Source organism: Lycium ferocissimum, chromosome 7 (assembly GCF_029784015.1).
Source record: "Lycium ferocissimum isolate CSIRO_LF1 chromosome 7, AGI_CSIRO_Lferr_CH_V1, whole genome shotgun sequence".
Taxonomy (NCBI): Eukaryota; Viridiplantae; Streptophyta; class Magnoliopsida; order Solanales; family Solanaceae; genus Lycium; species Lycium ferocissimum.
The window spans coordinates 30,732,443-30,804,531 of NC_081348.1; the positions used below are offsets into that span (position 1 = coordinate 30,732,443).

General features: G+C 34.0%; 5 protein-coding genes across 7 annotated transcripts; 4 read left to right on the forward strand and 1 right to left on the reverse strand.

The window, feature by feature from the left end:
• The first annotated feature begins 30,074 nt into the window (after window positions 1–30,074).
• LOC132064319 (topless-related protein 3) lies at window positions 30,075–41,240 on the forward strand. 3 transcript variants are annotated; one of them, XM_059457265.1, is made up of 25 exons: window positions 30,076–30,411; window positions 31,428–31,607; window positions 31,709–31,822; window positions 33,170–33,328; window positions 33,941–34,115; window positions 34,237–34,369; window positions 34,924–35,039; window positions 35,171–35,306; window positions 35,457–35,566; window positions 35,837–35,906; window positions 35,979–36,052; window positions 36,166–36,261; window positions 36,340–36,432; window positions 37,268–37,395; window positions 37,504–37,738; window positions 37,912–38,079; window positions 38,161–38,247; window positions 38,415–38,567; window positions 38,649–38,759; window positions 38,853–39,032; window positions 39,117–39,245; window positions 39,333–39,428; window positions 40,089–40,271; window positions 40,347–40,522; window positions 40,737–41,240. In XM_059457265.1, exons 1-25 carry the CDS (start codon window positions 30,332–30,334, stop codon window positions 40,951–40,953), a joined length of 3,399 nt encoding a protein of 1,132 aa, XP_059313248.1. In that variant the 5' UTR covers window positions 30,076–30,331; the 3' UTR covers window positions 40,954–41,240. The 3 variants fall into 3 exon arrangements, with proteins under 3 accessions (XP_059313247.1, XP_059313248.1, XP_059313249.1); XM_059457266.1 differs by having other exon boundaries at window positions 38,164–38,247; XM_059457264.1 differs by having other exon boundaries at window positions 30,075–30,411; window positions 35,837–36,052; window positions 38,164–38,247.
• A 5,134-nt stretch (window positions 41,241–46,374) lies between these two features.
• Window positions 46,375–49,566, forward strand: LOC132064320 (pre-mRNA-splicing factor 38). Its single transcript, XM_059457267.1, has 5 exons — window positions 46,375–46,849; window positions 46,940–47,030; window positions 47,684–47,810; window positions 47,930–48,000; window positions 48,959–49,566. Exons 1-5 carry the CDS (start codon window positions 46,438–46,440, stop codon window positions 49,398–49,400), a joined length of 1,143 nt encoding a protein of 380 aa, XP_059313250.1. The 5' UTR covers window positions 46,375–46,437; the 3' UTR covers window positions 49,401–49,566.
• Window positions 49,567–50,677: 1,111 nt separating this feature from the next.
• Window positions 50,678–52,351, reverse strand: LOC132064321 (uncharacterized). The gene has a single exon (XM_059457268.1). The coding sequence runs from the start codon at window positions 52,010–52,012 to the stop codon at window positions 50,936–50,938; it is 1,077 nt and encodes a 358-aa protein (XP_059313251.1). The 5' UTR covers window positions 52,013–52,351; the 3' UTR covers window positions 50,678–50,935.
• Window positions 52,352–53,924: 1,573 nt separating this feature from the next.
• Window positions 53,925–59,012, forward strand: LOC132064322 (single-stranded DNA-binding protein, mitochondrial). Its single transcript, XM_059457269.1, has 6 exons — window positions 53,925–54,182; window positions 54,557–54,741; window positions 55,328–55,536; window positions 55,612–55,712; window positions 58,368–58,427; window positions 58,604–59,012. Exons 1-6 carry the CDS (start codon window positions 54,122–54,124, stop codon window positions 58,618–58,620), a joined length of 633 nt encoding a protein of 210 aa, XP_059313252.1. The 5' UTR covers window positions 53,925–54,121; the 3' UTR covers window positions 58,621–59,012.
• A 7,715-nt stretch (window positions 59,013–66,727) lies between these two features.
• Window positions 66,728–68,024, forward strand: LOC132063052 (uncharacterized). The gene is made up of 3 exons (XM_059455487.1): window positions 66,728–66,886; window positions 67,380–67,769; window positions 67,848–68,024. The coding sequence occupies exons 1-3, from the start codon at window positions 66,728–66,730 to the stop codon at window positions 68,022–68,024; spliced, it is 726 nt and encodes a 241-aa protein (XP_059311470.1).
• Window positions 68,025–72,089: the final 4,065 nt, after the last annotated feature.

A 72,089-nucleotide genomic window follows, 5' to 3' on the forward strand; every position in this document is an offset into this window, starting at 1 on the left:
ATAGACGTATGTTGGACCGCATGCCCGGCGGGCCATCATTTTACGTCGGGGCCGCATGTCCGATGGGGCGGGATAGTCTTCGGGCCGGCGCGCCCGAAGGGGATTATTATTATTATTGTATTATTATTGTGTATTATTATTATTATTATTATTATTATTATCATTATCATCATGCCGGAAAACCAAAGGGGCCACCATTATTATTGTTGACAAAGCGGCGGTCCGAAGGGACTATTTTATTTAAATATCTAATTCAAGTCGGGTGACCTAAACTTGCTTTTTGTCGTATTTTTCCCGATTTACGCTTTAGTAATGCTTTACATACTCGGACATATTCCGTACCGACCCCTCCTTCTTCTGGGGGCCGCGTTTCATGCCACGCAGTACACCCGTATGAAGAGAAGACTTGCTGAGGTTGTCCCCGCGGGATTGGCGAGCTCCACCTCGCGGAGTGTTGCCGAGTCAAAGTGTTCGTGTCATGGTTTTTAGCATATGTTAGAGACGGATCGTGGATAGCGCGTCGGGAAGTGCGGATGATTTGTAAATGTTAAAAGAGTATGCGTTTTTAGATAATATTTATTGATTGAAAAGTTTCATGTTTTAAGAAATTTTCGAAATGGCAGGTTTTATTACGCGAACGTTTAAGGGTTCGCTCGACTCTGAGGAGGGTCGGGTGCCCATCACACCCCAGTAAGGTCGGGGTGTGACACATATAAATAGCTGCATAACATATAAATACAAATCAGTGATCACCAAGTCGAAAAGATGTTTAATTAAATTATTAATGTAAATTTAAATAGTTTTACCGCATCGTCGCCCATGTGATCAAGCCGGTCCGGAATGGAAGAAGCGTATCCACATCCCTCAAAACCCGCCGTCCAACTCCTCGCATAAGGCATGTCAATCTCGAGGTGATGCTTAGGTACGGCCGAAAAGGCGACATCCTCTCCCATGCCCATGCCGTAAGCGATATTAGAAAATACGATTTTTAAGTCGTCATTTCAAGAGCTTTGTCTACATTAAAGGAAGGCACACTTAAAATATTACCTGGAGAGGAGCAAAAAATCCACACACATCTCTGACAACACCAATAGACGCTTGGCACAAGCATCTGTAAAGATACGCCAAAACAAAGACCGCCCCGATTGTAGTCTCCCGGGCGGTCCGATGCTCCAAGAAAACCAAATAACGTAAGTCGACAAAGGCACCCGATGAGTTCGGGAACAAGATGCCCCCGAATATAATAGCGTACAAACCGACGATCAACATCGTCCCTGCGTGGTGCCGTCCTCAATCGGGATCCGGACCCTCCAAATGGGGTGCGACACTAACGAACCCGACTCCGTATCCGGCCCTCGGCATGCCGCCCGAGCCTAGTCAACTCTATCGCCCACGTCGACCGGGAGGAGGCTCGTACAGAGTGTATAGTGGCTCTCCATCTTCCCACAATCCAAAGAGGACCTCCACATCCTGAAGTGTAATTGTGGCCTCACCAGTGCGAAGATGGAAGGTATGTGTCTCTGGCCTCCACCACTCAACCATGGCCGTGATGAGCGCCCAATCATGTTGTACCCGACCATCGGACACGCAACGGTAGATGCCGCCCGAAACAATAGCTCCAAGCGAGGGTGTGGGGGGTGCTCGCGTAAAAGAGTATCCTTATACGGTACCGCCCATAATAAGTCCGACCTATGATTGTCTTGCAAAGACAATACCGATCTATCATTCGTGAACGGCGGGCCCGGGTGATCATCGGGCCCCGAGTGAGCATCGGGCCCGGGGGGGAACATCGGGCCCGTGGGGGAACATTGATCCAAAGAAAAGTCCTATCCGTACAAACTAAATTAGTCATTATTCTTGAAATGAAATATAAATTATATTAACTAATTAATAATTTGTAGGGAATATGTGAATTATGTAGTATTATATCTTGTGAATAATTAACATGGGATATGCAGTAAATTTAATATGTGATAGTAAGGACACATATGTGATGGCAAAGACTTTTAAGTTAATTACTTTTGAATTATGTGATGGCAAAGACTTGTTAAGTTAATTAGTTTGGGAATCGAAATTCAGCAGTAATATTTGTTTAAAACTCTATTTTGAATATGTGATATATTTTTAGTTGACCAAATAGCCAACACAACTATGATAAAATTAAACTAAAAGAGTATATTCGTCGACCACATATTTTCCTACAAACTTTACATTTTTTTTTGTTAGCTTATCTATTTATGAAAAGAAGAACTTTAACTATTCTTTTTAAGATAATCTTTTTTTATTTAACATATATATTCACGCTTTTAAAATTATATAGATTAACAATTCATAATCATTTACAACTTGTCTGGATGATTGTTACCTATTGTATTATATTATGTTGTTAGTTTAAATACAATGTTTGCTTTGATTGTTACTTTAATTTTATTTTTATGTAACGACGAAAGGTCCTATTTTATGTAACCACTGATTTGGTCCTATACAATACAACACAATACGATAAATGTCAAAACAATACATAACAATCATCCAAACAAAGTGTTAACAACATAATTATTCATTACCAATCAACTTCTTTTAATTCATAAACAATATTTAACAACTAATAAATTCATAATCAATATTTAACAAATAATCAATTAACAAAATAATAATTCATAAACAATTAACAAATTAACAACTCATAAACATATAACAAATTAACAATTCATAAACATTTAACAAATTAACAATTGAATTAAACAAAACAAAAAAAAAAAATCGAAAGGCAAAAGCCACTGCCCAGTCCGAACAAGAACCAAAAAAAAAAAAATTGATTTTTTTTTTTTTTTGGAAAATAGCAAGGATTAAATGTTAAGCATGCTTAGAATATAATGTATATAACAAAATAATAACAAAAGTTCATAGTAGAAAACCTTAATCGAAGATTTTTTGTAGAGTTATTTTAACCGAGTTGTACACCGCTTTTTCCCAAAATTCAAACTTAGAATCTTGCTCCTCGACTTGAATATACCGAGAATCTAAACTTTCCGGACGAAATTTTATAGAAAATGACGTTTTTGGATGTGGGGACCACCTCGGTTTTGCCTTCAATGGCGTTTTCAATTTTTTTTTTTTTTTAACCACTGGAGGGACATGGTGGTGGGCCCGGGTTATGTGAGTCCTATAGCGCGGGGGTGAGAGATTTTTGCGCTAAAGCACTTAACGGGGCCGTTACGGTTAAGTGCTTTTGTAACATTTTTTTGTTGTTGAGGTATTTTGGTTTAAAATGATTTTTTTGGGGGCATTTTGGTTTTGGGCTCATAATACATAGCACACAGAGTTATTAGGAGATAGAAGCTGGATTAAGCAAGAAGTCACTCCAATGTACTATATATATATATATATTTATTTCTGGAAATAGTTATAGGATTTTCCAAGACTTAAAGAAAGTTCGAAATGATTGTCCTTTTCTTTTTCTTTTTCTTTTGGAAGCTTGAGTTCATATTATTGAAGTGTGTACCCATCTAATCTAAAAATTAAATTTAAGTTGCTACAGAACACATTTATCTACTCAAGAGTCAAGACATGTAGTACCCAACATTTCTTTCTTACACGAGAGTAATTCGAACACTGGATGAAAGTTGAATAATACAACTTTTACGGGTCGGACAAGTTGAAACATAATCAGCTCCAATACTTCACATGTTCAACTCTTTCATTCAAAAGGCTGGACGCTAGATAACAATAGTTAAAATTTGTTAATTAAAAACTTACCACTACTACAATAAAAGTTTTAAAGTCGTTTATTGGAGTCAGCAAATCTTTGATGATTCAGGATTCACATTAGAAAAAGAAGTGATAAAAAAGGGAACAAAGGGAACAACCTTCAGCCTGATCATCCAATTTGATCTGTTAAACGGACAAACATGATTTTGTAGTCAAAATGATTGTTTCGTCATGATATTCAATTTCCTTCAAATACATTAATTGGCCTAATATATGTCGCTAGACCAGGCTTTTTTTACCCTTTGTTTTCTGGTAGACCATATTTGGTTCGTGAAATAGGAAAATAGCTACCACTTGCAAGTGGCAAGTCTTTCCAATTAGGGTACAGTGTTTTTAACTTCTACTCATATTTGGGAAACAGAACATCAGTCAACAAGATCCTCTCAAATTCTGCAGTAGCTAACGTGATCATAATATACTAATATCGCATTAGTTAACATCTGACTTTATGTTAATGAAATTGTGCTTACATATATATACTTATTTTACTAGCTGGAGGCCAGTATAACAGCAAGTGATGTTAGGTGAATTATGTGGTACGAAAGTTTCTCGCATGCACTTAATTAATGTAAAAATTAAAAGAAACAGAGCGAATGACATGAGCTTCTTTGTGTCCACTTGGTGAAAATTAAGGTTGATTTCCTCAATCAACACTATCACTTGTTTTATTGTCCTTGACAAGTTATGCTCCTGCAGCATTTTGATCCCTGGATTCTCTTCTATATATGCATAAGTCAGCATAAGAGTTGATTTCTCAGGAGGTCACTCAACTATCCTTATTGTAACACAAAAGTCACTTAACTATATTTTGTAACTGAAAAATCACTCAACTATCGTTATTATAACACAAAAGTCACTCAACTCATTTTAGTCAACTTTTGTAACACAAAAATCACTCAACTCATTTTAATCAACTTTTGCTGACATGACATTTTTTTATAAGTTAAATCCTTATTTAATACAAACTCACTCATTTTTACCATTTGGTGATCCGCCCCACTAAACGAACCCGCTATCCAAATTTTTATAACAACACACTAAGGACTGAAATTTTACTAGTAATTTTTTACTGGTAACGTGGCTGGATTTTCCTTTCTACTCAGACCTTAAAATTTTGCCTCAAGTTCATCCGGTTACTATGACACTACTGCTAACCTATTTGCAAGTAGTAACAGTTCTTCAAGGAAATTTCTATATGCTATTCACAAAATATTACACAAATCAACGGAGTCTAGTTGTACTTTTATTTTTCTTTTCATCTATGATGAACTCAAAAGACAATTCCCTTGAACAAGCAGCTTGAATTTTACAAAGAATACCATAAGAAGTTGGTAGTCATGATTGCAGGGAAAGTAAATGCCACATGGATAATCAACGTTTCAATTCACTTAGTTAATGCAGGAGCTAGGAAGTAGGGATTTTGTTCAAAATTATTATATTAATCCTTTGCTCTACAAAATTTACACTACCGATCACTTCTCAGACATCTTCATCAAGTCCTACACTAAATTTATTGGATAGCAGGTCAAGTTAGTAGGACGGGTCACTAAATGGTAAAAATGGGTGAGTTTATATTAAATAAGGATTTAACTTTTAAAAAAATGTCACGTCAGCAAAAGTTGGCTAAAATGAGTTGAATGACTTTTTGTGTTACAAAGATGAAAGTTGAGTGACTTTCCAGTTACAAAACAAAGTTAGGTGACTTTTGTGTTACAAAGATGAAAATTGAGTACTTTTCAGTTACAAAATAAAGTTAAGTGACTTTTATCTTACAATGAGGACAGTTGAATCACCTTTTGAGAAATCAACTCGTAGAAGTGCAAAAACAATTAATGTTCTTCTACTCTGTCTCGATCGTATAGATATAGATGATTTCGACGATGTCGCATAAATAAATATGGTTACTTTGTAGGAAGATTAAAGAACAAAGAGATAAAAGGAAGAAAAAAGAAAATGATTTCGATTGTTTAATGAACAAAAAAAAAAAAAGGTCACCAAGTTGTTACCGAAAGAAAAGTAACCAGAGATTTTTCAGGGGAATTGGAACAAGTATATATCATGAGTGAAATAATGATAAAATATAGTATAAATTTTAAAATAGGTACATGAAAAACGAAAAAGATTATTAATTTCACTTATGATACCTCTTTTGAACTCTGTTTGAGTCAAAATTCGTATTTAACTCAAATAGTTGAATTTGTGCTGAGGTTAACTACAGTTGGTAATAATTTGATTTAGGTAAAAGGATTAAGATAGGTAATTTCTTAGTTATTGATAAAGAATAGATAAAAAAATAGATAAATAAAAGGAAAGAGTAAACTTATTCCAATATTGATGAACAACAATAGCGTAGCTCTTAATCTTCAAGAATGAATGAAAGCTTGATGACCAAAGAATAAAAGTGACAATAAGCAAGAAATAATGATAATAGTGTATTTTCTCAGTAAGACTTGGATGCTTTCTCTATCAATGAAAATCCTATTTATAGGTATATGATTCTATCTGGTGCTCTTTCCGTTGTATGCTTGTAACGGCAATCATTAATTGATGAATTGATGATTGTCATTTAATTTCCTTGATTCTGGCTGTTAATAACCGTTTCAGCTGTTCTTTTGCATTAATTCCATTTAATGCTCAATAAAGAGGGTCTTATCTGTTGTTCCCGTTGATGTTCACCGTTGACTCAATCTGATGCCTTTCCGTAAAGGCTATGCTCGGCATTACCATCTAATATCTATTCGTCGTTGAATAAATTGACACATGTCAACTGCACGTTAGTTCACGTGACAGGTACATTTTTACCCAGACAAAGTCTATGGAGTTTCATCTTCTATACTAGTTAAACTCCATGATTATATCCCAGGAGTTTGAACAAATATTCTTGCTATAAAAATGAAGCAGCGAATTGTTTTAAAAATTAGATTGAAACCTAACATACAATTTCACCATTAATTTAGAAGTTCCCAACTCCAAAATAGGGTTCTTGTATATACAGGGGCGGAGCTATCCTTGTCCGACGGGTGTCAAGCGACACAACTTCGCCAGAAAATTACATTGTAGAGGAAGGTAAAATTTTGATTTTATAGGTATGTATACCCTTGACACAAGCTGAAGGTCTGGTGCAGTGGTTAAAGGGTTGCAAACTTCCGATAAGGTCTCGTTTTCGATCTTGAATAGACACATATTTATATTTTTGACACCCCTTAATATGAATCCTGACTCCGCCACTGACTTGTAGAAACTTTGAACTCCAACTCAGTATACTGGAGTTAATTTTCTCGTGCTATAGGTAAAAATGTTTTTGTCCAAATACAGTCATATCTTTGTATAATAGCACCTCTATAACAACCTTTCACTATAACATCTAAATTTTCATTGGAACTAATATTTCATGTTATGTTATATTATATGTTTTCTAGAACAATATTTCATTGTAACAGCCAAAACAATTTCGAATAAAAGACGCTATTATAGGGAGATTTGACTGTTAAAAGTGGCTAAAAAAGTTGAGTAGTTTTGAGATTTGGCTAAAGCTTAAATTGGCAGTTCAAACATGAAAGAGTAGCTATTTGTCAATTTCTCCCTGGTACTTCTCCCGCAAACAACTCTCTTTAGAAAAAGAGGTAACTAAATAACGTCATTTTATCTTAAAACCAAAATACAATTTTCCACCAAAGTATAACAAATTAAATTGTTGACTTGCTAAATTAACTAATTTGCTGAAATTATATGTTTTGCACGAGGTGTTTTTTTTTTTTTTTTTTTTTTTTTTGGCAACCACAAATATAAAGAGATTTTATTTATCAAGATGGTGACTACAAATCTGTTCATCCCTTATTCTGTGAGCACAAACCTGTTCATCCCTTAATTCTTCTCTCCTATTTTATTCTCCGTAATTCGAGGGCCATTAATAGCGTATTTCTTGAACATAGGATGATTTGAATGAGGATATGTGTGGACTTTTGGTAACCATAAACTAGATAGTTGTGTCTATCCATTATACTTTGGCAATGGCTAATAGATTTTCCCACTATATTCGTGAATTCTTTTTTGGCAATAAAATGTCAATATTACCATACAAAAATCAAATCATTATCTAAGAGCATCTAGATTTCCACGCCACCTATATTTAAGAAATAATTGGAGTAACGCTTTTAACTATTTAGAAATTAGTAAATACAACTAATTTGATTTCCTAGTGGCCCAAGAAATAATTCGGCATTTCAATATGATGGCGACATGTAATTAGTTCTGATCTGAAGCTGTGGATATTGCCGTCTAATTTGCTATAGCATTTATAATATCTTCTTAAACCTAATTACTAATAATTTAATTAGGAAACCTTACTATTTTTGATATAAAATTGAGCTATAACTTCTGTTCGAGACATGCATGACTTTGTTATGAGCTTAAATTTTAATAAGAACTTAAAATTGACTATATATATATATATATATATATATATATAGTAACAGTATAGTTCATTGTTCACTCGATTTCGGACTCAAATATTAATTAACTCCAACTTCACCAAGAAATTATTCAAGATATCCTTGTTATATTTTTTATTCATAACTATACGGTGCTATTTTCAACTTTACCCTGTTCTCTATATCTTTGTTAGAGTTTACGAATTGGCACACGTGTTACCAAGACCACCTTTTATTATTCTTAGTTACAAGAAGTTTTTAAGCACTTATTGAGTCGCTTTTTGTTTTGTCTAAATGATAAGAAATGGACATCACGTTTATTTCTCAGCAATTAAATATTATTAAACAAGAAAAACAAAAGGTAAGGTAGAACATTTAACCTAACTAAAAATTAAAAATAGCGTGAGGGAACAAGTATCCCTCTTTACCAAAGTATTTAAGTTTATAGGCCAACCTTTTTGGTGACAGAAAAAAATTGAAGCAATTAAATAGTTAATTTTCTCTAATGCCCACAACAATACTAAAGGCGCTCAATAATGGTAAGAACACGTAAAGTTTTATCTACGTTTTTATTTAAAAATAAAACTTTCGATTCAAGTAATGAATTTGAAATACTAATAATATTACTTGTTAATATTATTGACACTATTAATGTTTTTAATATTATGCTAACATTTGTTGTTGGACAACAACTACCTTGTGGCCTCTTTATTATGATTTTGAAAGAGCTCCTATGAAAAAGGACCAAAATTAATTTTATGGCATGCTAAAGAAAGAATTATATAGTTTGTACCTGCATAAATAAAATCCTGCCAAATAACAATAACCTTGTGGAGGTTGACTGGGATATTTTTTATCAAAATTTGTTACTATAAAATATTTTGGGGAAAAACTCATGGAGCTGACTTTCCAGGTCCATTCTCTTGAAAGTAGGCCTCTTCATCGTTGTTTGGCAAGGTGATTGCTCTCCCAAATTATTGATGTTGTTTAATCTGGTATACTGATACTTTGTGAAAAGAAAAGGATAAAGATGGATATATAAAATGTTAAGGAAGGTCAACTATAAACAAATTACCAATCTAATTTATTTGTATTAGTCTTATGTGTTATATAAATATCTCAACATTAGATGTTATTTAATCTGGTATATTAATGATATGCACAGAAAGATTACGATACATTTATAAATATACACACATTAAGGAAAGTCAAATAAAAACAAAAAACCAATTTAATTTATATGTAGTTGTCTCATGTGTTATATAAATATCTCAATAATATATGATGAAATTTATTCATCTGACGTATTGATGATATTAAAGGAAAGGATAATGATACATATATACAAAAATACATAGCACATTAATTAAGGAAAGTTAAATAAAAACAAAAAACCAATTTAGTTTATTTGTACTAATCCCATGTGTCATAAAAATATCTCAATGATAATCGTATGCGACATTGAAACTTTGGAACTGACACTACTCATAATTTCATATACACAACATACACTTATTAATTTATATTTGCATAATAGAATGTTGTTTTTATCTAATCATCCAATTTCTCGAGTTTAGTGACCCAACTAATTTAGATTAGTGTTGAGTAGATCGACTAAAAATAAAATGCTCCCTACCTAAAAAATCTCTCTTTTTAATATTCGAATCTGAATGAGACATTGTTTGGATGGAGAAACCCTAACTATCCCATCACACCCTTCAATGATAAACAAACTTCATTTACAAACAACTTCATCATCCAATGAAAACATATGTCATTAATAATTTTATTCGTCTATTGGAAGATGGACGGCAATAGTATGTACGGAAATACAGTAAATAACTCAACAAAAAGAAACAGTAATAGTCGAAGAAGAAATGTTTAATTGGTTTGTTTTAGTCAAGTTAAACTTGGAATAATAAGAATAAATAATAAATACAACTGAACTGTTGAAGAAAAAAAATGCAAACACACTTTCTTTTAGTTAAGCTAATGTTTGGAAAGACACGTCAACAACTAAAAATTATTGGATGATAAACTCTGAGATGCTCAACACAAGTGGAATTTGGAGGTATTTTCGTTGAACTTATTGTCCCACATCGGTAAGAGTAGAAACGGTAGTATGAACTTTCTCTTATTTAAATTGAAGCCCAATAATGGAGAAGGAGTAACTCGTCCTGTCGGGGGTGCTGAGGCGATTCGCTAATGATCGTATAGAGACCGGCGGATCGTGCCGACACCCACGAAACGAACACACTTTATCTAAGGCGAGTAGGCCCACCCTACCTTTGGTGGGCTTGCCCGCCAATTTTTGGAAGCCCTCAATCTTCTTTGGGGGCTAACAATCCAATGTATAGATCCAAAATTTGAATAAAATCTCCAGTGGACTTTAATTATTGACGTCTAACTTTGTGTTGCTTTGGGCTGTGTTGGGCCAAGAATTTTACCTTGTTGGGCCTTCTGTATTTGTCGCTTGAGCCTTCGTTTTTGGATCAAAGTGCATCTTCGCATTGTAGTTCGGATCGACAGTTTAAGGAAGTTGGGCCCTCTTTCATTTAGAACAAAAGGCTGGGAAGCATCACCATATGGTACTATATCTATAGGCTATGAAATAATTATCCAACATAGTCAAGCTCGAAAACTCTACTATGTGTCCACATTTTCATAAGTGAACTGTGCATGGCACTGAAAAAAGAAAACCAACTGGGCACGGCAATAACTAATAGGACAACTGAGTGTATCCAAAGGGATCAGTGAGAAGTTTGTCGGTGACAATTGTTGTAGCTTTTAGCTTTCGGTCTGTCTGTGTATTACGGTTTCGGTTTGTCTTATTTGTTTGTCAATTTCCTATAGTATGAACTGGACGTGTCAATATATGTATCGGTTCCCTTGCTCTCCTTCATCTTCTGTCATGACGTTTGATTTATAGTAATAGTAAAAATATTCGGACAGAGAGGTATACAAATTGATAGGCCTATATATCTCCTATCTTTCTAACAGACTACGCACAAGAAGCCATTAATGTGGTCATACACACCTAATTAAACTTTTAAAGATGTGGTTGTTGCTAGCAATATGAATGACATTGACATGTGTAATACTGGACGAATTTGGCAAATAGCCACTTTTAATATTTGCAATTTAATATTAGTCACTAATCTAACAGGTCTTAAACATTTAGTCACTCTTTTGACACGAGAAAAGTTCTGGACAAAAATACACCCAACTAAAACACGGAATAACTCCAGCAAATGCTATTGCAATTTGAAGGATTATTACGTGGAGCCCAAGGAGAGCTTCATGGGCTTCAAAACCGAGGAAGGATTCATGTGGCCAAACCTTTATAAGTTCAAAATTAAGGAACCATTTATGGGGTTCAAAATTTTGTTGTAGTTTCAAGATAAGGATGGATTCATGGTTCAAAACTTTATATATTCAAAACCAAGGAACGATAAGGTTCAAACCTTTATAAGTTCTTCCATATTTTTAAGTAGCGTTGTTTTTATCCGATTTTTATTTTCAAATTAAGGTGTAGCTATAAAACTCTAGGCAGTCTTTAGATCTCACCTAAGTTTTACTACTACTGTAACTACACGTCTCGCCTAATTTTATTTTATTTTCCTCTATAGGCTGATTCCTCTCGTAAATCTCAAGTCCATTGGGCTACTTTTAAATCCAGTTCGACTGGTCGGATTCACCAGGTAAAAGTCGGTGCTCAACAAAGATAAAGAGTAGGGGTGATCATACATTTGATCGCTTGACCAAGAATATTTACATTCGTTAGCAATATATTATGTATATATTATAGTATATTTTATGTAAATTATTTTGTGGATGGATGACTATTTATATCAATTTCCCTAAAAAAGTATATGAAAATATAGAAAAAGTAGAATAAGATTCACTAACAATATATTATGTGTATATTATACATTTTCTGGCAATTATTTTTGGATGGACGACTATTTATATCAATTTTCTTAAAACAAAGTATATGAAAATATAGAGAAAGCAGGATGCATACCAAATCATATAAAAAGAACTTTTATCTGCTTATGTGTTGTAGTCCAAATAAATCCAGCACTGGCGAGCTAAATTTGGTTACATTCAAATCAAATTAATTAACTCGTTAATGAATATATTTTTTCATCAATCCGTCCAATTTGGACGAGTAGAAAGAATTACACTTTCACATGATGAACATGATATATATAAGCTGCCTTAATATTTTCTGTAACCATTCTGCCCAAGCTTGGACCCTATTTTGCCCTCTCGTTCCGAGACATTGCCAAACATGCGACATGTTCAACAATAACTCGTTTATACGAAAATGCTTGCTTTTGTAGAATAATGAGGCCCTTCTTATTTTTTGGGGCCAATGATGATTGATGTTTTATTTATTAATTAGGAGTAAACAAAAATAGGAAAGCCACCAAACTTGTCACTTTCTTATCACCTCTAACTTGATTGTGACCTTCATTTCAAGATAAAGGCCACACTAGAGCCATAAGTTTATAATAAAAATTATTTACGTGGTATAAATCTTAAATTTCTACTCCATAATATGTGAGTATTTGATATATCGTTCAGTCAGATCTTATAGTAAGCAGTGGCGAAAAGATAGAGAATTTAGATATTGCACACAAAATCTGAATCACAACATCCTAAGTCCATGTTCGATGCATGATTATAACCTCCCATTATTGTAAGTTCTTTTGTGATTTGACCGAATATATCAATATCAAAAAGAAACTGGTTATAAAGATGTCAACGACACGTGTAAAACTCATGAAGATCTAGGACTTTGTTATGACAAGTAGTATATATGCAAATACTTAAATGGACAAAAAAGATAGCGATAATAAACTACAAGGTCAAAAGACTCAAAACCGATTTAGCTAAGGTGGTATGATATCTATCCTTTGACATTATTAAACAAGGAGTAGAATTTAGGACTGAATCCACAAGTATATCATTTCAATTTCAACTCATAAACCCTGCACGTTAGTAATAAGACAAATTTTCTAAGACCACAAAAGTTGGCTTAAATCCTCGTCTTTGCAGATTTGTTTTAATTAAAGGACCTGAAATATAATTTTGTTGACATATAAATTGGAAAAACAAGAGGGAAACAAGACTCAATAACTTCAGTAGGCACAACATAGAGGAAACAAGCTAAGATTCTTCTTAACATAGTTGTATGAAAACGAAAAGATTTTTTAAAACAAAAAAATCACCATATCTCGAGTCCACAAAGGACTATCTAAATTGATTTGTTTCTGCAAATAAAGCCCCAATTGCATCATAGGAATTAAAAAAAAAAAAGGTTTTTTCGTATACTTATAGTAACTATTGATTGATCTAAGTTCATGTTAGGATCGAAATAAATAACGGGCGTCATGCGGAAGCTAATAATTTCAAACCTCAAACACGATAAATCAGATGACAAAGAAAAACTATAGGAAAAAAAAAAAAGAGTTTAACAATATGATATGAGTTTGGTCAATTGACCTACATATTGAAAAACTAATATAAATAAGCATAAAATCTATTGAGAGAAAAATCTCCCCCTAAACAAGACTCTTTAATGACTACATTGTTGATGTTATTATGTTTTTTTAGTTGTGGAAGGCAGTCTTCAATTTATAGATGTCCAAAAATTTCCCTTCAAGAAAAGGGTTACTCAAATATGGAAGATTTATATTTTCCTTTTGGAAAAAGTAAAATCAGTTATGGTAAACTCGTTGCCCTTCCTTCAAGAAAAGGTAAAATCCAAATATGGTAAGAAAATCGAGGCAAAACTCTAACAAATCTCCCCTTTTGGCTTGGATTTTCTTGACAAAAGTTGATTCGTCTTCTTCACATAATCTTCATCGCTACTGCTTGCTATGGTTAAAAGTAGGCATGGGTTAAAAATTTGAGCCTTGTGCGTTAAAAGTGAGCCCAGGTTAAAAGTGGAGCCCTGCGTTAAAAGTGAACATGGGTTAAAATTGGCCCAAGCATTTAAAGTAAGCAACGGTTGAAAATTTGAGCTCATACGTTAAAAGTAAGCATGAGTCGAAATTTGAAGCTCATGCGTTAAAAGTGAGCATGGGTTAAAATCGGCCCAAGCGTTTAAAGTAAGCAACGGTTGAAAATTTGTTTTTGTTTTAAAAATATGCAGCAGCAGGATTGTTGAATATGATTGAAAATTTCTCCACACATAGTACTCCAGATATCTTTTTTTTTTTTTTTTTTTTTTGACAAAAATCTTCATTATCGCCTGCATCTTGATATGAATCTATTTTAAACCCGTCTTCAACCTTGTTGTAACGTTGGCTCTGATACCACTTATTGGGATCGAAATAACAGGGCGTTATGCGGAAGCTAATAATTGCAAACCTTAAACACGATAAATTTGATGACAAAAAAAACTATAAAAAAAAGACTTTAACAATATGATATGAGTTTGGTCAATTACCTACATATTGAAAAACTAATATAAATAAGCATAAAATCTATTAAGAGAAAAATCTCCTTCTAAACAAGACTCTTTAATGACTACATTGTGGATGCTATTGTGTTTTTTAGTTATGGGATGGAAGTCTTCAATTTATAGATGTCCAAATCTTTTCTTATAAGAAAAGGGTTACTCAAATATGGAAAATTTTTATTTTTATTTTGGAAAAAGTAAAATCAATTATGATAAACTCTTTTCCCTTCCTTCAAGAAAAGGTAAAATCCAAATATGGTAAAAAAATTAGGGCAAAAACCTAACAGTTCATGCAATTTAAATTTATTAATAACTAATAAAAATGAATAATTTTTATTATTTATTTATCATTAATACTTTGGCCGATCGGTTGGATTTTTTTTTTTTTGTAAACCATTGTCTTCATCTCAAGAAAAGCGTAGCCTTAGGATAAATGTTAAGCTTGTTTAGACCACTAAAATGTTGCCTTAAGTCGAAAATTGATAGTTTAGATCATACTTTTCTGATGTGGTTAAAAGCCTAAAAATGTTATATTATAGTATCGCGACAATCTTTCCAGTCGATCCCTAAAAATTAGTGAGACATCTGCTAAAGAGTCATCAACTTTTTCGGGAGGTTCGGAGTCAAATAATCCAATTTAAGTTTTGGTTAGCTATGTTATTAATTTACACCCTTCGTCCCAATTTATGTGACACTATTTTCTTTTTGATCTGTCTCAAAAATGTTCCACATAAATTAAAACGGAGGGAGTATTATATATAAACCTAGCTATGCCTTATTTTATCCAACAACAAAAGCGGGGGATGAAAATTGCTTTGAAATCTTATCCAGCGGTACTGGTCGTCCTGTTATATATAATTGAGGATGTAACCCATGACGTGATAGCTGCCATCTTTTTTCATTATGGCCTACGTGTTTAATTTCTACTTCTTGTTTTCGTCAATCTATTACTTTACTTAATTCTACAGTAAAATAAAAGAATATAGAACCATATTAACGCTAAGACGTATAGTAGCATTTTAGCACTTTAGAATAGTTTTGGTGTATGTAAGGATTAAGGAGATTGCAAAACTATGTGGGTTAAAATAGGCTTTACTATTTGAACAGAAGAAAATAATTTTGTTAAAAAATTTTGATATGTTATTTTCAGATCATATATAATATGTATATAAATTAAAGACATATTTGTAAAGAACTACAAAATCAATTGATCCAAGAATGTTATTATGCATGTTTATTTCTTTCATTCTTTGAGAGTTTTCGCAGCCACCTTTGATTCTTCATTTTGTATTTACAAATGAAAATTTCGCTCCACACTAATTATATTGCAACTATTCCATACTTTAAAAGGAACTAATAAATGACGATGATGCATACATGATACATATGTGCATGTCCACGAGGATGACGCTGATTCCCATTAAGTCCCATATTGGTCTAATAAATTGACAGATCAATTGACAAAAATAACTTGCATTCCGTAGTGAATAACTTAATTAAAGTTTATGAGAATATTTAAAAATTCTTTGAATATGGAGTGGGCTCTTCAAGCCGTCCCAATTTATTCTCACTGCCAAACTTGAACATGGACATTTATGTTTATACTCCCTCCGTCTCAAATTATCAATTGTGGTTACTAAGTATAGATGTATTAAGTTATCTGTCGTTTTAAAAGATAAATGCAATATTAATTGTTTTTTTCCTCATTTTAATCTTAGTAGAATTTTGCGATAATGAAAATGACGCATAAATAGACTAAGCATTTTATGGAGAGAAATTATAACTTTGACAAATAAATAAGGATAATGTAGTTAGAAGCTTCTCCTAATTAATATATCTTAAAGAGGCGTGTAAAACAAAAGGCGACAAATAATATTAGACGGAGGGAGTAAGTAAGATACATGATAAAAGAAAAAGAAAAAGAAAAAAACACAAAAACCCTAAAATTATTGGTCACAATGGTTTTATCACGGCACTATAAAGCACCGCGATGTGATAGGCCCTTTGGCCTTCAAATTTCCCATCTTTAACCTTTTTTCAGCGTTGCCGTGCTAGCTTATTGAGATCCACTAATTTTTTTTATTGGCAAAACGTGTTTTCAGTAAAATAGTTTAAAAACTTTGAATATTTTTTTTTAATGCTTATTGAGGTGCACTAATGTTTTTCTTATCACAATGTGTTTTCAGCTGTAAAATAATCATAAATTTTTGTATCGAATGTCAATGCTTTATGAGTCGCACTAATTTTTTTTTCTTCGCACAATGTGTTCTTAATGAAACAGTCGTAATTTTTATATTGCAAATATCAATTCTTATTGAGGCGCAGTGATTTTTCTCTTTGCTCAACATGTTTTCGGTAAAATAGTCAATTTTGTATCAAATATTGTTGGAGAAAAAATGCATTTTAATGTCAAAATAATAATATTAATTTGTATGCGAAGTGGTGAAAGTGGCATTATTTTTTGGGGTAACTTATGTAATCACTGACAATTGACATATTTCACCACTAATTATCCCACTAAGACTTGAATATTATACATGTTCTACCTCACTTAATACCCTACTACTCTCTAATTTACTCTATGAAAAAAAATTACACCTATATATATAGAGGTGTTTCTTTCTAGAGTTGTGTAATGAGAAATATTGTATGGTGCATGAGAAATATGAGAAGTGTGGGAAAAAATATTATACTGTAGTGTTCATGGAAAAAGTGAGGTTGGTGTAAAGTTGAGAAAAGGAAAAAAAAATTAAATCTCCAACTTATTCATTACAAAAAGAAGTAGTATTTTGATGTTGAAGGAATGTGTTCTTAATGGAGGAGCTTTGGACTCGTCAGTTAGTCCGGAGTTGTTTGAGTCACACAACGTTGTCGTATTGTTGAATCATGAAAAGGACAAGTTAGACTACGACTGTTGAACCGCTAAAGATTATACCGCAATGGGGCTTAATTTTTTCTTAAAGAGACCGAGATATCTACTTTTTTTTCGCGGATTGCCCTTCATTTGGGGTGATCTTTAATTTTTGCCCTTCAAATTGGTGGTCTTTAAGTTTTGCCCTTCGCCTAATATCCCGAGGTTGTGGGTTCGAATCCCAGCTCAGTAAAAAAAAAATCGCAAGGCAGAATTTCGCAAATCTACCCATGCAAGGTAGAATTTCTGCTTGAAAGACAAAATTTAAAGGCCACCATTTTGAGGGATAAAACTTAAAGACCACCCCCAGTGAAGACAATCCTGCAAATTCGCCTTAGCCCATTATTTATTTAGTTACTTGTTGTTCATTTCATTCTTTAACCGTAACTGTGATATTTTCACCAACAAATATCACTAAAGGATCGAATTAACAAAATCATTGAAACTTAGACCAAATTCTCATAAAATAAGAGTTTCGCATATCTTTTTTTGTTTCTTTTTATATTTTCCAATTTATCTTGTTCTTAAAGTACTTATTTACTCACGTCACTCTCAACACACTTTAATTAATGCAGCTACATCATCACATAATAGAACCGTATTCATTTGCATTATAGGCTCGAGAATTTAAATAGATCAGTATATTTTCTTCCTCTATATGACTATATCTCAAATAAAAACCTTTTTTTTTTTGGAATCTAATAAGGTAATGCCTACTTTCTAAAATTCTTATCTGTTTTATCGGAATCGCCATATGTCTTTATACAAATCTAGTCTACACAAGCAGGGCGGACCCATGTAGTAATATTTGTGCTCGAGCACCTATTAATCGTGACGGATACTTTATATAGACATATAGAAAATATTGAAAGTTTGATATAAAATAATAAATAGCACCAAAAAAATAATAGAAGATTTTGGTACTCTGGTTAAAAGGTAATAGGTTTTAGGCTAAGCCATGAAGGAGCCGAGTTCGAATTCCACTCAAAGTAATATATTTTTGTTGATTTTAAGGTGGACACTCAGGCCCATTAGATCCTAAGTCCGCCACTGTTAAGTTCTAGAGACCAAGAATTGGATGTATATAGTATGTAACAATGAAAGTACTCTAGAGAATTACTATTTAATATTCTAGTTCAAGAAAAATAAGAAGTAATATTACTTTTTTTCTCTCGAGTCGACGTCACTATTAGAATCAGAGGTTTTTCCCATCGCGAATCAGTGAGAAATTTGTTCTTCAATTATTTTTCTCACCTCATTCCCACCAAACTAGCTCACTGTGAAAACACATGGTGTGAAATAGATTCCTATTGAAATACTGAAAACAATCTAGGATTTTCCGTGTGAAAACATTACTATTTTTTTTCTTTTTGCACTGATTTCTATGGAAATATCCACTGTACATTTTCAGTGAGAAATTTGTGATTTTTTACTAGTGCTTGCTCTAGTAAATGGGGTGTTTAAGTGAAGCATTTAAACTTTAAATGAAGGATAAAGAGTTTAAACAAAATAATCTATAATTAGTAGTATTATTAAATATCTTCCGGAGAAAAACGTGAATAATCTTAAAAGATTGAAAATGTAGTTAGACAAGTCATTATTTGAGTTTTTATTAATATCTCGTGTCCTTTTTCTTCATTTTGGAATTTGTTTTCTTCATCGGTTTGGATACTTGGAACAAAAGTACAAAACCTTGCGTCTTAATAAAACTCCCACGCGCTGTAACCGAAAACAAGAACGATAGCGATGGCACTTTATTTTCTTCTATCCTTATGACGTGCCCACCATAAGTTCCTTTTACTTTCCCCCCAGAAAGTACCAGCGCGTTATGTCACGCGATCAGACTAGCGAGTGTAACGAATATATCTCTTCCTCCGTATTAATTTATGTGACCTTTATTTCATTACGCCATCCGTGTCAAATTGATAACTATCGTGTTTACTGGTCTCAAATTATTTGTACTGTAGTTTTAAAATTTAAAGGCACAATTAATTATTTTTTTCAATTTTATCCTGAGTAATTTTTTTTATTAATAGAGATAATATATAAATAGAGCAAATTTTTAATGGAGGGAGATTATAACTTAACATAAATAAGTATAAAGTTAATCAAATACCCTTCTTAATTAATAGTATTTCTTAAGAGGTGTGTAAACAAACAAAAAAAAAAATTGAGACGGAGGGAGTATTAATTTATTCTCAAGAAATAGTGTTCCCTCACTCCAAATTTACGTGACACCATTTGATTTGACATGGAGATTAAAAATGAGAACTTCTGAAATTTGTGGTCCAAAAATAAGCTTTAAATATTTATGTGATTGTAATCATCTCATTAAGTTAAATTGTTTCTAAATATAGAAATGTGACATTCTTTTTTAGACAGACTAAAAAGGAAAAAGTGTCGTGTAAATTGGGATAGGGCGAGTAGTATATTTACATATCTTAAAATAACTTAATATTTTTCATTTTACTTTCGCTAAAAAGTAATTTTAAAATTATGACATATTTCAGTTCACAAATTTACTTTCTCTTTTAGTTAGTTTCAAAACAAATACATATTTATATAATTTAACTTAAATTTTTTTTTATCTTACCCATGAGTAGATTTGTAACGCAAATAGTATAAGTTATTTGAGATAACAAATTTTAAAAATCTTTCTATTTTTAATTTTACGTCTAATTAAACACACACACACACACACACACACACACACACACACATATATATATATATATATATATATATATATATATATATGTATATATATATATATATGTATTATGTATGTTGGACCCAACATGATTAATTTGGTTACTTATTTTAGTTAGTTTTTATGATTTGTATATTTTGCAAAAGATACAGCGATTCTCCTTAGTGAGTCTCCATATTTTGTTTCTTTTCCTCTTATTTTTTCTCTTAATTTCTCAATTGTTATTAAAATTTATCTTATTTTAATTATGTCCGCCTTTTTTTAATATTTAGTAAGTTGACAATTCAAATATCCTACATGTCAAGTTTATAATCACAAGATTCAAAGGATATTTTATTATATTATACATATTTTTAATTTAGAATCACAAGATTCAAAAGTCTGTCTTTATTTCTTAAACTTCGTGTCTAGTCAAACTTAGACACTCAAATTGAGACAGAGGGAGTATATGCCAAATGAAGGAAATGAAAGGACAATTGAGACACTGTGTTAGATCTAATTAACAAATAAATTTATAGAATAAACTCACCAAAATTCTAATTTAAATAGGAAAAATTAAAAGATAATCTCAAATTAAGTACCAACTATATGAACCATCAAGCAGCCCAAAGAAAAATTAGATCAAGCGAGTAAAGACCCAAGAAGTAGAAGAAAGCCTGAGAGACCACCAGAATAGTGAAGATGAAAAGTATTACTCACTTTAGTTAATCTTTATGGTTTGTATATTTTGCAAACGATATCGCGATTCTCCTTAGTGATTCTCCATATTTTGTTTCTTTTATTCTTATTTTTCTCCTTAATTTCTCAACTGTTATTAAAATTTGTCTTATTTTGGTTATGTCCGCCACTTTTTATATTTAGTAAGTTGACAATTCAAACATCCTACATGTCAAGTTTATGATCACAAGATTCAAATAATATTTTATTATATTATAGATACTTTTAATTTAGAACCACTTAAGACACTTAAATTGAGATAGAGGAATTATATGCATAGAGGGACTATATGCCAAATGAAAGGTCAATTGAGACACTACGAGATAGAATTAACGTTAAACTTTTGAAATGTACACATGTTACTCCCTGCTTAGAGTACAATTTCATGTGTTTTTTATAATAGAGTAATAAAATAAAATGTAGAAGTAAAGAAAATATGATAACGTAAAATTGGAATATACATGTACAAAGAATAGGTGGCAAACCAGTAGTAGTGCTTGTTAAATGAAGCAGACCCACAACTGAAAAAAAGGAAAGAAATAAGTACAGTTAAAATAAGTTCAAATTTAGTATACAACTCATATAGCTTTTTGTATCAATATTGTGTTAGTCCTCCTTTGCTACTTAAATATAATATATACTCTCTCTGTTTCAATTTATGTGAATCTATTTCTTTATTAGTTTGTGTAAAAAAAATGACATCTTTCTATATTTGGAAACAATTTACCTTTATGCAATGATTTATTGTCACACAAAATATATCTGATTCATTTAACACCATAAGTTTAAAAGTCTTATTTATTTTTAAAAATTTTGTGCTAAATCAGATGGGTTCCCATAAATTGAAATGAAGGGAATAATATTTTATATAAGAAATGAGAAATAACTTATTTAATACGTAAGATAATTGTCCAAATAAACCATCTTACGGGATAGAGAGTATTAAAAACATGAAGGAGACAGGTGGCTGCTGAAGATGGGCCCACCTGACATAGAAGCACATCTCCACACTGCCTCTTTCCTCCCTATCTCGCGATACTTTGGCAAAATGAGAACTTGTTTTGATATATGATACTTTTACTCAAATCTCATTACTTTGGCTCCACAAGAAATCTAAACCAAAAATAGAAAAGTACAAGAGACTTAGGTGTCTTCGGCAGGCTGGAAATCGGAAAATATATTTCCTAATTTTTTAATGGTTGGTTCGTCAAATTTTTTAAAGTATATTTTCTCTCTTTCAATTTATCTGACCTATTACTTGTTGGAGAGTCTGCAAGATACTTCTTTGATTATGTTTTCCTTACATTTAGTCTAAGTTATTTGAACTATAAATTATCATAACTTATAACTTTTTTGTATAGTTGGTAAATATATAAATTTTATTTTTATAAACTTGAAAAATTTATGTCAAAATTTACAGTCAAAGTTATAAAGTTTGACGCTCGTACTCTGAAAAGGTTCACATAAATTAAAACGGAGGTAGTATATTTCTTAAAATAAGCTTCTTAAAATTGAGGATAATGACTTTAAGGGTAGAAATAGAAAATCAAGTTACACAAATATCATTTCACTTTGATTGTATCCTGCGCCCAGCTTCCAACGCACCTCCTCTTTACCATCACTTCCATGTAGCTCCCACACCCGTAACCCTCACCTTCCATAAAATCTGTCGAGATTATATATAAATATTTTTAAGATAATATTTTTATGTGCGAGCACAATAAAATAAATAAAGAACTCACTTATTATCATGGAAAACATTTTCGAACACCTTTTTTCTTTCCATAAGAAACATTTTCTTGGTACCAAATACTCCCGTAATATTCATGAGATTTTATCTGACCGGGCTTACAATCTTAAAGACTGTTGGCCACTGCGAAGCTGAGATATTCCTTGAATACGGTACGAGGTTCTTCCTTTTTTCGAGAATGCGTAGTACAGAATACAAACATAAGGGGTCAATTAATTCTACTAACAAATTATATTAGAATCATAATACAATGCGGAGATTATAATTTAAAAATTAAATAATAACAATAATAATATCATTCAATAAATAATATTCTCATTGATGATTAGTTTATCATGTAACAAATCTGTCCGTGCAATTGAATTAACTCTTTTATTTTTGGTTCAGAACTGAATACAATTCTGGTGGAGGAGTGTGATGCTTATTTAACTAAACATAAATAAAAAAATATGAAAATATAACAATTAAACGTACGATAGTTTAATTCCAAATTTTACATTTGGATTAATATACTTATTCCTCCGACCAAACCCCTTACGTAATGTTTTTCTTTTCTTTTCGTTGGTACTATGTATCTAGACATCTTATTTTTTCTTTCACAAATACTTGGATATTGTGTTATATTATTGATTTAAAAATTTAAACTTTTTAGATTTCATAACTTTTATCTTAAAAATTATAAAATCTTATTTGACTTCTTAATAATAACAATGTATATAATATAAAACAAAACTAATTATTTCAAATTATACATTTAATTAAGATGAAGTAGTAATTAACAATCATGCCCATGGATTAGAAAAGGAAAGTTGTAGTATCATCACACCTTTGACTGATCAGTAGTGGCTTTCACATGCAAAAGCCAACTTTTGTGAAAAGATCCTAATATATATATATATATGATTAAATTTATTTCTAGCAAGCTTTGGTAGCTCAAGCGTCAACATTTTTCATGTCAACACCTTCAATTTCCTCAATTATTTTTCCTTCTTTTTCAATTTTCCTTAAAATAGTGGCAAAAGTAACAACACATACATGATACAACCTTTTGCTCCCCATTTTCGATGGTTACAATTAGAGAATACATTTTGTCCTTTATTGATAGATTAAGGTACACATTGAATTCTTTTTAGTTTGTTTAAATCAACTTTGTGCAGAAAGGATCACTAATTGAATTCAACAAAAAAAAATTGAGTTCCAGATTTATAATTTTTTCAACATGACCTAATCCTAATCAAATTAATGACACTAAGAGGTGTAGTGGGATAGAGAGTCCTACACCCTTAACCAGAGATTTCATGTTCGGACCTCATAATGAAAAAGCTTTTACTCCCCGAATTCATCCGTTCACTTTTACTTGTCACATTTCCCTTTTCAAGAGTTAATTTGACTAATCTTCGAGAGCTAAACTGAATTAGATTATTTCAATATTTTAAACTTAAAATTTAGATATCCTAAAACTATACGAAAAATACTATACTTTGCAATTCTTCTCATACTTAATATAATTAAAAAATCATCTTAAAATGTTGGTCAAAGTCTATGTAGTTTTGACTCTCGAGAAACGAATCGCGACAAGTAAAAGTAAACGGATGTAGTAAAGCGCTAGAAACTTTGTACAACTCGAGTTTTTGAATTAGTCAGTCCAATGATTTCCAGGGTTTTCCAATGATTTCCAGGGTTTTGAAATATACTTTCTACATCCATATGTACTTGTTCATGTTTGACTTGACACACCTCTAAAGAAATAATAAATGAATTGATAATTTTACTATCACCCTTAATTACTATAAGTCGTCCAAATATTGAAAAATGAATAGTACTTAGCAATAAAGGTAAATAGGTGTAAAATGATAAATTATCTCTCAATATTTCAAACTGAACAAGTAAAAGTAAGCATCTACTTTTAGTATAGTTGACCAGTAAAAATGAACGGAGGGCTCCATAGCGAAATGAGGACAGAAAACTTTTTGCATTATTGTAATAAAGAACCAAAATGAGGTAAGCAGAATTCCCTCTGACCTTATAGGTTTAAAATGGAGCATTTTAATTTAATTAATGAACAGTTTGAAATAATATAATGCTCATCTCGAGCTTCTTGTGCTTGATAATTTAATCATTTTTTTAACAGGACCAATGCAACTCAGGCAAAGTGTCCAAGTCATGTGCCTGATGCAATGTGGAGAGCTATCCCCACCCAGGCAACTACGTATAATATACAGAGTCCCACCAGTCTTGCAAATTCGTACTAGTATTAAAATCGGTTAAATTGGTCCTTTTCCCCCAAATAGTAGTTTTTCAAAGTACTAGATGGTCTTATGTACTTTATCATTGGGCTAAATAAACTAAAAAGGAATATAATTTGTAGGTAGAGTACCTACAAAATACTTCTAAACTTCGACTCGAATTATTAGTTTCCTCCTTAAATTTTAAATTTTGTCTAATCTTAATTATTCCTTGAATTTGGCTATTTAATAGCTTTTACTCCAAATGTTCTCATCTCAAGAAAATGATATACGCTCGCATGCTATTTAGATTTTTTTTTTTTTTTAAAAAACAAAAGATATTTTTGTACTTTTTAAATTCACTATTTTTTTAATCATATTTTTCGGGTCAAAGTTATAAAAAAAAAGAAAAGAGAAAAGGGTAAAAAATACCCCTCTACTTTGGAAAAAGGGTTAAAAATATTCTCTGAACTTATTTTGGGTCAAAAATACCCCTCCCATCCTTAAAGTTTTCAAATATACCCCTGTCTTGTGAAATTATCCCCCAAAATAACTCGAAATCATTTTTTAAACCCGCTCCATCATTTAAACCCGATCCAACTAAATAATAACCCATAAGATCCCCTTATTCCCCCAATACGTAGGTTTGAAGTTTGAGGGAATTGGGGGAATAAGGGGATCTTATGGGTTATTATTTAGTTGAGTCGGGTTTAAATGATGGAGCGGGTTTAAAAAATTATTCCGGGTTATTTTGGGGGATAATTTCCGTCAAGACAGGGGTATATTTGAAAACTTTAAGGGTGGAGGGCTATTTTTGATCCAAAATAAGTTCGGAGGATATTTTTAGCTCTTTTTCCAAAGTAAAGGGGTATTTTTGACCCTTTTCCCAAAAAAAAAAAAATGGCAGAAACTTCATTACTTATGCTAACTTTTTTTTTTTTTAATTATTATTTTGACTAAAAAGTAACGGAGTTCCAGACATGTTGTTTACAAATTTGGCCCGAAAAAATATATGCACAATTAAAAAAAATAGTCATTTTATCTATAAAAAAGATATAAACATAAATATACAATCAGAACTTATTATTTTGACTAAACAATTTTATTTGGATAAATATAATGAAACTCTAACCAAGTATATTTTACGGATTTGACCTGAAAAGGATACAAAATTGAAATAAATAGTCATTACATCTAAAAGTTAAGTACACAATTGCAATTCTATTATTTTGGTTGCACTTTTAATTTGGCGAAACATAATAGAGCTCTAGCCAAGTTTTTTTTACTATTTGACCCACGAAAATAAAGTACATGATCGAAATAAATAGTTATTGCATGTAAGGGAAAAATAATATAAAGTACACAGTTGATACATCATTATTTTGACTATTTTTTTTTTTTTAATTTAGCAAAGAGCTACATCCACCCCTGCCTTTGCATATCATTTAGCGAGAGACTTAAACCGTGCTTGTTTTCACTTATTTGGGTCTTAATTAATCTAATTAGACACTCATACCTCAGCCTTTAAATATATTTCTTTTTATTTACTCTAAAATAATCTGGTTTATTTATAGGCAAAAGATGAAAGTTATGAAAATGAGGATGTTGAGATGGATGTGTGAGCTTACTATGAGAGATATGATCAGAAATAGATATATTCCGTACCAAGTTGGAGTGCCTCCGTGGTGGACAAGATGCGGGAAGTAAGATTGAGATGGTTCAGATATGTCAAGAGGGGATGGACAGACGCCCCTGTGAGAACTGAGGAGATGTGAGAGGCTGGCGTTGGAGGGCCTGAGGAGAGGTAGAGGTAGGCTGAAGAAGTATTCGAGAGAGGTAATTAGGCACGAGATGGCAAATCTTTAGCTTACCGAGGATATGATCCTTGATAGGAGAGTGTGGAAGTCGAGGACTAAGGTAGAAAGTTCGTAGTATGTGCTTACCCATTTGGCTTTACTTACCAGTAGTAGTAGTATATAGTAGTATTAGTTTCATTTTTTATGAATTTACTATTTTCGTATTTTTCATTCTTAGTTCCCTATCAGTACTACTTGTTATCTCTTTTGTTTCGATTTTCATTCTATCATGTTGTTCTTTGCTCATGCTTTCATATATGTTGCTGTTACTGTTTTTTTGAGCCGAGAGTCTATCGAAAACAAACTCATTTTCCCCATTTGTGAATTATATTATGTATGTTGTTGTTGTTATAGCTAGAATGACCTAACGGCCCCCTATATTTGCATGACTTTTTAGGCCGACAGTTCAATTTTTACTTCTTCCATCTTAACACCTCTATGTGATCAGAACACATATATTATATTTAAACACGACCTCTTTCTAAAATTGGTGCAAGTTTAGTTGGGTGTTAGTTCATTCAACCTTATTCACATCTTTCACGAAATTTTACTCATCCTGTTGTTATTTGCTCTAATATTACTTGTCGCCGGCACTCTATCCACTATATCAACACACGACACATCGCCGACCGTAATAACCATAACACCATCACACCAACATCTTAAGGACAAATTGACCCAATTAAGTGTGAGTAGTGTACGATAGATTGTCCTAAGAAAAAGAGTAACCTAGATGAAAGAAAGATCATGACAACTGGAAAGAGAGAAAATTCAATCACTTAAACAAGGAACGAGATAATCCCATAAGATTGCAATGTTTGGTTTGCAACACATGATCTATATTGTTAATTCTTATTCTTGTTCATTAAGTAAAAGCTTAACACATAAATTGACATTTGTACTTCCACAATTTTGTATGCCAACATCTTAACATGTGTTCCAAACTAAGCACCTCAAGTTGTATAAAATGTATTTTGTTTTAGCTCCTTTGATGCTGAACAAGTGCAATTGAACTCTCGTTGAAAAAATTATACTATGTAAATAGGGTAAAATATTTTTCTTCACACATATATAAATTGTTGAATTCTCTTGGCATACGAATTTTGATTTTTGAATCCCCTTGTTTGAATTCCTAGCTCCGCCACTAAATTGCTGAATGCCAACATGATGTGGTCTGAGTTGAACTAAATGCATAGATTAACATTATAATTTCTAAGAAGCATGAATTAGGTGAAATAATTTCTATAATAGTTAAAAAAACACGTAATATAAATGATTTCTAATGAACGTACGAGTAAAAGCAATAAAAAATAAAGTGAGACGATTTGTACCTTTGTGATATTGAGCGTTTTAGGTATTTGATTTATCTTGACTGATGAGATCTCCAGTGAGTTGACATTCGTGGACGGTAGCCTAGTAATATTGTTGTTGCCCTCAAGTTGCCATTAGATGCTGCTTTAATCATACGTGACGTCAGTACATAAACTCATACTAGAAATTTCATAACGTCTAGATAGATTGAACACCTAAAAAGCTCGACATCATCTATGTATAAATCGGTTCTCCTCATGTAATTTGTTTCTTATATATAAATATTGCGTGACTACATGCATTTTGTTCAATCAGTCACGTTAGCATATAGTCAACCTCAAATACGCTTAAAACATAGTACAATTTATCCAAAATGAGGTACGTAGTTCAAAACACATGTTAAGAGGTTGGTATACAAAATCGTGCAAGTACAAATATCGATTTATGTATTAAGCTATAAAAATCATTTTAAGAGTTTAGCAATACGTGTCTTGAAAACTAAACATCTCTACTCCGTGAATTATCTCGTCGTTCATTTAAGTCGTCTGAATTTTCATTGTTCAAGTTGCCATAATAATATTTCCCTAGTATTTCATTGAATCTATAAACTTCAAATTAGACAAGTATAGTAACTTAAGTATCTAGTTTTCATAAACGGTTAGTGTCGAATGAACCTTCGATCGTAATCCACATAGACCCGACGTGAACAACTTTCTTTTCCTTCCATTTCTTTGGCCACAAAAGCATTTCCTTATTTTGGTCATATACAATTAAAAATAAGTACTCAAAAATCAATTTTTTACCTAATTCATCAGAATGCTCTTGATTCTGTTGGTTTATCAACTATTTGGGTATTTACTGACTCACTTAAAAAGTCCTATTGTTTTATGCTAGTCAGTTCTCATGTAAATTAAAGAAATCTGGTCAATGCAATTTATTTTCTTTCCATTGTTGTTGTAGTTGGCCAATCGATATCCTACTTATTTTATCCTGTTTGTTTAGGAAAGGCAACTATTGTGGTCACTTTGAATTGGATTTCTTACTAAGTTCATTTTCTTTGTATTTTTTTTTTCTTTTCCTTCTTCTAGAATAATAGATATTTTTAAAATAAAGATGCAAAAATGAAAGAAGTTATTTTCTTTCCATTATGAAGTAAATCGAGGAATAGATATTCTACTTATTTTATCCTTTACTATTTAGGAAATGCAACTAATTAGTGTGGTTACTTCTAATTGTATTTCCTATTAAACTCATTTTCTTTTCTCTTCTCCTACAATAATAAATTCTTATTAAAAAAATATACAAAAATGAAAAAAAAACTATTTGAATTTTTTATATAATCAATATAGTTTTCCGTTAAAAAACAAAAGGGAGCCAAAAAAGCCGAGATCACGCGCCGAAGAAAGAAGCACATGTCAAGTGAGACAAAAAAACAAAGGGACCTACCTTATCTCATCAATTGCGTGAACACGCGCTGTTCGTCTGAATTCATCCATCTTCAAAACAAACTTCTTTTTCTTCTTCTGACATGACCAAAATTAATTCTTTTTCCACAAAGAGGTGTGTGTGATACATTTACGATACAAAAAAAAGGAGAAACCAATAATATCGCGATAAATTAGACGAATAAATTAAATGCCGCCGAAACCAAGAAAGTACCGTTTCTCATCAACACGTAACCCACGACGCTCTAAACCGTAATTCAACTCGAATATTCAACTCCATTTGAATTCCCCATTTCAAATCCGCAAGTCTAGTCACACCCTCCTTATCAATAAGGACTCGGACTTATATTAATAAGTACAGTGACATATCACAACCTGCGTATCAATAAAGATGATAGGGGAGTGTGATTATCAGTGATAGGTGAGTATATTAAAAAGGATAGGCAACTGCAAAGTGCATCGAAGTCCTTGCCCACCCACCCTCATATTTCCCATCTTCTTTACTCTTCTAATCGACACTACAAATAGAACCCATCTTCCTCTTTCTCTCTCCACAAGCATCTCTCTCTTCTTTCTCTCTCTATTTGTTTTCTTCTGTTCGGTGCCTTTGAAAAGCAGTCAGTGATTTTTTTATTGTTTTTGTAAGAGAAAAGGAGCTGAAACCCTAGGAATCGTAGCGCGTGTGGATATCTAGGGTTTGGATCTGTTTGATTTAGGTTTTTTGTAAGAAAAAATGTCATCTCTCAGCAGAGAATTGGTGTTTCTGATACTCCAGTTTCTCGAAGAGGAGAAATTTAAGGAGTCTGTTCACAAGTATGCTTCTTTTTCTTTTTCTCTCTCTCACACATATCTATGTGTTTTTTTTCCTTTTTTTTTTTTTTTTGGATTTTTATTGTCATGTTAGTTGTTACTATTTTTGAAAGTGAAAAACTTTTTTTTCTTTTTTTTTTGAAGGTGAAAATTTTAATTAATTATGGGTTTTAGTTTTGAGGTTGTTCTGGTAATTTATCTAAAAAAGGAAAAGAAAAACCTTTTGATGTAGCTAGTTCTGCTGTGATGTTTTGCTTTATATATATATATATATATATATTTGCTTTTTCCTTTATTATTTTTATTTTGGTTTTTGTTTATTAGTTTTGTAAATTCTGGTTTTGGAGTTAATGAGATACAATTAATGTGCCTTAAAGTGATAAAAAAAATGACCCCTTTTTATTATTTGTTTTTATTTATTTTGTGTTCTTGGAATGAAGATTTATTAAAAGATGAGGTTTAAAGTTCGTAAAGAGATTAATTTGAGGAATGAAAACTTTCTGGCATCATTATCTCTTGTAAAAAATGTTAACTTTTCTAGCATCAATTGCAGATAGTGTTTCAACTTCTAGTTTTTCTAGGTTGAAATCTCTTTGGAAGAGTGTAAAAAGTGAAATTTTTTTTTTTTTTTTTGGTTGAAATCAATTAATCAGTTTGAGGATTGAGAAGTTTGCTATTAAATAAATGTTTTCCAATGTGGGGTAAATGAAATCTTTTCTACTATTAAATAAATGTTTTTTAAATATCTTTTTACCTTCTTATTGTTAATATATAAATGTAAGAATAGAATTTAGAGTTTTGCTCCATCCAAGCAAATGTCTGTCTATATGAATTTCTGTTCTTGAAAAGTTCAACTATTAAATGTTCTTTAAATATCTTATTTCCTTCTTATTGTTTATTTGTAAGTGTAAGAATAGAATTTAGAGTTTTGCTCCATTCAAGCAAATGTCTGTTTATATGAATTTCTGTTCTTGAAAATGATTGACCTCACCAAAAAAAATTTATCATTTTGTTTGCAGGTTAGAGCAAGAATCAGGATTTTTCTTCAATATGAAGTACTTTGAGGAGAAAGTACATGCAGGTGAATGGGACGAAGTTGAGAAATACCTGTCTGGATTTACTAAAGTTGATGACAACAGATACTCCATGAAAATCTTTTTTGAGATAAGAAAGCAGAAGTATCTTGAAGCTCTTGATAAGTATGTTCCTGTAGTTACTTTACCGTGCCTTTTCGATACATTTCTGCTGCAGGGTTTTGATTTGAACATTTTTTCTTCTGCGTGGCATGTTGTTATTTCAGGCAAGACAAGGCAAAGGCTGTTGAGATTCTTGTGAGTGATTTGAAAGTGTTCTCTACATTCAATGAGGACCTTTACAAAGAGATCACTCAGCTGTTGACACTTACCAATTTCAGGTAGCTATTTTCTCATGTTATGTGAAAGGAATATCCATGCATAGCCACGTTGAAAGAAGAAATCACTTTTGCATTGTTAAAGTACATATAATTAGACAATGAGAGGGAATAAACAAAAACAGCTTTTTCATTCTTAATTGCATAATTAAACTCCAAATTCTCGTTGGTGTCAGTTCTGAGATTCTGGCAATCTTGTGGAACTGGTTACTGTTACAGTGTTTCTCTTACTGTCTTAGGTAAATCATGAGAAAAATGGAAGGCGGTTTAATAGTAGTTTGTAATTTTCGTTGCAGTAGAACAAAGAGATAGAATTCCTGTTTATTGGCGGACCTTAGTAAATTCTCTTTAGAACTATTAATTCAGTCCTAAATGTCGTAGATAGAGTAAAATTTTGAAAATTGGCCCGTTAGGTGGTAGCTAAAATGTCTCTTCATGTGGGCGAATATCTTTTTTTCTAAAGCCATCGTATGGCTGGTAACGTTTTCGACAAGGCTTGCATACCTCTCGAGAAGACCAATAATCCAAGTCCACTTATTGCTGTTTGATCATGTTACTTGACTGATGGACTGTCCTCTCTGCAAGCAATCTCTACAAGTTGACAATTCTTTTTGCAGTTTTGGAAGTTCATATGCTGAAACTTGAACCAGATTGGGAAATTAACTTAAAAGAGTTAATTCAATTGTAATGTAAACCTAATAACCAAAATGCATTTTAGTAGTAGCTCAATTGGGAAAGATTTCAGAATAAACAATTAAGCTTTTATATTGGGAGGACAAGGTGAGAAGATATAAATGCACAATGGTATGTCTTTGCGCCCTCTGCTCCCTTAATGAATACTAATAAATCAACTGTAGTTGCAATAATTCACCTCAACATATAGTACTGCGGAGGTAAGGTTGTACAGAATCAGATGAGGTGATTATGGCTTTACCATGATATTTACTGGAATTCCTTTTATGGTCGCGTTGCTTTTCTGTTGTCTGAGAACCAACAGGAAGTAAATTTTAGACTTAATTTTTAAGATAAGAGGCAAAATGCAGAATTTGGTATTATCTTCATACTTAGCAGTAGATTTTCTGAGATCCAAGGCTTCTAGGATATTATGTACATGTATCTTTTTATGGAAACAACCTTTGAGTGTTTTTCCTAAGGCTATAAGTTGCCTATTTTGAGTTATTGAGTTGCTGGAACTTCTTTTGAGCCAATAGGGTTTTTGTGAATGAGGATTCTGTGCTGAATGCTTGTAGAATGACTATTTTAATTTGTGTAGTTTTTTTCTCCATGCTTGATATTCATTTTAGTCATCTAATGACCTTTTGAATTACCTGTCTGGTTACTTGTTTTCAGAGAGAACGAGCAGCTTTCGAAGTATGGTGACACCAAGACAGCACGTAGCATAATGTTGATAGAGCTGAAGAAATTGATCGAAGCAAATCCTCTTTTCCGTGAAAAACTTGTTTTCCCGACTCTGAGATCTTCGAGATTGCGTACATTAATCAATCAAAGGTGAAGAATCTCATATGTTATTTCTAATACTAATCTATCAAGAAGGATAATATCAGCTTTTATATTTGGTGCCCATTTTTTTTATTTTCTTACCTCATGGAAACAAGAAGATATTCTAGTGCTGACTGCTCAGTTAACATACTGGCATTTGTGGACTTTGTATAAGCTCTATTGGCTTTACAGCTCCTTGCCTAGGCAGAGGACTGAATCATGCTAATTTTGTCCATAATCGAGTCAATAAACATGCATGGCAGATGCAATTTGTCTTATGCTTTGCTTGTCTTTTTTCCCTGTAAAAAAGAAAATTGTGAATTACCTTGTTACTCTTTTGGCTTTCGAGTTCCTTGAATCTTTTAAGTATAATGAGGGGACGTGGGCGCCAGTTAATAAAAGTGGTCTATTTTCTAACACCTTGACTTAGTTCTTAGACTGCAAGATAACCTAGATGTGTCTTCTCACATGTATACTTCTCGTGATTAATACCTTTCTTGCATTTGTCTGAAGATTAACTGTAGTATGCTTCTGGAGATTGAACATGTTGCTGTTCATGTTGGCAGTTGTACTTGGAATTGTGTCTTTTGATTTGATCTTTCACTTTGGCATTCTATGCAGTCTCAACTGGCAGCACCAGCTTTGTAAGAACCCAAGGCCAAACCCTGATATTAAGACGTTGTTTACTGATCATACATGCACTCCTCCAAATGGGGCTGTTGCACCTGCACCTGTTAATCTTCCACCTGCAGCTATTGCAAAACCTGCCGCTTTTACAGCACTTGGTGCACATGGGGTATGATTATTTGTGATTACTCTAGTTATGATACTTTTGGTAATTTAACTTATTTACTTAATGACCACGTCTTTGCTTATATCACTCGGTCGAATCATGTATTTTAATTTGTTGCTTGTAGCCCTTTCCACCCGCAGCAGCAGCTGCTGCAAATGCTAATGCGTTAGCAGGTTGGATGGCGAATGCCGCTGCTTCTTCATCTGTCCAAGCAGCTGTTGTTACAGCATCATCCCTGCCTGTTCCACCAAATCAAGGTGAGTTTTAACTAGTTTTCTTCATATGACTAGGGGCCTGGCTGGACACCATCAGTTATGCTTCAAATATTTGTTAAAACTTAACTAGAACAACTCATCTTTTGAGAGGTCAAAGAAATCCATGTATCTAGCGTAATTCGATTACCAAATTTCTCAATATTTATTGTAGCATGAATGTCAATAGTATTCTACTCAATAGTTAGGCATCTCTTTCAACGTGTAAATGGTAAAGAGGCACCAAATAACAAGGCTGGAAGAAATAATAGTAACTTGTTTTTACCTATTTTTTTAAAACATAGAAAAGTAGCTCTTGTTTACTTGAGGATCAAAATGGTTCATCAATAGTCTGATATCATTAAATAGGGCTCAAAACCGATGCGTTTGAGAACTATATTGCTCGCCTTCTGAAGAAAAATCTCTAGGTCCTGCAAAATATGACTTTAAATACTTTGGGTTAGTTGGTTTGGACATGAAGCAGACAATACTACTATGAGTATTTGGTCCAGATATGATATCCTCAACTTCTGTTGATAGTATGTTGCTCTCTTGAACAGTTTCAATTTTGAAGCGCCCCCTCACACCTCCAGCTACACTAGGTATGCTTGACTATCAGAACGCTGATCATGAGCAATTAATGAAACGTTTACGACCTGCACAGTCTGTGGAGGAGGTATTGCTGAAGATGAATCTTTCTTAAATGATATATTCTTTTTTTCTTTCCTCCCATCAAATTCACCCTCAAATTTATTTTTGTCGTATCAGATCATAGCAAATTCATGAAATGCGTTTATTTTCTTTCAGGTTACGTATCCTACAGTTCGTCAGCAAGCCTCTTGGTCCCTCGAGGACTTACCAAGGACAGTAGCTTTTACTTTACCTCAAGGATCCTCGGTCACTAGCATGGACTTTCATCCTTCTCATCATACATATCTGCTCGGTATATTAATGTTTTAGATCTTCTGTCCATGTAACCTATTTTTGCTGTTTCCTAGTGCTGTTGTGCCTATGCCGCACGGACCAGCACTGATAGAAGACTCAATAGTGTTAAGATATCTTCTTCCTCTAACTTATGGAGTGTGCTGAACAGTTGGATCCAGCAATGGTGAAATAACGCTTTGGGAAGTAGCAACCCGGGAGAAGTTGGTTTCGAAAGCATTTAAAATATGGGATATGCAAGCGTGCACTCTGACATTTCAGGTTAATCGATACAAGATTCCTTGAAAGTTGATTCTCTGAAAGTGAAGAAAACATTCAAGTTTTGAGTTTTAGTTTTTTCTTCAATATGGTTGCTTTATATATGCATATAGTTGTAAATTCAAATAAAATCTTCAGTAGTTCTGTAATTTGAGAGACTAGTTTCTTTACAAATATGTAGTGCTGTGAGTGAATCTCTGGTTTGATGTCTTTAAGATTTCTCGAATGGTAGGTACACTATTTTCCTTTCCTGACAACTGAAAGTTTTCACAGGCTTCTGCTTCCAAGGATGCTCCATTTTCTGTAAGCCGTGTTGCATGGAGTCCAGATGGGACCTTTGTTGGTGTGTGCTCTTCCTTACTTTTGTTATTATATATGTTCTTGTGGATGTTCATAACTGTACTTTGTATTGCAGGAGTTGCATTCTCTAAGCATTTGGTCCATCTGTATGGCACTATTGGAACAAATGACTTGCGCCAGCATTTGGAGGTAGATTCGTCTGTTGTTCTTTTCTTTTTCTTTTAACAAGTTGAACCATATGTGTGGCGAACTTAAAAGCTAAAATTCATGACTCAATCTTACCTGCACCATTGTGATTTAAGATGGATGCCCATGCTGGGAGTGTCAACGACTTAGCATTCGCTTATCCAAACAAACAGTTATGTGTAGTAACATGCGGAGATGATAAGTTGATTAAGGTAACATCTGAAGCTTCATTATTTCAGTTGGAACTGCAAACTCGTTTAGAAAAATGCTGAATGAAATATTTGAAACAGGTGTGGGATATAACAGGAAGAAAGCTGTTTAATTTTGAAGGACATGAAGCTCCTGTATACTCCATATGCCCTCATCAGAAGGAGAACATTCAGGTATTTACAGATATGGAAGAACTTGCATAGGTTGCTTGGCATTGCTTCAGGATTGAATAACACTTTACTTATCCCCTCTGGTATTTGGGAAGTTATACACAATGTATGTGCAATGCTTACTGTTTAGGGAACATTCATTAACTATTACGAAATATGGTAAAAATTGACTATTTACTGTTGCTAGTGCTAGGGAACATTCATTGGCATTCTTTTATTTTTTGCTGTTTCATTACAATTGGTTGTCACGAGGAAGTGCTTTTGTTTAATTACTCAGTTATCACCATCATGCAACCTTTTACATTCTATCTAGATTCATTGTGCTAGGAAATAGCATAAACCATATGGTTATTGGTGGAAACTGGAAAAACTTAAGTAGGGTTTTGGTTGATCATTTTGTAAAATTTCCAAGCAAGTCCAGGGAATTGTCATCTTTCGGAAAGCCCAGACCACTTGTCTGAATCTGCATGAATCCGTTGAACATTGGCCTCTATGCACAGATCACAGAACTAGTCAAAATGTAAATTATCTTAGTGCCGATGTTCCAACGTACCATCTGAGAAGCTATTGCCTATCTTAGGCCACGTTTATATGAGGTGTGGGTGCACTTGGAGATTCAGTGATATTATTTGTATTGTTGTTGATGGTTCAGAAAATGTAGATAACATATTAGTTCTTTTTTTTAAATCAAAAACATATTAGCTTTTAATTTTATGTTTAGGCAGTAATGCTTTGTACTCAATGCAATTCCATTTAAAAGGAAAGAACGTTAAGGTTGTAATGGTGTTTGCCTTTGATGCACCCTCGAATAACATCTTGATTTGGATTCTATATGCAGTTCATTTTTTCTACTGCTATAGATGGGAAAATAAAAGCTTGGCTGTATGACAATATGGGATCCCGAGTTGACTATGATGCTCCTGGTCATTGGTGTACCACCATGCTTTATAGTGCTGACGGAACTAGGTAGGGTTGCATGAGAAACCATTATTTACTGTATGTTGGTCTGTACGAGTATTGCTACGTCCACGGACTTTGATTAACTCTTTGATGTTTGACTTTTCATGCTTATAGATTGTTCTCTTGTGGAACTGGTAAGGAAGGTGATTCTTTCCTTGTGGAATGGAATGAAAGTGAAGGAGCCATAAAGAGGACTTATACTGGGTTTAGAAAGAAATCAGCTGGTGTTGTGCAGTTTGACACTACTCAAAATCACTTCTTGGCTGTGGGTGAAGATAGCCAGATAAAATTTTGGGACATGGACAACACTAACATTCTTACGACTACAGACGCCGATGGTGGTCTCCCGGTTAGTGCGTATGCCAGTTCTATTGTGTTATTTGAGCAACTATCCCCTAGATACACCAAAAAAAGAAAAAGGACAAAGAAAAGGGAAAATGAAAACTACTTAACAAAAATGGAACCTTCCCTTGAATATTTGGAATATTTTGAAGATGGCTTGAAGTGTACTGGTTGTTGCAGAGTCTTCCACGCTTGAGATTCAACAAGGAGGGGAATCTTCTTGCTGTTACTACTGCTGACAATGGGATCAAGATACTGGGAAACGCTGCCGGTCTGAGATCCTTAAGGACAGCTGAAGCCCCACCTTTTGAAGCACTAAGATCACCCATTGAGGCAGCTGCTATTAAGGTATTGATGGTTGCTTGCTTCTCCCACTTATTCTAGTTATATTATGTTAAAAGTATAAAGATCTCGTTGTGCTTTTGTTAGCAGGGTTCTGGCTCTTCTGTTCCAAATGTAACTCCTATCAATTGTAAAGTTGAAAGAAGCTCTCCTATCAGGCCGTCTCCCATCCTTGTATGTAATAATATTTCTTTTCTTTTCTTTCTCAGTTAAATCTTTCCAGTCTGCATGAAAGATGGTAGTCCTACAATCTGTTAACGAAGAGCATATTTTAGCTTCAAACATCATGTGTATTGCAGCTTAGTGAATTTATCCTCTTATAAAATTTTACTACTTTGCAGAATGGAGCTGATACTGTTCCCCGAAGCATGGAGAAACCAAGAATATTGGAGGATAATTCAGATAAGGCCAAACCCTGGCAGTTGACTGAAATTTTAGATCAAGCTCAATGCAGGATGGTTACCATGCCTGAGAGCTCAGATTCAAGTAACAAAGTGTGTTATCTAATTTGTGTGTGCTTCTTCTGTATTGTAATTCTCATGTAACTGGATCGTTTAACTGCCACTTCTATTTAGGTTGCAAGGCTTCTTTATACAAATTCCGGTGTTGGTATCCTGGCACTTGGTTCGAATGGTATTCAAAAGCTGTGGAAGTGGGCTCGCAATGAACAAAATCCAAGTGGCAAGGTAATAAATGTTAAGTGACAGCTGTCTTAGCTACATCTATATTTTCAAAATGTTAAGACAAACAAACTGACTGAAACGTCTTGTGTCTTAAAGGCCACTGCTAATGTTGTTCCGCAATACTGGCAACCGAACAGTGGTCTTCTTATGACTAATGATGTCTCAGGTGTCAATTTGGAAGAGGCTGTTCCTTGCATAGCCCTCTCAAAGAACGACTCTTACGTAATGTCAGCTGCTGGTGGAAAAGTTTCACTATTCAATATGATGACATTCAAGGTAAGTCTATAGAAGAGTCCTGTTCTTTTAACATGCTATTTGAGTGGTTTGCTATGTGAATCTGATAATAACTGAGATGTATAGGTAATGACAACATTCATGCCACCTCCGCCGGCTTCGACTTTCTTGGCGTTCCATCCTCAAGATAACAACATTATCGCCATTGGCATGGAGGATTCAACAATCCACATTTACAACGTTAGGGTTGATGAGGTAATTTATACAACTGCTTCAATATTCAGTGACATCTGTGAGTTGGTTAAATGGCCCATTTTTATGTTTACTGCATTTGATCGATAGGTAAAATCTAAGTTGAAGGGCCATCAGAGGCGCATAACTGGTCTTGCTTTCTCCACCAACCTCAACATTTTGGTTTCATCAGGTGCTGATGCTCAGGTAAGTCACTGTTCTTTTTCTTTTATATATTCCTTCCAATACCTTTATGCTTTCTATTGAGCCGAGGGTCTTTCGGAAACAGCCGTCCTACCTTGGTAGGAGTAAGGTCTGCGTACACTCTACCCTCCCCAGACCCCACGTTGTGGGATTTCACTGGGTGGTTGTTGGTGTATTCCTTCCAATACCTTGTGTTATTTCCTTTGAACCGTGAAAGGTTAGAGGAAGAGATATAGAACCTACAGTTTGTTTAATTAGGTTTCTGCCAAAGGAGGGATGCTACACGAAGACTTCCCAATTAGCCTTCTCTTAGTGCCAGCCTTTTTTGTGTGTGGGGGGGGGGGGGGTTGTTCTGTTGCTTGTTTTCCAATGTCTCTGTGAACTGTACAGAGGGCCTGTGTGTCATTTTGTATGAGGACAAATACACCATTTTTAGCAATCTTGATTGGAATGTGATTGTGAAGATGATTCAAACATTACTTTCCCCTTTGAAGCTTGATAATGAACAGATCTATGGCCTGAAGCCTGGAATTGAATGCACCTGCCAATCATATGTTATTGTATTTTGTTTTCATTTATTGCAGCATGTGCATATCTAGTGGTGCTTTGACATGCTATAGATACCTATTCTTATGCACTAACATGGGAATTCAACCATTGCAGCTCTGTTTATGGAGCATTGATTCATGGGACAAGAGAAAAACAGTTCTTATTCAGCTGCCTGCTGGTAAAACACCTAGTGGTGACACTCGAGTACAATTTCACGCGGACCAAGTCCGCTTGCTAGTATGCCATGAAACACAGTTAGCAATTTATGATGCATCAAAGATGGAAAGAATTCGCCAGGTAAGACAAATCCCTAAATGTTTCAAATTGTAGACACGTGAAAGTTTGTTTTCTTATTAATTCTGTTTCTCGCAGTGGGTTCCTCAAGATGCACTTTCTGCACCAATAACCTACGCGGCTTACTCCTGCAACAGTCAACTAGTTTTTGCTTCCTTTTCTGACGGCAACGTTGGTGTATTTGATGCCGATACCCTAAGACTCAGATGTCGTGTTGCTCCCTCAGCTTACTTGTCCCAGGCAGCATTGACTGGGTAAGAACAGATATAGCATGAGTCTTTTGAATCTGTCTTATATTATCCACTTCTGCAAATCCAATTGTTTTGGTCATTCAGCTAACATGTTAAAGTGTCGTGCACTTTGTAAGGTGTTGATTCATGTACTAATTTTACTAGTTCCAATCTCATTATCTTGTGATGATCTTGATGCTAAAAGAGTCATGGCTAATGCACGTGTTGTATGTCTCAGAAGTCAAGCTGTGTATCCGCTAGTAGTTGCAGCACATCCACAGGAATCCAGCCAATTTGCAATTGGGTTGACAGATGGAACTGTTAAAGTGATTGAACCCCTGGAATCCGAAGGGAAGTGGGGCGTAAGTCCACCTGTTGATAACGGGGTATTGAATGGCAGGGCGGCCTCCTCTTCGACCGCTAGCAACCATGTAGCCGATCAAGTTCAAAGATGAAATATGCTGTAGTTTGTCAGTGACATTCTTTTTGTGTATCTTATCCGTATAGGTTTTAGTCCTCCACATCTCTTGTATCCCTTTTCAAAGTTGTGATGGCACACCTCTTACTCTTAGAGAGATACTTTTAAAGTTTATTATGTGTTTTTTTATTTATATTTTTTTCTCGATAGTTAAAATATTAGGGGATATTCTTCTTTCAGCCAGTGACATTTGGTTGAAGGTCTTGAATGTCACAGGAAATACCTCAGTTTAAAGGAGTTAATGGAAGTTCTCCATTCTCGCTCTCTCAGTAGCTCTTGTCGGTTATGTTTTTATTTTTAGTGCTAGTTATAATCCTTCTCCAATATATGCCTAGCAGGCTAGCATTGTAGATATCGATTGATATTATTAGGGTTTGTAATAAGCTTTCTTTTATTTGGTCATTTTTATGGTAACTTTGAAGTTTTAGCACTTCCTGTATCTATTCTCATCATTTTTAAGGTAGGTCATAATGGTAATTCTCGTCTCTCCTGAATGCATTTTGTATTGAGTTGACTCAATATATGAGTATTTCCTAAAGTTGCAAAATCCCAGTTAATTACTAATGTAACACAATTAATGGAAGTATCCAACTTTAATATAAATAATTGTGTTGGAACAGAATTACCTGGTTGTTTTAGTAAATGGAATGTTGCTCATTGTAATCTTTTGCGGGTTAACTTTTGTCCGAGTCTCGTTTGATAAGTTCAACGTGAAGCTGGAGAGAAGTTGTTACGTATCTCGTCAACTGAAAAAATGCTAGTAAGAGAAGGGGAAAACATACTGCTATTTACATATTATTTCTCTCCGAAGAGGAAGAAAAAGCCCTACTCTTTCTCTTGTTCGTTTGTTTAATCTTTATCCTTTTAGGGTCATTCTTTGCCCTTTGAAGATGTACGAGCAGGTTGAGCAGTTCTTAGAGACATTTCAAATGAATGATGTGTCAAATATCTAGGGCCAAACGAAACTTCGGGGATGAAGCTTTGATAGTTATCACCTTTTTTCCAAACTACTCCATTCGAATTGAGCTCAAAATTTAATCAAAGAGACCATATAACTTCAATTTTAACTTTGTTTTAATAAGCTTTTGCATAATAAGTTTCAATTACGTGAAGTGAGAGGGGATCCAACAATTCCAGAAGAATGCTCGGTGATCTCTATTGAAACTTCCAAGTGCCAATGTACCAGTTACATTAGCAGAACGTACACTTCCCACTCCTACAGTAAAGTATTCTCAAGCTTCGCTTAAAAATCAATAAGCTTGTATTTAGTACATGAGTGAATACCCTTTCTTAGAGTTTGATAGGTCGTTTGGTAGTCTAAATATCTTTCCTATCTACTAGTCTATAATTGCTTTTTTCTTTCTTTAGTTAATGTGACCAACTGACCATTATGATGAGAGGTTTGGCAAGGACCTTAACCTATATATTAATAACAAATAGGCAAAATTACGCGGGATAAAAATTTGTCTACTTCTGATATGCAAAAGAAAAGGCAGCTAAGGGGAGTTCTACTTGAGGGGTTTGCCTTATAGAAAAGACATGGGTGAGTGTCAGTAGTTGTTCCTTTAGAGTGTTCCACAGTTCCACATATTAAAAAAAGAATTTATATATTAAACAAATTCTTCTTTGCTTTGATCCTAAATAAAACCAGCTGATCTATTTTCATTCTTCAGGGCGGCTCTCACCTTGTCTTGTAAGGTGACAGTCTCCCAGTGCCGGCTCAATGGGGAGGCAACTAAGGCAATTGCCTTAGGCCCCCAAAATTTATTGTTTTATATATTATTTATATATCATAAAAACATTATTAATAAAAAGATATATTTTTTTTAATGTGATAGAGGATTTTCAGATAAATAACCCAAATTTCATAACAAACACGTATATATAAAAAATGACTAATTTGATGACCGTATTGATAAAAGATTTTTTTTTTTAAAATAAAATAAATTGTAGTATCTTTTTAGAACTGATTATTTTAATTTGAAGTCACTATTCACTTCAAATTAAATGGACAACTATTACAAATGTATTAAATTATGTTGACATATACTTAATGATAAATGAATTGATATTATTAGAGTAAGCGGATTATATAAAGAAATAGTGTTTTTCTTTAAAAGAAAATAGTAAACAAGCATTTGTAAATAAAGTTACGAGGGAGTTGGCAGATAATCCATCAAAAAATTAAGATATGTACAAAATTGTTAACGAAAAAAATTATTTTATTAATAAATTTAAGTCCTCTTATTATGATTTGGCTTTAAATCACTAATTTCGTTGAGCCGCTCCCGGAGATAGTTGATGTTCATTTTTTGTAGACTCCAATTTTGCTAAAATGTCAGATGCTCAGTTGGCTTTTCTAATGGAAAAAAAATTGTCCTTCTTTTTCATTTCAATAATTTGATCCACTATGGTGCAGTTTTCCAAGGGGAAAGAGAGGTCGTTGATTGTTTTGACTAAATTTGTTAGTCAACATGGACTCTTGGTAACCATTACGAATGCACCATTTAACTCCAAAATAAATGGCTATGGCCAGAGGCGAATTCAGGATTTCAAGAGGATGGGTTCACCATTAGCTATGGAGTTTTTTGATCATTTCTTTTGTCTTGTCGTTGCAACTTAGCGCCTATGGGATTTTTTGATTTCTTTTGGGTTTTGGGACTTGGATAATTAGAAATAAAGGGAAAAAAGGTCATTAGATGTAATATAAAAAAATAAAATAAAATTGGGTGATTAGAAATATAGAAGAAAAAGGATTTAGCATAATATAAAAAGAAAAGTTAAAAGACTGCTTTTAGGAAAAAAAAGAAAAAAAAGCATAAACGCAGGAGCTCAGGTTCGATCCTGTGACCTTGAGGAAATAAACACAGCCCCTAGCCAGTGCTCCACTCGGTCTGGTTTGAACATGGGTTCCTTCAGTTAGTATTAGATACATATTCAAAATTATACACATAATATATCGAGTTTAGTCGAGTGACCATGTGTTCACGTGACCCAAATTCTATAGCTAAATTCGCCCCTGGCTATGGCTTCAGCCATATTATTTGAACAAGTATAATTTTTTTTTGTGAAATTGCTCAGACCGATAGGTCACCAATCTGAAATGGTCTGAACAACATTCTTCTTAAATAGCAAGATCAAATTTGTATGAGTGACATACTTCGGTAACTCAACTCCAGCACAAAAGATGTGCACCATATGGTGTAAGTGAGACTTCTTGTTATACCAAACACACCTTACATATACCCCTTCTAACTTCCCAAATTGCATCGAACTTCCCATTTTTGGAATAATTACAGAATCTTCATAAATAGGATCAACCCTTATTCCATAGGTTTTATGAGATTCCCAACCCAAGCCCTTACTTGACCCAAAAACTTACTGTCGAGTTGTAAACGAAGTAGATCAAGAGAAGGGACAATGCCCAAATGACATATTTGACCAAATGTCAAACAGGCGAAAGACTCAATATGAGACAAGTCAATGATTAACATGACTTCATTGACTAATCACCGAACAAGAAAGACACTTTATGCAATTATGTTTGAGAAGTTCATGACGTTCTTTTCCCCAAAAAAGTCCAACTCCAATTGACCGACAAGTCAATTACTAAAAAGGACCCTCCTCGTTGTCCGCCCTTCCTTGAATTTCGGTCATGCAATATACTTATTGAATACAAAGAAAAAAAAAATTATTTCGACCCCGTTGTAATTCTCAACCATTTCGTGATATCAGGGTGGTTGAACCATCTACGATGGGTTCAGCTAATAAACGAGGAAGAAGCTTGGATAAAAGAATATGCTCTTGCCACGCTTTTTGTAGAAAGCTCAACCAACGAGAAAAAATGTTTGGTCGAATAACCTTCTTTGTTGCATTTCTTATTTTTTTCCCTCCTTTGCTAATAAGTCAGCGACTTTATTCGATAGCTATGCTTTATCTCCGAATTTTCTAGCTTTTCCATAAGTGATCCGCATTCAGAAATGAAAGCACTGTAACTAACGTACCCATGCATTAACATTGAGATTACCTCTTGAGAGCCAAAGTTGATTTCCGAAGGTACTGGCTTGTTTCCCAAAGCTAGTTTGAGGCCCTCCAAGATGGCTAGCAATTCAATTAAGTTATTAGTAGAGTTAGGGATGTCTTGCATATATCCAATAATCCAATCCCCCACTGTTGTTTCTAACCACACCCCTAATTCCTTCTATCACAAGGTTACCGATACAAAAACCATAAGTGTTAAGCTTAAATTTATTTAGAGGGGAGGATGCCACTTAATGTCAATGAGGGTTCTATTAGAGGGGTTGCTGAGGTGATTACATAGTTGATCAAATTCTACAACCCTGCTATAAGTCTCACTGAAGGAGGGAAATTGATGCTTATTTGAAGAGATTAGAGTTCCTGTTGGTTCAAATGATCCAAAGACAGAAGAATTTATTCTTTGCATTACATAAGAATAAGAGGTTTAAAGCCAACGCGCAATTGTACCTTTATTTTAATAGTATTTTATTTGAAGTTTAAATAATTATTTCACCTGAAACCCAAAACTCATAGTCGAATGGTATCGGCATATAGCTTTTGAAATAATGAAATTAGTTTTTCTTAAAAGAAATTTTAAGAAAATCATTTCACAATTTTGGTACAACATAATTATTTCATGGGTGCATCCAAAAGTGTGGTGTAGTGGTCTAACGGAAGTAGGCCATGAACTAGCTACTAACTTTCTTTCAGTTCAAATTTCCGTACCGTTACAAAATATGTCAATTGGTGGGAGGATTTTTAAAATTGACTTCAAAAGATCCAATTATTAAAAAAAAATAAAAAATCATGGCTAAACGTGTACTTCGAAGGACTTTTAATAGGAAACTGTTTTTTTTTTTGTTTTTTTAAACGTAATTTGAGCCACATATTCATATCATCATGGCCAAACACTATCGACATATGGCTTTAATTTTTGAATAATGAAATAGCGATTTTTTATAAAAAAAAAAAAAAAAAAAAATCATGGCTAAACGCGTACTTCGAAGGACTTTTAATAGGAAACCTTTTTTTTTATTTTTTTTTTAACGTAATTTGAGCCACATATTCATATCATCATGGCCAAACACTATCGACATGTGGCTTTAATTTTTGAATAATGAAATAGCGATTTTTTTGTAAACAAAAATATAAAATAAAAAATGAAATAGTTATTTCATGGCTAAACGAGTACTTTGTAGACCTGGAGGACCATTAATAGGAAACTTTTTTATATACTCCTATAATACATTAGGAATCATATTTGTATCATCGTTATATATAAAGCGTATACCTCAAATATACTGGACCAATCTTGACGACCGCCTCAAAGGTCCAATAAGCCCAATTATAAATATTCCGCTCCCCTTCCTTTTCAATTATATATATTTGGGTCTTTCTTCCCCAAAAATACGCCAAACCCTCTGTTCCAATTAGGGTTTCAGATATGGCAAATCGAACCGACCCATTAGCAAAAAGCATTAGAGGAACAAACCCACAAAACTTAGTAGAAAAAATCCTTCGTTCCAAAATATACCAAAACACATACTGGAAAGAACAATGTTTCGGATTAACAGCAGAAACATTAGTCGATAAAGCAATGGAACTTGACCACTTAGGTGGAACATTCGGTGGTAATAGAAAACCTTCACCCTTTATTTGTCTTGTAATGAAGATGCTTCAAATCCAACCTGAAAAAGATATTGTTGTTGAGTTTATCAAGAATGAAGATTATAAGTATGTTCGTGTTCTTGGTGCTTTTTATTTGAGACTTACTGGTACTGATGTTGATATTTATCGATATCTTGAGCCGTTGTATAATGATTATCGCAAGCTTAGGCGTAAATTAGCTGATGGGCGTAAGTTTCTTGGTCTTTTTTTCGGATTTAATTGAATGATTTGAATGGAATTGTGATTTGAGCCTGATTTTTCTTGTTTTATTTTTGTAGAGTATGCATTGACACATGTGGATGAGTATATTGATGAACTATTGACGACAGATTACTCTTGTGATATTGCTTTGCCCCGCATCAAGAAAAGGTATTTTTCTTTTTGAATTTGCAATTTTTATCTTTTTCCTGGTAGATTTAGAGGTACTTTGAGGATACTCTGGACGAAATATATATATTTATGCACAACATGATTAATTAATTGAATATCCAATTGGAGTTGTATGTGTTGAGTGAGAATAAAGACTATAATTTGTTCATGAGATTACTTAAGTTGTTGTTGGTTTGCTACTTCAGCTTGTGTTGTGATGGATTATCTTGCTCCAAACAAGGCTTCTTATTCTAGGGGTAAGGTGGGCTGTTATGTTTTTGGTTGTTCATATTTCGTAAAGGATGATGTGCTGGATGGAGGTCTAAGCCAAGCTTGTATGGGTTAGTTGAAGGACCAATTTGCTTAAGATGATAACACAGAGGACAATCATAATTAGCCTGAAACACATGGTCTATATCACAATAATATCAATTGAAGAAAGAAAAAGACTTCCTTAATCGTCCAATTCCTTGATTGTTTATCTTGTCTGGTCTTTTTCCTGTTTTTGAGTGTTGGTGCTGTAAGATCTCTGTCTTGGCTGCTATTGCCTCCAAATATATTTTACAGTGCATGCACTTCTAATTCCCTACTTCTCCTCTACTACGCTTTATGTGTGTTCATATAGTCTCCCATGTATCATGTGTTGCCACCAGATGGATATTGGAACAGAATAAAACGTTGGAACCTCGGAGAAGTGCGTTGGAAGATGACTTTGAAGAGGAAGAGGAAAAGGATGAGGATGAACCACTTGCCACTGGATTAGATGATGAGCATGAAAAGGTCAATTTTTTGACGTGCTTAGTTTACATGGACATCATTGTTTTAAGTCTTATTCTGGTTATTGATTTCATTCTCAAAACAAAAAGTCTTATTCTGGTTATTGATTTGTAATAATGCAGGATTACTATCGTGGGGCAAGTCCAACTAGGGAGAGAGATCGGGATAGAAGACGAGATAGTCACAGACATAGGTAGAGCTGATTCATCTGTTGACCCTTTTTTTTTTTTTAAAAAAAAAAAAAAAAATTAATGCCCAACTCACTCGTGTGAAGTGGAAATGACATGGACATGGGTCCTACAAATGCGAAGACTCCTATTGGATATAGAGTGTGCCCATCTCCAGTTGTTACCAGTACCCAGTGTTCATTCCAGAGCGCCTGCATCATTATATATGATTTTAATGACCCTCTGTAAATATGGCTTTTGCACTGCCCTAGTGCTATCAACACCAATGTTACCAGTCTCAAAAAAAAAAAAAAAAAATAGAAAAAAAAAAGAGATTTTAATGACTTTGAAATCCTTCATTAAACTGTAGCCTGTCAAGCTCCTGTTTTGGGGGGACTTGGTTAGGGGCTATCCCTCAGGTTGAAAGTGATCCTGACTTAGACTTTAAGTGAAATTTTAGTCATACTTCATTGATTGTTGATTGTTGCTTGAGTGGAAGCTGACTGTTGAAGCACCCAGAGATACTCTGGAACTGTTACAAACCACACAGTTCACATGCGTCAAGTCTTCAACCAATATGGCATTTTAAGCCCTTTGGTGATTAGCATTTAGCACAGCTTCCTATATAAAAAAAAAAATTGATCTTGCCAGGTTTCTCTGCACTGACAGTGTGCAGTAGAGAAGTATGATAGATCATACATTTCCACTGTCCAATTGTTTCCGTTGGCGGTAATGTGATTGGTTTGGCTATTTACTGTGTTATTAACCGACTAGGGGCCTCTTGTAATGAATTAGACTCTGTGATTTGACGTTTTCAGTAGTGTAGTGTTATTGATGTCACCTCTTAGTGACCAAATTTATGATTAGAACATTCTTTTTTTGATTTACAACATGATCCGCTTGCTGCCTTTTGCTTTGTTGGTTGTGGCAGTTTGTCCTTTTTTTTTTTTTCTGATTTGAGCTTCTATGCCTTTTTTTGTGCAGGGATCGTGACTATGACAGAGATCGAGATTATGATAGAGACTATGACCGAGAGCGTGATTATGACAGGGAACGTGGCAGCAGGCGTGACAGGGATAGAGACCGGGACCGGGACCGTCATCGCCTCAGGGACGATAAGGACTATGGACGCGAGAGGGATCGAGAAAGGGGCAGGGAACGTGATAGACGTGACCGTGACCGTGAGCGTGGTCGACGTAGGAGTTACTCTAGGAGCAGAAGTAGAAGCAGAGACCGTAAAGATCGTGAGGATGACCGTCGTAAAAGGCGCAGCAGTGCTAGTCCTGCTCGGGATGAACCTAAGAAGAAGAAGGAGAAGAAGGAGAAGAAAGAAAAGAAAGCTGATGGAACAGATCATCCAGATCCAGAGATTGCAGAAGCCAACAGGCTTAGGGCATCGCTCGGATTAAAGCCTTTGAACTGTTGAAGCTATGAACATGTACATCTGCCTTTGTAGTTTTCGATATGTTTGGTGATGTGTGATCTTTTGGCCTTGTAGAACCTTTACTATTTTTCTTTTTGCTCATTTCCTGTGTACTAATCTACTACTGTAAGCTGCCAGCTTTGTCCCGTATTACTTTACTGTTTGCAAATTCCTCGCGCCTTGTGTTTCTCTAGTATTGATTAGCTGTTGCTAAAAGTCCCAACAAATTAATTTCATTTGACCGCTTGGGAAGCAGTATCTGTGTCGTTTAGGTCTAATTATAGTTTTTCGTGTCCCGCTTTGTATGTCATTGTAATATGTATTGAACCTGTATGACACGAACACATATGCCTTACGATGAGAACGAGAAACTGAGCTTCAGTTTGTGGAATTGTCTGCTTTGGTACTCTCTTTGCTCGCTATTCTGCCTTCTTTTCTTGTTCAATCTCTCAATTTTTCTTTTGCAGTTGAGCTTTCAATCTGTTATTGTTGTTTCTGGCAATTTATTAGCGATCTTTTTTGCTTTTTGTTGTACATATGAAGCCCTAGAGTAATTTGGCGATGAGAACCGGAGTGTCTGCATCCTTCTTTCTTTGCTCTGTGTTCTTCCTTTCCTGCTTTAATTTCTGAGCTTCTTCCTTCCTCAGTTGTTTGTTGAATTTGTTTGAACTGTTTTTTATCAATTTATTTGGAGGTTATTTGGGTTTCTTAGGTTTTCCTTGTGCTCCATTGCTATTTGTTCAATTATTACTTATGCTATTTGTACAATTCGTAGTTTGTGGTGGATTTTTTTTTTTTTTTAAATTTAAAATTCAGTTCTATGTGTTTCTGAGAGCTTCCTTAACTGTCTTCCATTTTTCCCATCGTTGTTCCTTGATTTTTAAAATGATTGCTTATTGATGTCGCGGAGATTTTGATCAATGTCAAGATTTTGTAATTTAATTCTAAACATTTGACAGGACTCGAAAAAGATTGACATCAAGCTCTGCACAATACTACAAGCTGCTCCATATTTCGAACGGGCCTAGCTTGCTTCTTTTCTTGGTTTCTGTTATTTCTTGTTCTCCTTAATTTTTTTTTTTTTTTAAAGAGCTGTGGGTTACCTTCGGTGTTTGATAATTGTATAGAGTTGTAGCTCATTAATACGAGCCTCATTGCCTACCTTGTTTTAGGCACATGTTGAAATTATTTTGTTGCGAACACATCTAAATATTTTCATTATCCTTTTCACTTTCCTAATACCGCTAAAAAAAAAAAAAAAAAAAAAAAAAAAAAAAAAGGGAATCAATGAAATTTTTCCTATTGGTTCTGGATATTCATACATGAAATAAATGTTGTAGTCGTCATGTTGGGCCTGTGCGCAGCACGGGCGTTCCTTCATCTAGTTAAAGAAATAGGTAAGACAGCAATTGTGTCCTTTACAGATGCCAATTACAATAACGTCTAAACTTCACAAATGTGCAGTACAGCTGAAATACGGGGAGGAGAAAAAGAGTTTACAAATAACCTAAAATTGTGCAGAAATGAGCTCCGCACGATCAACTTCGAAATGGTAATAACTCTTGATATGAAAGTTCTGGTAACAGAATGCCATTCCGATCATAGTGAAGGCTACCGGATGCACTCAGTGGTCGACATTTTCCTCCCATGAGTATTCTTTTCTTGCATAATTCCAGTTCAATGTTTTCTTGTTCTTCCTCATCCTCATGTTTGCATTCTCTATCTCTTTTCACCACTTTCTTGTGTATGGATTTCACTCTTCTAATGATGCAGTAACCAGCAGGCTGCCTCTTGGTTGATTCCCAGTTAATGGTTTTCGACATTTCCTCCGTCTCTGCACTATTTACAGCACCATAGTCTAGACCTTCTAAGTCTGTTCCAGGATCTGATTTGTTGGTCTTCCAGTTTGTGAAGCAAAATCCGATCTTCTTTCTGAACCTGAACTTGAAGAGCCCTGAAAGATTTCGGGGTAAAATCCATGGTTGCTTTCCACTGCCAGTTGATATTTCTGAATTCTCTTCATCATTCACCGTTAATTGCTTCCCCTTTGTATCTATGATCCTCAATATCCTTTTGAATGAACATGACTTACTCAGTGTTAGGCGCTCCACTGAATCTTCCAACAAAGTCTTAAACATGTTGCCTTTCTTCCCGGAGATGATCAGTTGATCTCGTTCTTCCATGCATTCGTCCAAAGCGTCAGGTTCATCATGTCTGTCATTTTTAGAGCTTGAAGTGTCACTTTGAAATGGTTTCTTGTTGCGAGAAGCATTACAGAAAATTGAACCAATTTCCTTTGGCAGAAATCCTGCAGGTTTAGCCCATTTGATTTTCTTCTTTCTCCCCTTGGCACCCTTTTCAGTTTTTTGCATACGGTTCTTGACAACAAGACACTTGGGTAATCTCACTCTCACCTTTTGTTGGAGGGATATGGCCAAACCATTGATTTGTGAATACTTTAGGACAGAGCTGGGATTTTTCCATTTTCTCATACTATGTAAACTTCCTTTCTCCATTTTCATTTTCTTTGAAGAATTTGGCTTTGCTCTTGGCAAACAGAATATCCCAAAATTTACAAGAGTTGGGGTTTTTCCATACTTTTCTTTTCTTTTCATTGTTATCACACCTATCTCTTTGTTTTCAGTAGACGTGGGTAATGGGATTATGGAAGTGTTCTATTCATACGCTAATGGGATCACACATTTTTGTTACTTTTTTCCCAAGGATGCCCTCAATTATCCTTTCGAGAAGGTTAAAATGGTTAAATTATAGCATGTAAAGGGAATTAAGTTATAAAGTTGGTTACATATTTTCTCATCAACTCATCTAAACGTGATTGATTAGTTCACGACATAGAAATTTAACCTCTACTCCTGTTTTCTTTCCAAACAGAGGACTCGCTGTTTCAATCTTCAATGGGTAGTTAAGCAAATAGCATTTGATTTCATCATTATCCAATAAGAGTCAACAACTCCACTTTGTTTTGTCCTAGTTTGTTTTATTCTAGCAACTATCGCTCATGAAAAAAAAAAATGTAACCGAGGAGCATCTATAGCTAGGGTGTCAAAGGTAGATAAACCGTTAAGCAAATCGATAAACCAAGTCAAACCGAGAAAAAAAACCCGACTAGTGGTTTGTTTTGGTTTTGGTGTTGAAAAAAAAATTAATAATTGGTTTGGTTTGGTTTTAAGAGTCAAACAACTCCACTTTGTGTATTCAATTTTTAAAATATTTTATACATAAAAATATTTATTTGTAATGTAATTTATAAATATTTCTTAATTTTTTTTGTAGTTTTTTTTTATCTATTATCATATTATTCAAGCTTGAACTTAAAATTTTGAATGTCAATAAGTTTTATATCCTATGGATATTAGTAACTCAAATAAAGTCCAAACCAAAACCAACTCAACACTAATGCTAACAAAAGAAATTCAATTTACCACTAGGAATGACAATAATGTTGGATATCTATTCTTAGTTTTATAATTGATTTATAAAAATACATAACTTAAATTTTTTTCTTTGTCATGTAATTAATACTTATTTTAGCATGACTTAGTATTATTAGATTATGGTCATTTTTTTTTATGGCTTGTTAATTAGCAACATTTATTTTAACCGATTATATTAGCTTTTGTTGAATATTTTAATACAATGTCATCACTCTTCTCACGTTTTGTTTTTTTTTCTTAAGAAACACCTTAATTATATAGTTGTATCTTACTAGGACTAAAGAAATATTTGAAGTAAAAGTTATATGTTTTGTGTCAAGACTATTCCGGAAAAAAACTTGAAAAACCGAGGTTGAAAAACCGAATTTTATTGGTTTGGTTTGGTGTATAAATTTAAAAACCCGACGCAATTGGTTTGGTTTGGTGTTTAAAAATCCGAACCAAATTAAATGTACACCCCTATCTATAAGCAACTAAAATTTTGTAACCATGGCTTAAGAATGATGATAATATCATAGGGAAATAAGTCGAGAAATTTTTGCATCAATGATGTTATGTATTTACTGCATATATATATATATATATATATATATATATATATATATATATATATATATTTTTTTTTTTTTTTTTTTTGAAAAAATGGCAATGTGATGTTCTTGGATCCACTACCATAATTAGTTTATGTTGTTTGACTTAGGCATGGAGCTGAGCCAACATCAAGTTCAATGAATATTGTTACAATACCAAGGTTAGTAGAGTTTAACATCGAGTTCAATTATTAGTAGAGTTCAAGTTCAACCAAGCTCTTCTCGCATAGAACCGAGACAAATTAGAGTTCGAGTTTATTATTCCTTAAGATTTGAATTTAAGACTTGTTAATGCAGCCTCCATTATCCATAACACGTTAAGCATTGGTCATTATTGAATAAAAAAAAAGGCTTTCAATTAAAAAAAAATCACACATTTAGCAAAGAGTAGGATTCAAATTCATGCACTACTAAAATTGTCATCTCAACCATTGGACTATACGTTTGAGACCCAAAAGGGGTAAAAGATCTTTATTACACCATGATAATTGAAGGACCATTTTCAAAAGAAAAAAAACTTATAAAATTAGGGCAAAGACAAACGGAACCAAATTGCTGCTTATACAAATTATATATATACTCGGGTCAACAAACTCCGGCCCAAGGTGCAAACCCGACCCGTATTAGAGTGTATAGCGCTAAAACCCTCCTTGTCCCCTAATTCTCCGTGCCTGCAAAAATGAATTCAGTGGCTGCTAAACTTGTCAAATTATTACGCTTATCACCAGCCACCAGACCAGGTACTTATTAGTTTTGTTATATTAGTGTCATTCTCTTAATATGGTACTGGTCATATTGATTGGAAATGAACTAATAGGTTCTTAATAGAGGCATTTGAGTGAACAAGTGGTGGGCATTCTGAAAATAAAGCTGTTTTCGTTATGATTAAGGTTGTTTTATTGCGATGTGCAGTGATGGGTGTGCAAGGAAGCTCTAGGTTGTGTAATTGTTTTGTTGTATCAGAGTTATTCTTTCTTTTTTGTGGTACTGGTCATATTGATTGGAAGTGAACTAATAGGTTCTAAGTAGAGGCGTTTGAGTGAACAAGTGGTGTGCATTCTGAAAAATAAAATTGTTTTTGTTATGATTAAGGTTGTTTTATCGCAAATTACAGTGATGGGTGTGCAAGGAAGCTCTAGGTTGTGTTATTCAACTGGTACATTTCTCAGTGATGATGAGCCTGCAAGTAATAATGAAGATGTACGAATCGACGATGATGATTTTCTTCCCGAAAAACCTGACTTGCAGCTGCAAGGTGTGGATCCCAGAAAGGGTTGGAATTTTAGGGGTGTTCATAAGGTATATGTTCTTGTTCAAAGCCCTATAAGCATATTGAAGGTTGAACTGTAACTGGAATACTTGTACAGGAAAGAATGACAAGAAGGCTGACAACATGTTGTATCAGTTAATATTTAGTTTCTTGAACAATTTTGGATTTGATTGGGTGGTGTTGGTTATATTTTTAAACTGATTTATTCCATTCTCGTATTTCGCTGACCTTTGTCTTGCTCTCTGATCATTCTGAGTTTGCTAAATTGTCTTAACTGATTCCATGTGCCGAATGAGATTTGGGTGAGCACAAACTTTTTGTAGAAGTTGTTGAGAACTTGGCTGAGAATGAAGCTATTTTAGGACCAGAATGGTGGAATCTGGGAATTGTAATGCGATTTCTGAACTATGTTCTTTTTTTTTTTTTTTTTTTTTGAGAGTCTCACAACTCCAAAACCATAGCCAAATAAAGGAAGCTGTTAGATTATCTATTTTTAATTTTTTAACCAAAAATGTCAATGATGTTGGCATGATGTATCTTTTTAATTTTTTGTCTGTTTTGTTTTCGGGGGGTAATGGATAGACCTACTTAAAGAGTGGATTTTGTTTTTGACAGGCTATTATATGTGGCAAAGTCGGGCAATCTCCTGTGCAGAAGATATTGAGAAATGGACGAACTGTCACTATCTTCACAGTTGGAACAGGTGGCATGTTCGATCAGAGAATCCCGGGAGACAGAGACTTGCCTAAACCTGGTCAGTGGCATAGGATCGCGGTGCATAATGATATGCTTGGGCAGTACTCTGTTCAGCAACTTACCAAAAAGTAAGAACCTTTTGTTTTCCCCTTTAATCCACATTTTTATCTCTCTTTTATTCTCTAATATATACATTCTATCAGCTCCTCAGTCTACATAGAGGGTGATATTGAAACCAGAGTCTATAATGATAGTCTCAGCGGCGAAGTTAAAAGCATACCAGAAATTTGTGTGCGCAGAGATGGTACGTCCTTATGTTTATTGTGAGCCCCCATGATTTGTCATATTTGAAGATTTGGGAGTTTGGCATTAAATGGTAGTCATTGCACCCTATTTCATGCGATGATTTCATTGAAAGCAGATTTTGATGAGACTTTTTCCGGAAAACTTTACTTTTTTTTGGAAATCAATGTTTGGCCATGAAAATTCCAAATACAACTTGAAGTTGTATTTGGAATTTGAAAAAAGTTTTAAAAACTTTTTTTCACTTTCAGTACATTCAAACAACCAAATATTCTTTGCAAAAATTATAACCAAACACAACTCCAATTTCAAAATTCCAAATAAAGTGAAAAATATCTGGTTTTCATGGCCAAACGCCTACTTAAGAAAAACATATTTTGAAGTTTTTATCAGACTCACATGTTTTACTTTTGTTTTTTGAAGGAAAGATTTCAGCTAATTGTTTTTTCTTTATGAGGGAAAAACCAAATAATTCTTTAGCTTCAATTTTCTTTTATATCTTTAAATTTTGAATGTTGTATGCATTCGAAGGTGTTGTCAATTTTTTTTATGGTGTTAGAAGACGGAAGATGCATTACTGAAATTTTTGAATAAAAGGAGTGTTAACTTGTCAGGCTGTCTTGCCAGTTAGAGCTGCCATTTCATTATATCATCTTATATGTTTTCCCCTGTTCATAAGCTTTAGTAAGCAGGGTTATAGAGTAAGATATAGTTAGTTAGTAGACTCATACTTCTATTCTCGCCAAATTCAATCCTTGCAGCTATACCTACCAAAGGACAATGCATTGCCAGAAGAGTAAGAAAATGATGCAAAACACCAGGCTCAAGATAGATTTTTATTATACTTAGGTGCCGTTTGGCCATAAAAATTATTCACTTTTTTCCGGAATTTTTTTTCACTTTTTTCAGAATACAACTTGAAGTTGTATTCCGGAATACCAAAAACTCAAAAAACTTGTTTTTAAAAATTTTTTCACTTTTTTACAACTACATTTGCAAAAAACACCAGGCTCAAAATTCCAAAAAAAGTGAATTTGTTTTTGGTATTACGCCTACTTAGACAGTGGAGTATAGGAAGTCTGTTAACAAGATGAAGGAAATGTACCAAGTTTTTAGGTTGGGGGAGCAACTGTTGAGATACCACTGCTGTAGGTATGGATTGTGCCTCATTAGTTTGGTACTCATCATTACTGTCAAAGAAATAGCATCTCTGTCTACCACACCTATATCCTGGGCATCCAAGAGTTGTAACCACAAAAAGAGAGTCTGTACTTCCAAAACCTGAACGTTTGGGCTTCACCAAAATTAGTAACAATAGTAAGGTCTGTTCAAATTAATAAAATTTATTACTCTCTTACAATTTGGGATAATGGGACTTCATCCCAGGTTTCGAACTCAAGTTCATTTTGCTATCATTCTATTAAAATTAGAGCCAAATCAGTTCTAATTTAGTACGATTACAGAGGCACTGATATACTACTAGGAAAAAGATCCTTACAAAAAAAAGAGAATCTTTTTAAGTTAAAAAGAGAAAAGAGACTCATCAAAAAAAAAAAAAAAAAAAAAAAAAAAAAGAGCCGAGTTAAAAGTACTCCCACCTATATCAGCTCCTCCATTGGTCCTCAAGGACCTCAACAGTCAACAGACAGCCTGCTTCACTTTCTTCTTTCTCTAGGCACCGCTTAACTTGGAATATGGCACCAAACCCGAAACTAGTTCCTGTTGTTACACCTTTCTTTCCGATCACCGCCATTAAAAGGATGAAATGTAGTTCCGGGCTTGCTTTACAGGAACAGTATTTGGATATTTGAAGTGAGGAAGTGAACAAAAATCTAAGAATTCAATTAGGGGACTGAAGAAAAATTAACAAGTTTTAATTACAGTGAAGTCCGAGTTATTTGATTATTGAAAGGTCATTTGTATTTATGCTTGATGCTGATCTGATAGTTTATTTCTTGGGTGTGGACGAGAAAAAGAGAAGTCTTATGTACAGATTTTAACCTTTCAAGGAAAACAATGTAAAAGATGGAAGGCAAGAAATGCTTGATAACATATGTTAGGTAATGAATAAAAACACCCCTATAATATTAATACTCATGACTAAGTTCAACTTGCATGTATGATTGATTTTACATGTTCTTTAGCATAATGTATTTCATTATGTTGGAACTTCAAATAAATAGATTGGTTTTATGGTAGGTAAGTCAAGAGATACGGTGATAAAGCCTCCTATTCGTTATTTTTATTTTGAGAATTAGAAGTTGATTCATGAAATCAATCTGGAAATTGTGAAAGTGGGAATCAATCATACCAATAATCTGTGGCGGGAGATTCTGTTCAGTTTAGGGGTCTTTAAACTGGTACCAGTAAAGTAGAAAGCATAATCGTGTTGGAGGGAGTAAATGTGCTAAACAGCTATGAGATATTGCTCTGTTATAGATTCATTCTTTATTCGTTAACCTGATAGTTTTGTAGATATGAGATAAATGGACTCAAAAATATACTGCAAAATAATCAAGTTACCAGTTTAAAAAAAAAAAAAAAAAAATACTGCAAAATAATTATGTAATATGACTATTGTATGAAAAACTGATTAGACAGTGAAACTGATGATAAAAGCATCATAATTTTCTCATGTTATGTAATTTTCTCACAGGGAGGATTCGGCTTATAAAAGGTGGTGAAAGTGTCAGCAGTATCTCTATTGATGAGCTCCGTAAGTTTTCTTCTGTTATATAAAATTGTCTGTTCTCGAAATTTATGAGCTTTGGGTTATAGTACCAGATTTATTTCCTAAATCAGATCCCTCTTGTACCACATTTGTTTTCCATGAAATATTGTTTTTTCCCTCTGTTGGTTTTATTGGACTTGTACTTTTCCTGTTATTGGCAGGAGAAGGATTGCTGTAGAAGCTCATTGGTAAATTGTCAAAATATGGTAGTAGGTGGTTGGGAGAGGTTGGCGGGAAGGGGTTGAGAGGGAACGAAGCAACTGAGGTAGTGACCTATTGTTGAAATATATTCTGCAGTAACACAAAAGTTTCCTTATTTCCATCTGTAACTTGAAAAATTTCAGTTACTAGTTTGCCTTCAACGGCTAGTTTCCATCTTCTCGCTTGTATTTTGTTCAGAAGCAGGAGAGATGTACCTTTTGGATCCACATTATTTTGTGGGTAGTTTCTTCATTCGCCATAGCTGTGTAAAATGTTGTTCAAATGATTGAAATAACTAGGTGTAACTGTGAAAGAATAGGACTACTTGTGGAATGAAGTGGTGGCTGCTAATTCATAGTTAATCTTTTATCCCCTTCTATTGTATGAAGTCGATACTACGGCACTAAATAAAACTTCTGTTTGGAAGCAACTTATAAAACCTGTTCATCTTGTTTTCTTTTGCAGTGTTTGTAAAAGTCTGTTTAAAATAAGCATCAAAAAATAATTGGACCCATTTAACTTGTTATCTAAAGTGCCAATTTCTATTTTTATAAGCAAAAAAAAATAAGTTGGACTAACTTACATAAATCATCTCTAAATGTGTTTAAAACTTCTGTTTGTAAAAGCTGCAGCATCCAGTAGCCTGTTGTTAAGTGAAAACCTACATTCATCTTGTTTTTGGCCATTTATGGCAGCATACTCTTTTCAGATAACAATTATCGATGAGGGGGTATATACTAGTTAAATTTTGTTTGGGCTGCGCTTATGCCACACCTTAAACTCAAAGCTCTTTCTATCTTTTTCAGCTCTTCTATCTCGATCTCCAGCCTTGCCAATTTCTCTATTTTTTGACAGCAATAGAAACTTAATTTTCCCGATCCATCACTTATTTCTTATGCTTCATGAAAATAGCATATAGCCTTCACATACACGGAGACGATGGTGGAAGTTAAAACTGTATTTGGATGTTAAAACAATATTTTGCTGTTGGTTATTTCTCATACTTGAGAGAAATTTGTAGGGTCATTATCTCTGTCATTTAGCTTTTTGACGTAAAGGATATAGTCTCGTATGCCAGGGAGTATACGAGTTGGAGCACTTTCATTTTTTAACATTTCTGTTCTGTTCTGTTCAGTCTGCTTCTTATTTACTACCCAACATAACATAAAATAATCTGAAATACTCACTTGTTGATTTACATATTTGCAAGTAGCAGAGCTGAATTTTATGATTGTTAAATTTATATGCATTTGTGGATATAAATCATTTCATAAAAAGTAAAATCAATTTAACATCATTCTTTTTATCCAATATTAAAACGAAATAGGTTCGCATAAATGAAGGACTACTGAAAGATATTGTTTTGCATATGCAGAATAGGCCCCATGATGTGATTTTTCGATTTTCCTTAAACACTCCTAAAAGGTAAAATCATCCTTAAATCTAGCTGTGAGCAGATAATATGGTATTTATGCGATCCGAATACCGTCATTTTGTTATATCAAGACAAGATTGAAACAAACTGCAGTGGCTGAGTGCTACCTCAATAATTGGAATTCCGAACGGAATGATTTTAAGTATATTATCTAAAATCTCTCTTAATAAAAAATATTACAACTTTTTGTTTTTCAAATACGAGAGAAATAACTAAATATTTGAACATAATAATATACAATTAAATAATAAATATTAAAAAATATATACAAATTTAATAAAATAAAAATATTATTTATCATATTTATGCTCGCTAGTAATGATGGAAATGCTTTTGTAGTGGTGGTGGGTGGTGGGTGGGGTGAGTGTGTAGTGGTGGATGGGTTTTGATTCTCTACGAAAAAAAGCGTCTCTTGTCTCTATGAGAACAGCAGTAGTGAATATACGATTCATGCACCACTTCAGTGGAGCAGTACTTTCATTAACTTAGGAGTACTATATTTGCTGTTCTTTCACTTTAAACATTTCTGGCCTAATCTCTCTTTTTGTTAAGACATTATTTAATCCAACACAGGATTTCTTTGATTCATCTTACGTTAGTTAAGCATATTTAAAGTATGTGTGCCTTTTAGCCTGCGTTTATATCTAGCTGAATTATTGGCCACTTTCCCGTTTTTGAATTGGCAATTTGACACATTGGCTACAAATTGTACCAATACCTTTTACAGGTAAAGGAGCGACTCAACAAATAGAGTTATGTATGGACAACACAAACTTTTTTGTGCCAATATTAAAACACCAAAGAAGAATGAATGATAGGACTACTGAAAAGTCTGTTTCATACCTTTGCCATCTTGAGACTGATCAAGTATATTCTATCCACTTTGAGTTGTGAAATGTTAAAAAAAATTGTGACACAAGTTACAGAATGAATCCTTGGGAAATAAGTACTACTAAAAATACAAGTTGCTCTAAATATAATGCAAGCTTGGCTGTAATTGAAAATCAAAATATAGATTATAGGAGCCGAATTCAGAAAGGTATTGTATATATCAAAGTTTGTCAGATAAAGAAATGAAACAAACTGCAGTGGCTGATGTTAGCTACCTCAATAATTGGAATACCGAACAAATTTAATTTCAGTGATGGTATAAATTTAAACAATAAAATCTCCTCTTGGGTTGTCATTAAAAAAAAAAAATCCTCTTATGTTCTACGTGACACTTGGATACCATTGCATTTTGCACATTAAGATAAGAGCATGCTCAAATATTGGCAAGGATTCTATGTTTCCTTAAACAATAATTCTCACCATTTTGCCTAATTCGTGACACATGCATTCTCTTAGCCGCCCATTAAATTTTTGTATAAATAGGTGTAGAAGTATTCCAGCTATTCATCAAGAAAAACTTCTTACAATTTAGAGTTTACTTAAAATTAACCATGATTGCTTTGGTACTCTTTCTTTTTCTCTTTCCATTTGCTTCTGTCTCGTCATCTCCTAATAATTGCCCAAAATGTGGCACAATGGACGTGCCATACCCCCTTAGTACTAGTGATAATTGTGGTAACCCTAACTATAAGGTTTACTGCAATAATGACAACTTAGAGTTCTTGTCATCTGTAGGATTTTACTACAAAATCCTCAATATCAATCCATATACTTCCAGTCTTATTATTAGCCCTCCTTCCATACAAAAAGACTCTTGCCAATCTTCTGATCTTTCTTTAGGTGGCTTAAAGATTGATGAAACTTCTCCTTTCAACGTATCTTCTCGTAACACGATTATGTTATTTAACTGCTCTGATAATATCCTTTTATCCCCACTAAACTGTTCTTCGAGCAGCCCTTGTAGGAAATTTGAGTTGAGTAGGAAAGGAAGGAACTGTAGAACACATTGTGTTGCAGTTACTTGAAAGATGCATCGATGACTTCCCATAGAATTAGGATTAGGGGTGAAGGCTGCACTGCTTATATTTCTTTGGTTAATTTTAAGGCGGAAGAGTCTATTAATGCATGGCGCTATGGCATTGAGCTACAGTGGATACCCCCTAGCTAAGCATGCATCAACCTATGTTGCTCGAACTTCTAAAAAATGCTACCGTGTCCGTATTAGATCTTTCAACGGTACATCACTTTTGGAGGATCCAACACGCTTCCGACTATACTTTTGAAGAGGCCGAGTAACATAAATTAGGGCAACATTATTCTCATAGTAACTTAAATCCTGTTGTCGTTAAGACTTCTTCGTATTGTGTCCATGAAAACAGGAGTATTACGTACTACTAAATAATTTGAGAATAATGTTACGTATGTTGCAACTTTAATTTCTGTCTATGTGGTTGTCGTGTCTTTAAGTTGTGAATATTTCTTATGGTGTTGAAGTACTATATAAATCCATGTATTTCCTATATAAGAGTCTCTTTTCTAATGTAGTACTATTTTTATTTATTATTTATTCGCTCAATGCAGTCACCGATCTAGAATAGATGCTACACAACGGTTTTAGTTGAACCTACAACATCTAGTTATTCATATATACACACACGTGCGTACGTACTTATGTAGATATATACATGAATATGAAGAAATAAAAATGTGTACATGTAAAGAACATAATTCGATTATTCGAAATTATCCTAAATCAGCCAATGCCAATGGGTTCTTTAATTCTTTTTCTTTTTCCATTAATGAGCTGATGTATTGATCACCGCTTGGATATAATTCGGGAACATAATACAAAATTCCGAAAAGTAGTTTGAACAATTTGTTTTCTATGATGTGATGGATCCGGATATGACGATATTTGAAGAAATTGCTTCGCTTTGTCATTCAAAATTTGTTAGTTTAAGCTCTCTGAGAGTCCAAATACTATATTTCAGACAATTATTTTGAATAGTTTGGAACGTCTTTAGCCGTTTTATGTGGTTTTGGATCTTTAAATACTCATATTCTTCTAAAATTTTGATTTGAATAACAGAGACTGAAAGTATATGTCACGTCAATCGTCATCCACCACTTGAAAAATAACACAGAAGTCATTATTGGATGTTTAAGGACTATAATTACCTCTAGCCAAACAGAAGTTAGGATTTGGATCTAACAATAAAGGTTAGAGGTCTAGCCAAAGATTAGTTTAAGTAGTTCTTTATTCCCAAATAAAGTATTCAAAATCTATTTGGTAGATAGTTTCTCAAGTCACCTTTTAATGTTTGTATTTTATTGTTAGATGGAATTATTTTAACGTGCGCTCGCATCGTGGCAAGCATTGACGCCAATTCCCTTGTCTTCCATCCTTTAAAGGATTTAATACAACAAATTTATTTTGTATTTCTTCATTTTCAATTCAAATTTATTTTTTATCGCTTCGGTTTCGAATCAAATGTAGTGAATCAAACAAAAACATTATTTTCGCAATTCTTGGTAAATAAAATTAATTTGATCTTCCTTCAGAAGTAATAACCATTATTCTCTTTCTTGGAAACTTACTCCTTAATTACAACCCCATGGATCGACGGGCTTACTAGCAAACACCACCTTAGTCTCATATTGATTGAGATCGGAGTATGTATAACATGTCTCTTTATAAGATCATCTGCGGTTTAATTAATCTCATGTGCTTTTATGATTCATTATACCTCAGATTCATTGTTCTAGCTTAATAAGTTGTGGTGGAAATATTAGATGAACCATTTATTAAGCTCATCATTTATCTTCTTCTTTTTTCTTTCTGTTAGATGTTCTTCTGATATATGAATTGAAATAATAGATAAAGAAAATTAAGAGATAAGGCACTTCTCCTTATATAAGGAGTAATTGAATCATGAAGTCAACTTAATTCTGTTTTTGCATTCAATATTGTATTGGGCTATAATTGATAGACTTGAGCTGACATTTCATATTTGACCTTGGAGAATTTATGAATAACAGAACATGGAAACAAATTTAATTTATACTTAAAAGTGTAAACATTATTCTTGCTTAAAGCAATGATTTTTGAAATTTATAATGTATTCTAGCCTTTGAATTTTTTAAAGGCGTTCACATCACAAAATCTAAGGGTTTGCCCAAAGCCCCGAATCTACAGATAACAAGGTATAGCTACCAATCTAACAACCTAAGAAAATGTTTTGGTTTTTAGGCATCTCACATGTGAGCAGACCCATAGGGCATATGGAGAAACGAAACAGAGCCCAAGATTTTTGTAACCCAAAAATAAATTTTTGGAACCAAAATAACCCATTCAAAAAAAAAAAAAAAAAAAAAAAAAAAAGTTTTTACGCAACGCGGAAGGACTGCCGTTTAGCTTTAAAAGTGTAATCTTAAATATAAGTACCCATTTTCCCCACTAGTTCGGTCCCCCCACAATCAAAAGAAAAAAAAGTTTTTTTTTTCCATCAAAGCGTGCAGAAAAAGCATTCCACGCAATCAAAAACATAATTTTCTTTGATTTCCAACTCCAAAAGCTCAATATTTTTAGTATATTGTTTCAGAATAGCTTCTTGTAATAAAGCGGCGTATAATTAATCCAAAAACTCAAAATCAAAGCTTCAACCGTATTTTACTATGATTTTTCTATTACATTATTAACCTAAGCATTACTATTGTGTATTATTTGCAGATATCGACCAAAAAAAAAACTTTTTTGCACTTTTTTTGTGCCCAACATGGGGACTGTTTCTGCCCGTTTTTTCATTTTTTTTTTAATTTGTTGTTAATTAGTTAATAGTTTATTTAGTATTTGTTAATTGTTAGATTAGTTATTTCAATTGTTAGACTAGCTAATTATTTATTTAGTTTTTGTTAAGCCAATTGTTTATTTGTTAATTATTTGATTAGTTAGCTAATTGTTTATTTATTAATTAATTATATGCTAATAATTTGTTAATTGCTTGATTTATTTATTAATTATATGCTAATAATTTGTTAATTGTTTGATTAGTTAGTTAATTGTTTATTTATTAATTATATGCTAATTGTTTGCTAGCTAATTGTTAATTTTTTGATTTGTTAATTATTAATCTTTATATCTTTAATTGTTAATTTATTTATTTGCTAATTAGAAATTGAAAATCCTTAGTTTAGGATTCAATCCTTTGTATAATTTCTCGGTAAAAGATTACATAACTAATACTACGTATTAGAGATTAATTAAAAAAATAATGATTAATTTAAAATGCGTAAAAATATACCACTTTTGATCCTTACTTCATGTATTAATGATTGATTTAAAATGCCTAAAATAGATAGGACACCTCCCGTGAGCGGGGCCACCGCGACAACGGGAGAGGGGTACTTTATCTATAGCATGAGCATAGGTCCCGCATGTATGGGATGCGCGGTCATCCTTTAGTAGAGTGGTATATACTGTTCGAGGACTCGCATGGGATATTCTAGAGAGCTATTCCCCCACATCCTTGTGTCATAGATATACTACGTCGGGGCGGTATTTACCGGCGCATCGAGGTTAGTCGGCTTGTGCACGATAGGGCTCTAGGTGTCGCCCCGTGATTGAGCGTTGCGACGGAGACCCATATTTCATATCCGCCTTGGTGAGGCTACCATCACCCTGCGCGAGGATGTCGAGGTGATTTATGGTCTACATATTGATGGACGTGCATTGTATAGAGTGGAGCCTTCGCCGTGTGCCGTATCCCTGTGAGTTGACTAGGCTCGGCCCGGTTTTCGTGCCCGGCGGAGAGGGATATGCGTGGACGAGTCGGTTGTTGCGGTCCCTCCCTCCATGCTCCTTTGCGCCTCGTACATCGCAGCATCCGATTGGCGAGGCGACGCCTCGAGGCGATGTTGACCGACGTGCTCGCTTATATCTTCTTATCATATTCGGGGGCATCGTGTTCCCGAACACGTCGGTGAGGATATGAGCACGAGATATCTGTCGCTCTTTATTGAGGATCTAGACCCGACCGGGATGTTACGAGTTGGAGCGTCATTTGTCCGGCTTACATATACGAGAGGATTTGATCCGAGCCTCTACGGGCGAGAGGCTTGAGGTCATTTCGCATTTAGCCCTCTTCTTCGTGTAATATATTTAAGTGTGTGTAATAAAACACTAAATATATTTTTTCGAAACGATACCGATAAATAATTTTTTTAATGACTATGACGTAGATATGGGTGTGGATTAGGTTGAGACCTTTTCGGCCCATACCGCTCACCCTCCCGATGACTATGTTGCGAGGATATGCCGTACGCGCGGGAGATGGTCGCGAGGCCGTACCGGAGGCGGTGGAGACGCACCGTGTCATTCTCCCGTTTAGGGATCGGTTAGACCGCATGCCCGCGCCGAGGTAAGTTTTTTTTATTTAACTTTAGTTTGTTATTTTTGTTAGTCTTTTATTGTTAACTAGTTGAATTATTTTTATACAAGCTTTCATATGGACGCTCGTATGATCAGATTTTGAGTCGACTGCTAGCGTTTTGTAGGGTTGCGAGCATATATGGATGGCCAGGTGTCCATTGATCCATATGGATATCGTTGAGCATCACGCGCCGACCGCGTGTTACGGCGGCCGGCATTTACGAGAACATACCCGCGGCTACACGTTGGAAAGCACGCCCACCATACCGGGACGAGCGTTCGATCGACAATGCGGTATGGCGAGAGCGTACGCACCGGGGAAGTCGATGCATGGAACGCGAGGATGACGACTACGCGGCGATCTGGGACATGACGCTCATGTCCATGACGTGGTACATGCTGGTATCACTCGGCTTCTCGATTGCCAACCTTCGACGCCGTCGTCCCGATGGGCAGGGCGCATCACTCTCGGGAGCGTATAGGCGGCCGGTAAGTTTTATTAGTCTTAAACTTAATCCATCGTCTTATTATGTATTGCTTTACAAATTTATTCAATTCTTAAAATTTGCAAATATATGCGAATACGGATGACTACGATGCTACGCCATGAGAGCATTCCCTTACTTTAGTCCACCGACCTCAAAGATACGAAGCAAGATACGCAAACATTTATAGTTCGACTTACCGACACGGTATGACACGGGCACGTGAGTGGCATCGTGTTGATAAGGATGTTCGAGCAGCTCGTCCCGCAGCCTATACCGAGGCGTGGTACTACCGATAGAGGTGGTCGGGTTCGAGGCGAATGGAGCGCATAACTTGGGGTTCGATTGAACCCCCAAACTTTTAATGGGGTATAAATTTATGTGTAAAAATTTACTAAAATTACAATAAATAGTAGATATGAACCCATAACTTTAGAAATAAAATGGTTCAAAGCTAAAAAATTTAAAAGGTTGAACCGCTAGAGATTAAATCCTAGATCCGCCACCGGGCCTGGGCCGGGCGGGGTCGGCCGATAAAGAGGTGGTCGAGGGGCAGAGGTTTAGTAGATGAGCCTAACGATATAGCCCGTCAGGCTTCGTCGGCTACAGATATCCCGTCAACTTCTTCTTCAAGGCCGTCGACTTCACAGAGACCTGGATATATGCCAGAGATGTTCGCACATTATGATCCTTGGTCATCATTTCCACAGGTGCCAGTTAGTGATCTACATATGGGAGACGGACATGAGGACTTAGACTTGGAGATTATTTTCGATGAGTACTTTCTTCGTCCTACAGCCAGGCCTACGGCACCATCTGCATCTCCGGCTCCGCGGGCTGCTCAGGAGCCCTCTCACATGTCATCTCAGGAGCCCGTCGACACATATGTTTATTTTTTTATACTAAAATAATGTATTAGTTAATTATTTTATTAATCTAAACTAACTTATTTACACACATTATAGGTTCATTCTTCTGCGCCTGTGGACCCGTCTCCTCTTGTTCAGATTGACCCGTCTCCACCTCCAGCTACAGCTCCGGGTAGCGCTCAGGAGACCGTTGAGGAGCCAGCTAAGGAGCCCTCTAACCAGCCATCTCGAGAGGCCGTCGACACACATGTTTATGTTTTTACAATGAAATAATTGTTTATATGTTATTTCATGTTTAGTTTATGATAAATCTAAATTAAATTGTTTATATGTTATTTCAGGTTCATTCTTCTCGCTCCCGTGGTCCAAATCTCCTTCGATCGAGTCATCTCCCGAGGCATCTAACGAGGCTTACTAAGATTTTGACCGCCGTCGTCTCCCACGGGAAGCATATATTTACCTGTGTGGCCTAAAGAAGCGAAGAAAGGATGATCATGACATAAATTATCCTGTCACTAAGAGGAGGAGAGAGGATCCTGATGATAGTGAGGGTGGTGGGGTTGGCCTTAGGCCTTAGGAGATTATATATTTGTAAATAAAATGTACATTTTATGTTAATATTATATATATTTTTTGGGTATTATTTTTTTTAATGACAATTAGTTATTTTAGTATTTATTGTCTATTAATAATAACTCGTGCGACGTCCTATATTAATTAGAACCCTATAATGACGATCTAAATGTATATGTATAACTAGTTTTCAAACTTACTTCGGAGCACTTTACAACCCCTAAAACGACGATCTAAATGTACACATATACTTGATGTAATGAGTCGATATTATTGTACACTAAAAAAAATATTAAGTTCTATATAAAATATTTATATTCCAATGTTTTGAAACCTGACTAATCTTCGGTCAAAGTACGGAAAAAAGCTTAATTTTGAGTTTGATTTCCAAAGAAAAAAAGGTTTTGGGCAGAAGCAAGTTTCACGCACGGATGCGTGCGTAAAGCTCTTGGTTCTTTTTTTTTTTTTTTTTAACGGGTTAGTTTGGTTCCAATTTTTATTTTTTTGTGGGTTAAAAAAGTTCCGGACCCAAACGAAACACCAAAGGGGTAGCTAATTACATCCTGAATACATTTTCGATAAACTAAAATCAATTAAAGATTTCTTAAATAAGAAATCAAAATATCTGGTAACTAATAAAACTCTAGGAAATCGAATATTTTGATATTTTAATTGCTATTCTTTTTCAGACTTTAATATTTTTAACAATTGAAGGATTACTTGAAAAAACATTTGATATTAGCAACTTTGATTTAGCAATATATTACGATTTTTTTATTTCTTTTTCTTTGATTCAAGCATTTCCGTTGAATTTGAGAACTTTAGGAAAGATGTCAATTAGTATTTGTTGCCCGCATATAACATTTCTGTCCGCTATGATCTAGCTGAACTACGAGAAAATAATTTTGTATGAACAATTTGAATAGAGAATAATAATTAAAAGAACATTTGTAATAAGTCATAAAACCAACCTAGTCGGTAATATTGTCCTTAAAGCGGTGAACAAATAAAGTAGGATTAATGTGGTGACATAAGATTTTTTTATTGCTGTAACGCTGCCACCCGTTGGCTTGAAGAAGCTAGCACTTGATTCTACAAAAAGAATAATCTATTTGAAACCAATAATATACGAATAGTGGAGCACTAATTTGATCATTATCTTACTAATTATAACCTATATTATTGTGTGTGCCCCTTTTACTTTTAACCTAGACATCACCTGGCCTGTTTTCTGTCTTTTCGTTAAGATTCCATTTAGTATAAAATGAGATTTGCTAATTGGTTCATATATATATATATATATATATATATATATATATATAAACTTGCCATGATCAGAACTTATTACATAACTTTATACATTTGGCATCCAGAATTTTTATATGTGTCTGAAAGTTGGCCCTTTTCTTCTAGTTCAAAGTTGGCAATTGTTAATATGGCATTGGCTAGAAGAAGTTGCCAAATGCCTTTATAGGAAGAAAAAAAAGAAGCAAATTAAACGACTAGAATCCAAATCTCCTTTTATTTTGCGGAAATAAAAGAGATTGAACTGGAAAGGATTAAGTTATCGGAATACTATAAATTTACCAAATACAGTAACTTAAAGATTTCAGTATGAGCTGCTATTTTTATGATGGTCTGAGTTTACCCAAAATTAAAATTTTCTTAGATCGACATTACATTAATGACACTTGGATAGCCTAGCGTTTTGCAATTAAGATATAATAATTAATCATAATGTCTGGTTTATGACATGCTAAGAGCCAAATTAATAGATGCAGTGTGTAATATATATACATGCAGAGCAGTTGCTTCATTAGTTGCAGGGGCCTAGTTGGCAATAAATCTTCTTGTGATATTTACTGTTGAAATTGTGTATATATTTGATGTGTCTAAAATATCTCTGAAACAATGGATCCTTATTGAAGGGTACTTAGTGACCACATGACGATCATGACTTTAGACAAGTTAATTCTTTTCGACGTCAAACACTTACACTGTCATCTATAACCCATGGCGGCTTATAATGCTTTTTCTGATTATGGATTAGATTATAGTCCTTGTTAAACTAATTGCTTCACAAGATGGTCTATATATGGTTGTTTACAGTTGCAAAACTAGAGACTGATTCAGCGAAGACAATCATTGGTATGCCAGCATATTCCGGATGATTGTGTTCATTTGTTTACATCATCAATACATAGAACTTAAACTCGCTTGGAGTTACGGTAAGTTTTAGTTCTTGTGAGCATTTTAATATTAAAATAATATTATATTAAAGTGCATCATGGCACAATTCATTTTGCTGCAATAATTCTCACGTTAATGGTCCTCAAGAAAGTGGCAATTATGCCTCATTATCCATATGAGTTAGCGGTAGAATGTGACAATTATATCCGTTGTAACTCTTATAATCTCCAACTTGGTAGAATGTGACAATTATATCCCTTGTAACTCTTATAACCTCCAACTCTTTATTCACCCATATCCTCCATATTACTATCAATTTACCCCATTAAGCCACTCTTTCATTCAATTCAATTCAAGGATTAATTTTTTACCTATAAATAGAAGTCATCCTTATATTGTGGTGGGTAGAGAAAAAATATAGAGTGCATGAAAAATAAAGAGTTTTATATAGTTGAAGGAAGGTATTCTTATGGTGGAGCGTTGGACTGTTCAATTAGTTCGGAGTTGGTTGAATCACACGACGTTGAAAGGCTATTGCGTCCTGGAGGGGACAAGTCAGAGTTGTACTGCTGGACCGGTGAAGATTATGCCGCAGTGGGCTTGAATCTCCTTAAAAAGAGCGAGATATTCACGCCTCAGCCTGAAGATTACTTATTTATTTTTCTTCACTTTCATTTTTTTTTTCAACTATAATTGTAATTTGAGGTATATTCACCAACAATTTTAAGGAGATTTATTTTTGTTGCAGTTGCAAAAATCGCGGATATCACAATAGGAGATGTCAATATAATTCCGCTTCGACATTGTTAGATCTCTTTAAGAGATGGAAGGGTAAAGTATTTTTCTACTTACTCAACTCAAGCGGAGAAAAGTTTAAAAAAAACTTTTTACCTAATATTTTTATGAGTAAAGTGATACTACTTTTGAATAGTATAAATTGTTATTTAAATTCTCAAAATAGTGGGGGCTAAAGAAGTGAGAAAATTATATATCATGAAAAGTGATTTCTGCATCCTTGAGAATGTTTTAAAAAAGTGTGGCAAGTGCATGTATTAATTTTGAAAATTGACATGTTATTTTTGCCTCAATGGTTGATCATTTGTTGATCTTTGACTCTAACATTGGTGTTGTTAAATTAAACTAAAAGTACGTGTAGCATCCATTTTGACGTGAGAAATTTGAATGAAGCGAATTTCATTCTTAGAATTAAAAATATAAAAAACTGTGATAAAATTTTTCTTAACTAGTCACATTATGTTGAGAAAATTGTGAAGTGTAGTTTTGTGGATTGTACATGTGTTGCAATTCCTTTTGATTAAGTGTTTATTTATTTCTAATTCAAAGTGAAAAAATTGTGATAAATCAAAAAGAAGTATGCTAGCCTAAATATGATATATGTGACTAACTGCACTTGCTTGATACTAGATATGCAGTAGAAGTACTTAGCAGATACAAGCAAACGAGGTATATTTACTTGGTAAGAAAATTCATGACTGGTTTTATAAAAGTAAAAAACATCCTGTTATACTCAAAGATTTTTTGATGCAGATGAGAAAACTTGCTGCTATGTGTTAG

Excerpts from the sequence above, each read along its gene's own strand:
- LOC132064320 (XM_059457267.1), top strand. The coding sequence starts at position 46,438 with ATGGCAAATCGAACCGACCCATTAGCAAAAAGCATTAGAGGAACAAAC. Across the intron at positions 46,850-46,939 it reads GCGTAAATTAGCTGATGGGC|AGTATGCATTGACACATGTG; the intron begins GTAAGTTTCTTG and ends TTATTTTTGTAG. Across the intron at positions 48,001-48,958 it reads CGAGATAGTCACAGACATAG|GGATCGTGACTATGACAGAG; the intron begins GTAGAGCTGATT and ends TTTTTTGTGCAG.
- LOC132064321 (XM_059457268.1), bottom strand. The coding sequence starts at position 52,012 with ATGAAAAGAAAAGAAAAGTATGGAAAAACCCCAACTCTTGTAAATTTT.
- LOC132064319 (XM_059457264.1), top strand. The coding sequence starts at position 30,332 with ATGTCATCTCTCAGCAGAGAATTGGTGTTTCTGATACTCCAGTTTCTC. Across the intron at positions 34,370-34,923 it reads GCCTGTTCCACCAAATCAAG|TTTCAATTTTGAAGCGCCCC; the intron begins GTGAGTTTTAAC and ends TCTCTTGAACAG. Across the intron at positions 40,523-40,736 it reads TCCCAGGCAGCATTGACTGG|AAGTCAAGCTGTGTATCCGC; the intron begins GTAAGAACAGAT and ends TGTATGTCTCAG.
- LOC132063052 (XM_059455487.1), top strand. The coding sequence starts at position 66,728 with ATGGAACGCGAGGATGACGACTACGCGGCGATCTGGGACATGACGCTC. Across the intron at positions 66,887-67,379 it reads CGGGAGCGTATAGGCGGCCG|ATCCGCCACCGGGCCTGGGC; the intron begins GTAAGTTTTATT and ends ATTAAATCCTAG. Across the intron at positions 67,770-67,847 it reads AGGAGCCCGTCGACACATAT|GTTCATTCTTCTGCGCCTGT; the intron begins GTTTATTTTTTT and ends CACACATTATAG.
- LOC132064322 (XM_059457269.1), top strand. The coding sequence starts at position 54,122 with ATGAATTCAGTGGCTGCTAAACTTGTCAAATTATTACGCTTATCACCA. Across the intron at positions 54,183-54,556 it reads ATCACCAGCCACCAGACCAG|TGATGGGTGTGCAAGGAAGC; the intron begins GTACTTATTAGT and ends CGCAAATTACAG. Across the intron at positions 54,742-55,327 it reads ATTTTAGGGGTGTTCATAAG|GCTATTATATGTGGCAAAGT; the intron begins GTATATGTTCTT and ends TGTTTTTGACAG.